At 38.8% G+C, this 72,089-nt stretch overlaps 3 protein-coding genes and 1 long non-coding RNA gene across 4 annotated transcripts; 2 read left to right on the top strand and 2 right to left on the bottom strand.

The window, feature by feature from the left end:
- Nucleotides 1-1,697: 1,697 nt before the first annotated feature.
- LOC132151953 (chromobox protein homolog 8-like) lies at nucleotides 1,698-3,848 on the top strand. The gene is made up of 5 exons (XM_059560521.1): nucleotides 1,698-1,888; nucleotides 1,991-2,034; nucleotides 2,293-2,358; nucleotides 2,441-2,507; nucleotides 2,711-3,848. The coding sequence occupies exons 1-5, from the start codon at nucleotides 1,820-1,822 to the stop codon at nucleotides 3,545-3,547; spliced, it is 1,083 nt and encodes a 360-aa protein (XP_059416504.1). The 5' UTR covers nucleotides 1,698-1,819; the 3' UTR covers nucleotides 3,548-3,848.
- An 11,596-nt stretch (nucleotides 3,849-15,444) lies between these two features.
- dgke (diacylglycerol kinase, epsilon) lies at nucleotides 15,445-26,841 on the top strand. Its single transcript, XM_059561105.1, is given in 12 exon segments — nucleotides 15,445-15,450; nucleotides 15,662-16,107; nucleotides 17,162-17,306; nucleotides 18,584-18,705; nucleotides 18,838-18,988; nucleotides 19,278-19,435; nucleotides 19,511-19,559; nucleotides 19,771-19,884; nucleotides 20,429-20,500; nucleotides 24,662-24,789; nucleotides 24,838-24,949; nucleotides 26,203-26,841. Coding segments are annotated over 12 exon segments (1,725 nt in total). The 3' UTR covers nucleotides 26,425-26,841.
- A 9,249-nt stretch (nucleotides 26,842-36,090) lies between these two features.
- On the bottom strand, nucleotides 36,091-53,611 carry LOC132151951 (E3 ubiquitin/ISG15 ligase TRIM25-like). The gene is made up of 11 exons (XM_059560519.1): nucleotides 52,971-53,611; nucleotides 41,370-41,465; nucleotides 40,980-41,213; nucleotides 40,565-40,733; nucleotides 40,125-40,151; nucleotides 39,462-39,524; nucleotides 39,273-39,344; nucleotides 39,133-39,192; nucleotides 38,919-39,017; nucleotides 37,020-37,079; nucleotides 36,091-36,938 (listed from the first exon to the last, which is right to left on the bottom strand). Exons 1-11 carry the CDS (start codon nucleotides 53,562-53,564, stop codon nucleotides 36,406-36,408), a joined length of 2,007 nt encoding a protein of 668 aa, XP_059416502.1. The 5' UTR covers nucleotides 53,565-53,611; the 3' UTR covers nucleotides 36,091-36,405.
- A 2,705-nt stretch (nucleotides 53,612-56,316) lies between these two features.
- LOC132151950 (uncharacterized) lies at nucleotides 56,317-62,992 on the bottom strand. Its single transcript, XR_009436458.1, has 2 exons — nucleotides 62,895-62,992; nucleotides 56,317-57,436 (listed from the first exon to the last, which is right to left on the bottom strand). It is a non-coding gene; the product is annotated as an uncharacterized LOC132151950 (long non-coding RNA).
- Between the last annotated feature and the right edge of the window lie 9,097 nt (nucleotides 62,993-72,089).

Genomic DNA, 72,089 nt, shown 5'->3' with positions numbered 1-72,089 from the left:
CAAATAAGTTGCTAACAGGTTAGCAACTATGGTTTTGGGAAACGCACCCCTGTTTGAGACCCAAGTGATTGTGCAGAACTGACCACAAGATTGGTAAACATTTTCGGAACGCTTTTATGTGGCCATGAATGGTTAAATGCAATAAATTAATGACTGTTTTTCCTTCATACGTGTAGCTGTTATTAATGTCTGCTTGCAATTTCAATACTTAGGTAAAATGAATTATATTTATAGCCTAAAATGTTAGATTTGAAATATATTTTTCGTTAAACCAACATAATTATGTGAGATTTATTTATTTATTTATTTTTTTACATTGAATTAGGATATATGGAACACCAAATTATAAATGTATAATTATATATTTATTTTAATAATATATAAAATTATATTATCTTCATCATTTATTCTAAAATTAAAATATATAAAATAACAGAAATAAATAAATGAATAAAAAATAAAGAGCTATGGATACATAGTCTGGCCTATGTAGGATAATCGTTTTTTAGGGAACCATTTAAGAGGTTAGTGCATTTGGCAACTCTTGTTAATAAAAAGTTAATATTTATTAAATGTTGCATTCGCATTATTGTGCTGTATTTTTTATTTTTGGTTTAGTTGTCTTTATCAAAAGTTAGCGTTGTTGTCATCTTTTGCGTATTGTAATAAATACGATATTAGCAGCCTATTATCTTTTAGAATTATTTCAGTAGCTAATTAAATTAGCGTAGTTATTTTATAAATAAAGTGTAAAATAATAAATCTATCTACAATGGCGCTGTTTAATCAGTTAGCTTTTTATTCTTATTTTGTCAGGAAAAAATGTCAATCAAATAATTGTTTTAATTAATTTAATTATTTTCGAAAGCGTAGTTGAAGAAAAAAAAACCTTAAGATTCTTTTAGCAGCGCTACATTTAAGCAGAAGTGTGGACTAGGCAACTGGATAAAATATAAGTAGTCTATATAATCTTTTTTTTAGAGAAGTAACAACAATCTTAGACCTCTAAGAGAAAATAATGTGGCAAAGTAGTTTACCTTATAGCCTACTTTAAATCATTATTTAGTATATTCACAGCCCGTTCTGTTTATTTAACGGCATTTAAATAAAATGTATAGCCTATAAGACACGAAAAGAAACAATTATTTTGTATAGGCTCTTATTCTCCCGTAGAACTCATACTAAAACCAATATTAATCTCTATGATTAGTTTGTCGTAGGCTATATAAGAATTTCTGTTTGACTTTGGCTGGATTAATAAAACAGTCTTGTGAATAGCAGAATATTGATCAGAATATGATGGCATAACGTTACATGTTCCTATAATAACAGACGTACAGTAGCCTATATCAAAATAGCTAATAACAGAAAAATCTTAACGAATTATGCATCTTTGAGAAAATACAGATTTTTTTTAGAGTAGGCTATGTAGGCTATAGCATAGGCTAACGTTACACCTCCTTGTCCTGCTAACGTTAAATTGATTACGTTTTCCTGTAGTCTTGACGTAGCGTTTACGATGGAGAACTTTAACCTTCTGATGTGTTCATTTAAGTATTGAACCGATCTTATAATTCTGTCAATAATGCTGGTATGTCACTAAGAGCAAGCCTTGGACACTTAGCAACAGTGGAGCCAATGATCGGCCTCCAAATCTTTCCACCTACACGCGGTGCCACGGCAACATGCTTACGAACGTGATGACGTCTGGCTGCACGAGAATATTATGGGCTGTATGGAATTTTGAAGCTAGAGCAGGCGGACCGGACTCGCGCTCTCAGTTAGCTACGCTGCAAGCTAACGGTAGACGAAGGTAAACATGGAGCTGTCGGCTGTCGGAGAGAGAGTGTTCGCGGCCGAATCAATCATCAAGAGACGAATACGACGGGTATGTGTTGTGTGAGAGATATCTTGAACCCCACCCCCGCATATGTGTTAATGTCGTTGGCTCGCGCGAACGAATTCTTTTTTTTGTGTATGGCACGCGCAGGGTCGAATGGAATATCTCGTGAAATGGAAGGGCTGGTCACCCAAGTGAGTAATACATGCCCATCCTTTCTGTTGTGCCTCGCGCTGGTGTTTTGGTGACAGTGATGGCTGTCAACCCATCTAGATATCGCGTGGGGCGTAACGTTGCATCCAGTGGCAGGTTAACATGCTGGTTGTTACGTGCAGACTGGTTTTGGCAGATGGCATTAGCTGGCCCTGCTAGCAGGCCGATAGAGTAACGTTAGTGGTTTAAATGAAGCAGTATATTGACAGTCATCACGTGAAACTTTTTTGTTGTCACAGGTACAGTACTTGGGAACCAGAGGAAAATATCCTAGACTCGCGGCTGTTCGTTGCCTTTGAAGATAGGTATAAAATAAATAAATAAAGATGAAGTAAAACTATTAAAAAATACAGACATTTTCACTCATGCGCTTGTATTTTCATGCAGGGAGCGTGAGAGAGAAATATTTGGACCCAAGAAAAGAGGACCTAAGCTCAAGACTTTTCTTCTAAAGGTTAGTGTAATTTTTTTATTAACATAAATAATAATAATAATCTTGATTAAATTATCTAGATATTGTGTATAATTTTTTTCACTTAATCTTCACAAAAGCTATTGTATTTGCACTATTTCATTTTTTTATTGTCTGTGTAAATGAATCAAACGAACATAATTTGGAGTTCTGCACTAATTTTTCAAAATCATTACATTTTACAGGCCCAAGCTAAAGAAAAGTCAAAGTCTTACGAATTTAGGAATGATTTATCACGAGGCATTACATATCCCAGTCCAGAGCCTGTAGTAACCCCTAGAGCAAGAGAAGGACTACGTGCTGTAGTTCCCACAATTTTCCCTCCCAGCACAGTCAACCGAGGGGAGAGTGTAAGGATTCCACCTCCAGAATCAAGGGAGCATCGTTCTCCACACTCACCCAGACCCAGCACTGATGAATTTATCCTCATCTCAAAAAAGAGAGGACGGAGGCCCAAATTACGCTTCACAGATGGCTATACAAGTTCCTTACATCCAGAGTATTCAAAAAGAGCAGCAGACGAAACCATGGCAAGCATTCCTTCCAAAATGGCAAAGTTAGGTTTGGGAGAAGAGGAAGAGAGATGCTCTGAAATAAGTGGGAGAATTAAGATATCTCACAAGCACATTGATGCTACCTATTCACACAAACAAAACAGAGTTGTTCCAAGCAGAAGTATCCAGCACATTTCTTCTGAGTGGAGTTTGCATTCCAGCAGAGTTAGTGCAGACTTACAGGGACACAGGAATAATCCAAAGACAAGCCACTTTCATCATAAACACCTGAAGTACCATTCAAAACAAAGAACATTTGAACATGCAGATTCCACCAGCAGACACCCTTCACTTATTGCCAAAATTCCAGTGTCACGCATATTTGGAGAGCCAGATGAGGGAGATGCTTGGAGACCCTCCTTCAGCAATGTGGAGAAAGTCATAGTTACTGATGTGACGTCAAACTTTCTGACTGTAACAATAAAAGAGAGTAACACAGATAAAGGCTTCTTTAAAGACAAAAGATGATTATTTACTGCGACCAGTATGCTCTTTTATTGTCAAAAATGTTCATTGTAGTGTGTGTGTATATATATATCATAATTTTTTTTTTCGTTTTCTGTCACTGAAAACTGTATTTATTGTGAAATTGCTGCTTAAAGAGATTTGCATGCACTAGACACGTTAAACAAAGCGGGAACTGCGTTCAAATACATACAGTTCTCAGATCGTTTGTTGTAAAGTAAGTATTAAATACAAATTGTTAACCTAAATATATAAAAGTATCATATGTCTCCCAGACGAATATTAAAAACGTTTATGTACATACCAGGAATTGACATTTTTGCACACTAGCCGGTTTATTATTATCATTATACATATTATATATTTGTGTCACATCACGTTTTTAGTTCTTGTAATTTACGCTGATTTTATGTTGTCATTTAATGTTGTCAGCTACCTTGTACACACAAAACAGCGACTTTAACAATTTATGCATATAAAAGTGTAAAATGAAAATATTTTCATCTTTAACTCAAAAGTAAAATGTAGAATTTTGAACACTTTTCTTGTGTATCTCTTTACTTCAGCTTAAATTCGTATTCATAAATATTTATTAATGTTAAATTGTATAAACGTAGACTACTAATTATTTTGTTGGGCGATTTTGTAGTTGGGGTTATCTATGAATTGTGCGAATAAATGTTCTTTAATATGACGTTAAATAGAAAAGCGCACCACCCATGTCCATACTCAAATCATACTGAATCATAATTTTACAAATAGGCTAATATAACACACACACACACACACACACACATTATTACTAAATAATGAAGATAATTTAAATATATGCTTATTTACCCAGTTAATGAAAGAAGAGATTTATTGTTAAAGAGAGAGAGAAACAAGTTCCCAAAAAGTTAATTTGGTTATACAATGGTGGTACGATTCCATTTTACAGCCTTTTATATGTTTATTTATTTGGACTTTATGGTTTCTTGTGTGACACGTGACAGAATGTAAACGTTCATGTTTACACAACACAGTCATTGTGCTTTCGATCAATCAGTGTTAGGCCTTCAGATATTCCCGTGTAAAGGTCAAATTCTTGCCTGTTTATGGACCATTTGCGCTTCATCATTCTATTAAACATTTATATATATATTTTAGATTCACTGTTACTTATAATGCAATGAAATACTCCTACAACCCGTAAGACTAAAACCCACAGTCACAATAAAAAATTTAGAGCACAACAGTTTTATTTAATTAATAAGTATCTTATTCAAATTGCGATTTCGTAATCCGTTTTATTAAAAACAAACAAACAACACACACACACACAAACAAATCTATCGATTATAAAATTTTTCATCTATCAAGACATCTAAAATGCGTCTACACTATTGATAGGCTTTTGTCTTTGTGGATTTTGTGTCCTCAGCCTTTTCGTTCTTATTGCAATCCATTTCATGCTCTTTATCAGCTTTGTCGTCGCAGGAATTTCCTTCCTTCGCCCTGAAAAAAAGAGAGAGAAAAAAGTCACTTTGAATTGATTTGCACTCACATATGGGGAGAATTTTAGTAAATATAAACCGTTTTCATTAAACAATTAAATTAAAAAAACACCGTATTTACATCTAATGTGCCTGAAGTCAGGGCAGAACTACAACAAAAAAGTCAGTACAGAAAGGAAAATAAAAATATACACATCCAAAAGAGAGTTAACAATTATTGCCTTCACCCAAATATTTAGACACATTGAATTACTTTCTTCACCTAATTCTCAATTTACATAATAAATGAAATCACTTAAAAAACACAAAGCTTAAACAAAAGCTAAGGGATATCAGAACCTGTGGATCACTGCAGGCCGGTACACAGGGTAGCCGTAGTTGCGGTCACAGCGAGGGAAGCAGTGAGGGTTCATCCAATGCTCCATACTGGTCTCTCGAGCCCTCTGCTCAAGCCTCTGCATATGCAGCATGTGTTCCTGAAATACACATGAACTGCATTCTAGAGTATTGACATGGAGCGTAGTTCACTTTTTGTCCTAGAATTACAGCAGGCTCTCATGCGTGATGTTTTCTACAGATTTGTTATTAAGCATGTAAATTAAAGAAGTCTGTTGTTGGCACCCAACCCTCATAGGTTCATCAGGGTGTCCAGGCTTCTGTCTCTTGGTGCAGACAACTGCTTTGCCAAACTCTTTGCATCTAAGGATTATGAAAAGTAAAACGATGACAATGTATCAATTTCATATTTTGATTTCATGGCAATGACAATATTATTTATTCATGTGAAAACATTTATCTGATTCATTTTTTATATAACTAAGGGGTTACCTAAAAATGTCACAACAGTTGATTCATTATATTTTTATGTAGACAAATGAGATTATCAAAGACTTTAATTTGTGCCATTTCATATTACCCATTTTTCTTTCTTTCTTATTTATTTATTACTAGCTGCATGCTAATTTTATTTTCTCCATTCTGCCCCAGGCGGCCATTCTGTTCTGACCCTTTATTCTTTCAGATTTCCTCTATTCATTTGGGGGTCTAATTTGTATGAATTTCGGCCTTTCTATTTGACTCTTTCTTCATCTCTCTCACTCTTTTTTCTCTCTTTCACACAGACACGCTCGCACACACATACGTTTCACTTACTTTCTCTCCTGCCTCCCCATTTCAACCCCTCCCTCTGTTTCCCAGCGCTGTTTGTCTATGGAAGAACACAAAGTGCCCATTCATGAGCGCGTCTCCCCGGGGAGCGCGCCCCTGCGCACGCGTGACCTGGAGCTCTGACCCGCAAGGGGTTGGAAAATGAGCCCGTTACGGTAAACACCGACGTGGCAGACAAACAGCCGAGCAGCGTATTTCATTGCAAATTAGATAAGATCCATGTATATGGGGGGTGGGGACTGTGGGTGAAATCATAACCTAATTTGTGTTCATGTAACATTTTCAGCAGCTAAAACAATAAGAATAGAAATATAGATGGGATGGGATAGGAATATATATATATATATATATATATATATATATATATATATATATATATATATATATATATATATATATATATATATATATATATATATATATATATATAAACATATATATATATATATATATATATATATAAACATACAAATAAAAGGGAAACGTCAAAATGCTAAAATAATAATATAAAACATAATAATAACAACGCCAATTCTGACTTTGCTGTTCCAAAAGGCTGATATTAACAAATCGTTTAGCAGGTGGGTGGGAATTTTCTCACAGAAATATACAGACCACTGAATAGGCTACATAAGAAGACTAATGGCTTCACATCTGGACGAATCTGTAGTTATAGACACATTCCACAAGATGGCGCCTTTAATTTTACTTAAAAGTCAAAGTCTAGACATGAAACCCTGCTACATAATGGTTCATATCTGCTCGCTGTTGGTTTGTGGTTGCCAGAAATTATTGAAAAATTAAACAAATTTAAATAAAGAACAAAATAAAATAATTGCGTCATAGTTTCAGGCATTATGGAGTGGCATTTTGTCACTAAAATAGTTAATATACAGTAGGCTACCCAAACTACAATAATCTGCTTTGCACCTGATAAGCACCCATACAGTAGATGGCTACATAATACTTTGTCATCAGAAAGGGCAAAATAATATACTAATAGACTGTAATAGAGGGAAGTTGTGGCCAAGTGGTTAGAGAGTTTGACTCCTAACCCTAGGGTTGTGGGTTTGAATCTGGGGCTGGCAATACCACAACTGAGGAGCCCTTGAGCAAGGCATTGAATCCCCGGGCGCCAGTGCTTTAAGTGGGCCGGTACGCACCGGTACTCAGTACCGCCACTTCCAAATATAGCTCTTGAGCGTACCGCCAGCTCTCCGTGCGCCCAGAACGTGCTTTTAGTGTACCGGTACGTTCATTTATAGAGGTTTTAATCGTTTGCCTGCGCTGCCGCTTTTCAGAGCGCCCTTCACAATACAAGCTTCCTAATTCGTCCCTCCGAGAGCAGAGACTACATTACCCATACGCCCTTGAGTTGTACAACTGAAAAGCGCAAGCGCATGCGCCGTTGTCAGTGTCAACAACTCGACGTGGTTGGAGAGGGTGTGTGAAACGAGCACACTCGGCTCGGTAAAAATAGAAATACAGTGAACAACACTTAATATGATCTCCTGGCTTCAGACTCTGAAAAGAACACGGTCAGAATCAGATGACTTGCTAGCTGACACCCCACCAAGCCAGAATGATATGGCTGCAGGTCAGACGCAAGCTAATGAAGTAAATGCAGTAGCTCTTTCTAAGGGTATTTTTCTAAATCCTTTTGCACATTTTATTTATGTTCAGTAGCTCTTTCTAAGGGTATTTTTCTAAATCCTTTTGCACATTTTATTTATGTTCAGTAGCTCTTTCTAAGGGTATTTTTTCAAAATCATTTTGCACATTTTATTTATGGTCAGTAGCACTTTCTAGCTCAAGCAAATCCACAAACTAATAAAATGATTTATTTTTTATAAGGTCGTCTGTTGACTGCTTTATATAAAATCCCTTCAATATACAACCCGAATTTCGGAAAAGTTGGGACGTTTTTTAAATTTTAATAAAATGAAAACATTTAAAATTTAATGCCTGCTACAGGTCTCAAAAAAGTTGGCACGGGGGCAACAAATGGCTAAAAAAGCAAGCAGTTTTGAAAAGATTCAGCTGGGAGAACATCTAGTGATTAATTAAGTTAATTGATATCAGGTCTGTAACATGATTAGCTATAAAAGCTTTGTCTTAGAGAAGCAGAGTCTCTCAGAAGTAAAGATGGGCAGAGGCTCTCCAATCTGTGAAAGACTGCGTAAAAAAATTGTGGAAAACTTTAAAAACAATGTTCCTCAACGTCAAATTGCAAAGACTTTGCAAATCTCATCATCTACAGTGCATAACATCTTTAAAAGATTCAGAGAAACCGGAGAAATCTCTGTGCGTAAGGGACAAGGCCGGAGACCTTTGTTGGATGCCCGTGGTCTTCGGGCTCTCAGACGACACTGCATCACTCATCGGCATGATTGTGTCAATGACATTACTAAATGGGCCCAGGAATACTTTCAGAAACCACTGTCGGTAAACACAATCCGCCGTGCCATCAGCAGATGCCAACTAAAGCTCTATCATGCAAAAAGGAAGCCATATGTGAACATGGTCCAGAAGCGCCGTCGTGTCCTGTGGGCCAAGGCTCATTTAAAATGGACTATTTCAAAGTGGAATAGTGTTTTATGGTCAGACGAGTCCAAATTTGACATTCTTGTTGGAAATCACGGACGCCGTGTCCTCTGGGCTAAAGAGGAGGGAGACCTTCCAGCATGTTATCAGCGTTCAGTTCAAAAGCCAGCATCTCTGATGGTATGGGGGTGCATAAGTGCATACGGTATGGGCAGCTTGCATGTTTTGGAAGGCTCTGTGAATGCTGAAAGGTATATAAAGGTTTTAGAGCAACATATGCTTCCCTCCAAACAACGTCTATTTCAGGGAAGGCCTTGTTTATTTCAGCAGGACAATGCAAAACCACATACTGCAGCTATAACAACAGCATGGCTTCGTCGTAGAAGAGTCCGGGTGCTAACCTGGATCCAAAGCGACTTACAAATGAGGACAGTGGAAGCAATCAAAAACAACAAAAAGAGCAATGATATAATGATATAAGTGCTATAACAAGTCTTAGTTAGGTTAACACAGTACACGTAGCATGGGATTTTAAATAATACAATAAAAAAAAGAAAAAGAAAAAAAGAAAACAGATAGAATAAAAAAGAATAGAGCAAGCTAGTGTTAGAGATCTTTTCACACACACACACACACACACACACACACACACACACACACACACACACACACACACACACACACACACACACACACACACAATTGAATTCAGTGCAATTGCATAATAAATGAAAAGAAAATAGAATACAAAAAGATTAGAAAGGTAGTTAGATTTTTTTAAAGAATAGAATTAGAATAGTGAGTGTTAAAGTTAGAGGGTCAAATAAAGATGGAAGAGATGTGTTTTAAGCCGATTCTTGAAGATGGCTAAGGACTCAGCTGCTCGGATTGAGTTGGGTAGGTCATTCCACCAGGAGGGAACATTTAATTTAAAAGTCCGTAAAAGTGACTTTGTGCTTCTTTGGGATGGCACAATCAAACGACGTTCACTTTCAGAACGGAAGCTTCTAGAGGGCACATAAGTCTGAAGTAACAAATTTAGGTAAATGGGTGCAGAGCCAGTGGTAGTTTTGTAGGCAAACATTAATGCCTTGAATTTTTTTGCGAGCAGCTATTGGAAGCCAGTGCAAATTAATAAACAGAGGTGTGACGTGTATTCTTTTTGGCTCATTAAAAATTAATCTTGCCGCCGCGTTCTGGATTAATTGTAAAGGTTTGATAGAACTGGTTGGAAGACCTGCCAAGAGAGCATTGCAATAGTCCAGCCTGGACAGAACAAGAGCTTGAACAAGGAGTTGTGTAGCATGTTCCGAAAGAAAGGGTCTGATCTTCTTGATGTTGAATAAAGCAAATCTGCAGGATCGTACAGTTTTAGCAATGTGGTCTGAGAAAGTCAGCTGATTATCAATCATAACTCCAAGGCTTCTAGCTGATTTTGAAGGAGTTATGGTTGATGTGCCTAACTTGATGGTGAAATTGTGATGAAACGATGGGTTTGCTGGAATCACAAGCAGTTCTGTCTTGGCAAGGTTGAGTTGAAGGTGATGGTCCATCATCCAGGAAGAAACGTCTGTTAAGCTGAGATGCGAATAGCAACCGTCGGATCATCAGGATGGAATGAGAGGTAGAGTTGAGTGTCATCAGCATAGCAGTTGTATGAAAAGCCATGTTTCTGAATGACAGAACCTAATGATGCCATGTAGACAAGAGAAGAGAAGTGGTCCAAGAACTGAGCCCCGAGGCACCCCAGTAGTTAGATGTTGTGACTTGGACACCTCACCTCTCCAAGATACTTTGAAGGACCTATTTGATAGGTACAGTAAGACTCAAACCATTGAAGTGTGGTTCCTGAGATGCCTTTTGCCAGTAGGGCTGATAGGAGGATCTGGTGGTTAACCGTGTCAAAAGCAGCGGACAGATCAAGCAGGATAAGTACTGAATAAGTACTGAAGTATATATATATCTATATCTGTTATATCTACAGTATATTATATCTAAGCTAATATTAGTCTGTTTCTCTCTTATTCCGAGGTCACTGTAGCGACCAGGGACACTTCATTTACAGCGATTGTTGACTTGATTGCAAATGATTGCACAGATACTATGTAAACTGAACTGAGCCGAATGATGACATCACTGTATTCAATGATGAACTGCCTTTAAATGTCATTTTTCATTATTGACACACTGTTTTCCTAATTAATGTTGTTCAGTTGTTTTTACACAATCAGTTTCGTTTAAAGCGCTATATAAGTAGGTGACTTGACTTAATAATGATAAAAAAAAACAAAAAAAAAACCTTGGCTATTTATTATTATTACTGTAAAGCTATATGAAATTATGGGATCTCTTTCAATGCTTTCAGAATCTTTACCTTCGATTAATTTTGTTTCGGTGTTTTTGAAATTAACATTTTATTTTATTTATCAAAATAAACACATTGCTAAAGTGAATGATTTGGATAAGAATTCACTTACATACTAACATATTTATTTAATTAAAGTATTTGTATAAATACTTTGTGGCTTTTACCCCTTGTTTGGAGTAAAAGGCTCACCTTGCCGACTTGCCAATATTTTTAAACAAAACAAACCTCTTTAAGATTTATTCTCACACAAAATATGTTGCCCCATCAATTGGCAATAAAAAACATACAGCCTAGGCTATAGCCTATACATTTCTGCAATCATACATCACGGGAGCAGTGAAAAGCACAAACATCAGGTCTTTTTTTCAGAATTATTATCCATTGCATTCTGTAACATTTATGCTTTGTAACTCTTTTCCTTATTTCATTATTATGCCTCATTTGTCATTTTTGTATGACCATATTAGCCTGGTTCTGTCAACACTGCACTGGATCCCTATTAAACATCTTATAGATTTTAAAATCTTGCTTATTACTTATAAAGTCCTGAATGGTTTAGCACCTCAGTATTTGAATGAGCTCTTGTTACATTATAGTCCTCCACGTCTGCTGCTTTCTAAAAACTCTGGCAATTTGATAATACCTAGTCCTAGATTCACTGTGTCACCTAGTCCTAAGAATACTAATGGCTTCACATCTGGATGAGTCTTTTCAATTCACCTAGTCCTAGAGAAATCAATTGCAAGTGGCAGATCCTTTTCCTATTTAGTGCCAAAACTCTGGAATAACCTACCTAACATTGTTCGGGAGGCAGTCACAGTCTTGCAGTTTAAATCTAGATTAAAGACTCATCTCTTTAACCTGGCGTACACATAACACACTAATTCGCTTCTAATATCCAAATCCATTAAAGGATTTTTAGACTGCATTAATTAGTTTATTTAGACTGCATTAATTAGTTTATTTAGACTGCATTATAACTGGAACTGGGAACACTTCCAATAACACACAATGTATTTGTTACATCGTTAGAAGAATGGAATCTACGCTAATATTAGTCTGTTTCTTTCTTTTTCAGAGGTCTTTGTAGCCACCAGATCCAGTCTGTATCCAGATCAGATGGTCACTGCAGTCCCCCGGATCCAGTACATATGGTGAATCAGCACCTAGAGAGGACCTCTACAGCCCTGAATGTCAGCGGAGACCAGGACAACTAGGTGCGCCCCAGGGAAAGATCCCCAGTGAACACCTTGTTTTACACTGCCACTGGGACAAGAACCAGTTGAGTCCTTTGCACAATCTGACTTTGCTGCAGCCTGGAACAGAACTGCTGGTTTCGTCTGGTCAGAGGAGAACTGGCCCCCCAACTGAGCCTGGGTTCTCCCAACGTTTTTTCTCCATTCTGTCACCAGTGGAGTTTTGGTTCCTTGCCGCTGTTGCCTCTGGTTTGCTTAGTTGAGGACACTTAATATCAAGCGATATCGTTGACTTGATTGCACAGATATTTAAACTGAGCTGGATGATGACATCACTGAATTCAATAATGAACTGCCTTTAACTGAAAATTGAGTGTTTACTATTGTCATTTTGCATTAATGACACACTATTTTCCTATTTAATACTGTAAAGTGCTTCGGTATAATCTGTTTTGCTAAAAGCACTATATAAATAAATGTTACTTGACTTGACGATATGATGCTTAAAACTGTCATCCTGAGTAGCAGGAAAAAATCATGCAAATAGACTTGTTCAAGATGCATCGGCACAGAACGATCGGTGCATGACATCAAAGTACCGCGAGAACAATTAAAAAGCACAAGGCTTGTTTGAGATGAGCAAAATCTGCGCAGAACCGATCACCGGTGATCACCGCGAGATGCATGCCGGTTAGAAAAGTGTCCGAGTTACGTCCGCCTTGCTCTGATGTCATGCTGACGTGTGCCAAAAAACTCTCGCGACGGCAAGGCGGCTGTGTCAGATTGAGCAGTCGAGCGCAGTTGCTCTCCACCGACTGCGCTGATCAAAAGCATGATGGGAAACGACTGACTGACGACACAGCTTCATGCTCATTGGCTGAGAATGTCAACTGATATATTTTCTATTTATTCTAAGAATTAGATTACCCTTTTTTTTTTACTTTTCAACATGAATAATAATGATAATAATAATAACAATAAATGTTTTTTTTTGTAGAAAATAAGATTGTTAAAAGTATTTCTGAAGGATTGCGTGACTGGAGTAATGATGCCAAAATTTTTTTTGAAAGTCAGCTTTGATTGTTCTAATAAACTGTTTAACTGCTCCCCCAAGTGGATATTAAATTATGTTGTGGGATAATTAAATATATTCTTAATAAACTACAAACATAAAATTATATACATTTATTTTGTCCTCACATTCTTTCTTGTAACTCCTCACTCACAGTGGCACAGCTGACTGAAAGGCTCATTATGCAGCTCATTATGTGGGCCTTTGTCTTCTCAGGTGTAAATCACAATGATATTCATGATAGTGGACGCCTACTCGCATATGACTTTTACCAACAAAAAGTGTCTTAGAAAATTTAAATCAATATATTGTTTTCTGTAAGTGAGTAAACAAGATGATTTTCACATAATTTAGAAAGAAAAATTCTAGACTACAAGCTCCAGTCCCGGGAACCAATGTTCTCTATGTGTTTTATGGCCTTTTTCAAGTGTTTTAACATTTTTAGTTTTTCACTAACCATGAATAATATTTTTTTTTCTCAAAAACACAATCATGTACATACATGCATTTCACATATTATTATAGCCCAGTTTGTGCTGATTACAGTGAGATTAGACTTTATCCATTTAGATATTTATAAGAAACAGAAAAAAGCACAAATGTCAGGGCATGACAAAACTTCTCCAGGCCCCAAAAATACCCTTAGACTCCAGAGGTCTTTTTTGATCCCTCCCCTTACTGCAGCCGCCTACTCTCGCCCACATTTCAGGCGAGGCAAGGCGCATCTCAAACAAGCCGTCTGAGTCGTCTGTTCTATTATGGTTCTCGTGGTATTTTGATGTCATACACCGATCGTTCTGCGCAGCGCCGATGCATCTCAAACTAGAGTTGTGACGTTCGCGAACGAACCGATTCTTTTGAACGGCTCATAAACATGAACGATGGGAGCCGAGTCGCGGCTGGAGGGGAGCCGTTCTTTCTGTCGTTCTTTTATCCTATGCGTGTTTCACACAGATGCACACAAATGAGCTCCTCCGCGAGACAGAACAGTTATAGGGGGAGGGGCGCACCCAGCGCAGGCCAACCCTTTATAGCGTGATGATATTAGTTATTAGTTGTGCACGCATCCTTCACGTCCTTCACATCCTGCGTGCCTCTGTCATTGGGTAGGAGCGTTGAAAAAAAAGCTGTTTTGCACAGACATTTATTGCAGCCCACTTTGTTATTGTTCATTGACTTGAAGGGGCTGATGTTTGCAAAGTTTACAGTAGTAATTGTATGTAGACATTTCCATTTTATTTATTCTAACTTTAAATATTTTTTGTTTTCTATCAAAATGTTCTTGTGTGAAAACAATGTTCTTGTGTGGAAGTGTTTGTAGTAAAAGCTGTTTTGCACATAAATTCATTGCAGCCGGCTTTCTTTTTGATGTTTATTCGTGAGTAGGTATTGTATGAATAACATAAGTCAACGTAGCTTTACACACACACACTTTGTACTAAAGGTAAATCCAAAATAGTGATGTCACTGTCTAAGCAGAGGGATTTGTGCAACCCTATGGAATATAGTCCACACAGGACAAATGAGGTAATAATCAATATTTCAGAATAATTCAAACTCAGATATTGGTGTGTGATATCTGAGTTTTAATTATTTGACTACAAATCTCACCTCATCATTCTTCCCAGTGATTATTTCTAGGATAAACTGAGATGGCACCAAGCTGGCTTCTTAAAACTGACTAAATATTTAAAAGAGCCAAAAGAGCCGTTCTTTTGAACGGCTCTTTGAAAGGAACGGATCGCGAAGATCCGGATCCCCTCAAAGAGCCATAAATCCCATCACTATCTCAAACAAGCCTAGCATACAGTGCTCGTTTTGTCTCACGTATGTGTTCCTATTGGTCACTGAACATGTTCCGTCATAAACTTACATCATCATTTCCGTGTCTTAATTTTACAGATTAATTTTGTAAGGATTTTATACGCTTTCTGCGTTATTCCAGTGGTTTCAATGCACTTTTAAAACATGATGACAGGATCTCCCACTTGAAAACAAAATGTAGAACATATTCGTGAATGCAGTTATCTGCTGTAGCCTACCAAGTATTTGACAGCATGGAGGTGTTTACGATGGGTGTGCTGTGACATCAGTGTGACTCAGGTTTGGTGCACTGCCTGGCGATGCGATGATATGATGCTCGGATTGGGTTACAAATGGAAAGTCGTTGTGGGACGTCAACACTTCAACACCTTGACTAGTGACAGTCGCAGGAAATCACTGAATTTTTTCATCTGCTCTGACTTGTGCATGACGACGTTTCTGTAAAATAAGATTTGTGGGTATGGAGGAGAGTACTGTGAGGAGCTGAGAGAGGATTGGACCTTTTTCCTCTGGACGACGGTTGCTGTTCTGGTCCCAGTGCTCATCACACTGTGGTGCAGCTTCCAGCGTCCTAAACGCAAAGTTCAGCTTAAAGATCTGTTCCGAAAGAGCAAACACGGCTGGCACTACACGGATCTGTTCAACAAGCCCACCTACTGCTGCGTGTGTTCTCAGCCCATCCTGCAGGGGGCGTTCTGTGACTGCTGCGGCATATGCGCGGAAGAACAGTGCATACAGAGGGCAGATCGCATCCTCTCGTGTAAGGAGATCATGACACAGAGACAGACAGATGGGAGGTTTTACCATCAATGGGTCAGGGGAAATGTGCCCCTCGCCAGCTACTGTGCCGAGTGCAAACAGCAATGCGGGACTCAACCTAAACTTTGAGACTATAGGTATTTAATAACCCTGAGTTTTTCTTTCTTTCTTGCTTTATTTCTTGCTTTATTTCTTTCTTAGATATATTGATAGATAGGTATATAGCTAGATAGATAGATATGAAAAACACAAATTGTCCACCTGGATCTAAACCAGTTGTCATTCTAAACCATATAAATATTTTAATCAATTTAGAAAAAAGGAACAGCACTTTTCAAAGGTTTCAAATTTTAATGAATGGCTTTGTGACAATAAATAAGAATTTGTTTAAGTATTGAGGAGAGAACAAGGCAAACAAAACAAAACAAAAAAAAGTTTTCTAATTTGAACTTAGAGTTGAGAAAGAAAATACAAATAAACAATCAAAAGGCTACCTGGACCATCTCTAACTATAAACAACAACAGAAACTATTTTGAAAAGAACCTTCCAAGACCTTTCATAGTTTTAACAAAATTTACAAAAGTCAAATTCAAGTCATAAGTCAATATTTACAAGAACATTTTAAAGACCAGACAAGTGTTTTTACATCTTTACTTACAGCAAAAAGGATGGCGAAACAGCAACAACACAGATCCATAGCAGCAGAGAGAACACAGTACAGAACTTGAAAGCGTCTGTTGAAATGCATTTTCGTTAAAGTTCCGGTGCTTGCATCACTCGCTGTTGAACAAACAGAGCAAACCGGAATCCTTGTCTTAGTCTCATGTGTTTAATCTTTTCAAAGCATGGTTTGATTAATCATCCCATCTCTTTAACCTGGCATACACATAACATACTAATATGCTTTTATTATCCAAATCCGTTAAAGGATTTTTAGGCTACATTAATTAGGTAAACCGGAACCGGAAACACTTCCGATAACACCCTATGTACTTGCTACATCATTAGAAGAATGGCATCTACGCTAATATTTGTCTGTTTCTCTCTTGTTCCGAGGTCACCGTGGCCACCAGATCCAGTCTGTGTCCAGATCAGAGGGTCACTGCAGTCACCCGGATCCAATACGTATCCAGACCAGATGCTGGATCAGCACCTAGAAAGGACCTCTACTTCCCTGAAAGACAGTGGAGACCAGGACAACTAGAGCCCCAGATACAGATCCTCTGTAAAGACCTTGTCTCAGAGGAGCACCAGGACAGCTCTGTTATCATACCTCCATATTACCTCTATCAAGTCAACAAGCTCCACCAAAGACACCCTGATGAATACAGTAAGGTGAGATCCATCCACAAACACAAATACTGTATATGTAAAAAAATAAAAAAATAAAAATAAAATAAAATACTACAGAGACACACACACACACACACACACACACACACATATATATATATATATATATATATATATATATATATATATATATATATATATATAATTGGTCCAAAAACAGCTTTTGTTGAAACCAACAGTTAAAGTGTTTAAACCAGAGAATAAAATGACTATTTATTTCTTCTAATTTATTTCTATTAAGTTATACATTTTTTTTTTAAAAATAATCTCTAATGCAAGTTGAAATGTAGTGTAATGCATATTTTTCCAGTGTGTACTTGTACAACAGCTAGCCATTTATTCAAAATATGCTATTTTGCCTGTAATATCATTAAATGTGTAATCAAAATATAAGGTGAAAATATGAGACCATTTTAGAGATTTCTGGCTAATTCTGAGGGTAGGAAACATTAAGTGTGTCCCATTTAACATACTTTTGCACTGTTCTTCACCATTGCAATTGTGTAAGTTCCTGGCTGATGCATATGTTCATTGTACTTGTTCTTACATATACGATATATGGTAGTTACCATGTGAGAAGAAGTGACAATTTAAAGGAGAATTCATTTTATGTTTTTTTTTTTTCCAGATGTATTTTAGGCATTTACAAATGTCATTTATATTACAGACACAAACACATTATAATCAAATGTATAGGTATACTAAATGATTAACCAAAAAGCTGTGTAATAAATGCCAGTCATATGTATTGAAATGACTGAATGAAAACAGAATCAAGTTCACACAGGATTTTTATTTTATAAAAATTTTTTTTATTTCGCTGCACTGCTTTTTTAAAATTGCTTTTATATGTAAAAGTGTTTTGGACTGACATCATTGACTGTTGAAATGAGTTTTGTAACTTTTAGCATCTCATGTAGAAAAAGTGCAAACTTGCATCTTGAGACACACCATTATTTCCATTCTTTAACGCAGCATTTGTGTTTTTAAATGAAAAAGCGATAAAGGTTTTAAAAATGCAAGGTATTTATAGATTAAACATTACTGATTAAAATATGCATAAACATATAAAAACACAGCTGTGAATAAATAACAAACAAAAAGAGTTTTGAAAATTTGGAGTATGGGGAAAATAGAACCAAATTGTTCCTCAAGTCCTTTTAATCACTGAATCAATACTTGCACAGTCCACTAAATGAATATAATGAAAATAACCTGATCAACTTTTTAATAGTTAACAGTTTTTTTGTGGCATGCAGCTTGCTGCAGGGTGTGGGAGCGGCTGGACTCCAGTTCTGGTCTTGTCAAACACAAGAAGTGGCAACAACATGGGAGAAGTTTTGCTGGGAGAATTTCGTACCCTCCTGAACCCCGTGCAGGTGTCATTTAACTCTGTGCTGCTTACATTCACATATTTAGCTCTCTCTCTGTTTCCATACTCTTGTGTCTCTTTTTATTTTGTTTAAATGATCAGATTCAGCTCACTATCTAATGGTTTAATAAAATAGTTTAGTTATTTTTTTTTTGATTTCTCTGAGCTGCCCCCCTCTAAAGCCCTGCAGCTGTGTGCTCTTCTGCCCCCGGGCACTGTGCATGTTCTGGTGTGTGGGGGAGATGGTACAGTAGGCTGGGTTCTGGATGCCATTGATACCATGAAGCTGAAGGTGAGAGCTTTAGCCGAAAAGTTGAGTGGACTTGAAAACATAATAGATTATATTTAAAGTCAGGATGTAAACAAAGCATATTTTTTTCATATATGTGGCCTGGCTAGTAGGATGTGTATACAGTAGAATGAAATAACACCACAAATGTGAATATAAGCATCACATAATGACATTTAATTATGCTGTGCTTATATTCACATTTGTGGCATTATTTAATAAAAAAATTAATTTGTTGTTTCTTGTGTTATTAAAATATTGTTTGTGTTTGTCGCTCTCTCATTCTGTATAGGGTCAGGATCAGTTTATTCCTCTTGTGACTATCCTTCCATTGGGAACAGGAAATGATTTAGCAAACTCTTTAGGATGGGGAGCAGGATATGCTGGAGAGATTCCAGTAGAACAGGTGCTCAGGAATGTTCTAGAGGCTGAGGTAGTCAAAATGGACAGGTAAGACCCTGGTTGTGCTGTAAAGTCTTGTATTATGAGGAATGGTGTTTTGTATTTCTGCTGTTAATGTATTAGGTGGAAAGTTCAAGTTGTCTCCAAAGGAAACTATTTTTGTAAGCCAAAGGTCAGTACATGGAACATACTTTATGATCGACCAGCAGGAGGATGTACCCCGGAATGCAAATTAAATCATTTGTATGCTAAGCACATTTTAACATAACCAATTTATTATCATAAAATCCCATGAAATACAGCATTACTTCAATCACTCATGACACGTTTAATTCATGAAGAAAAGAGATTAAGATTTTAGCTTAAGGTTGTTTTCTCTCCAGGTGTTGTCGATGAATAATTATTTCTCAGTGGGTCCTGATGTTCTCATGGCATTGAACTTCCATGCGCACAGAGAGAAAACGCCCTCCTTTTTCTCCAGCCGAATCATCAATAAGGTCTGAGGCATTGCCTGTCCATCATTTCATTTTTCATTTCAGAAGAAAATTTAATCAAAAGAGCAACTATGTTTGTTAATGTGATAAACTGCATATTTCGATGTAAAAACATTTACATCTGTAAACCGAACTAATTTCCTTTAACTTAAGCTATACACAGTTGACAAGACTATGTATAACTGAGAAAATGTCATGATTCTGCAGTTGATTTATACATCCACAAAGTGTCTTTAACTACCATGTACTACATCTATAATTAATTTCTTTCGCTACAACTATGCATTGTTGACCCTACCCCTTAACCCCCCCATAAACATAACCATACCAATAATCATGTCCATTAACTATATCTCCCCTTAGTAGCAGCAGAATTGTTTTGCAATGAAACATGAATGCAGTAAGTTGCATTATAGTATCTAAAAAAAACTTATCTACTACTAGTAGGCCCATTACATGATTTGTCCTGTATTCATGCACTGCTAGATTTGTTAAAAACATAAGTAAATTCATGGCTGATAATACCTACAATTGTCTTTTCTTACAGGCAGTGTATTTCCTCTATGGTACCAAAGATTGTTTAGTGCAGGAATGTAAAGACCTGGATAAGAGGATTGAGGTAAACATTTTAATTTGCTTGCTGAGACAAGTGTTCTCAAGCAAAAGTGTTCTCTGATTGTTTACCTTTGTTGTCGCCATCATATACACAACTTTTAAAGTCTGAACAAATTTTAACATTAACACTAGACATGATGCACTTACCGACTTTGTAAACAGTCACAGAGGAAAACAGGCCATCATACACTAAACTCTCTGATCTGCTCTTATCATCTGATCGTGGGTGTATCTCTCTATTAGTTTTATTGGATCTTAGTGCTGCGTTTGACACAATTGACCACAACATTCTTTTGCATAGACTTGAACACTTTGTTGGCATCAGTGGAAGTGCATTAGCATGGTTTAAATCGTACTTATATGACCGCCATCAGTTCGTAGCAGTGAATGAAAATGTATCATATCGATCACAAGTGCAGTATGGAGTACCTCAAGGCTCAGTACTAGGGCCGCTACTCTTCACGCTTTATATGTTACCCTTGGGAGATATCATCAGGAAACATGGTGTTAGCTTTCACTGTTATGCTGATGATACTCAGCTCTATATTTCTTCGCAGCCCGGTGAAACACACCAATTTGAAAAACTAATGGATTGCATAGTCGATATAAAAAACTGGATGACGAGTAATTTCTTACTGCTAAATTCTGAAAAAACAGAGGTGTTAATTATAGGACCTAAAAACAAAGCTTGTAATAACCTAGAACACTGTCTAAGACTTGATGGTTGCTCTGTCAATTCTTCGTCATCAGTTAGGAACCTAGGTGTGCTATTTGATCGCAATCTTTCCTTAGAAAGCCACGTTTCTATTATTTGTAAAACTGCAATTTTCCATCTCAAAAATATATCTAAATTACGGCCTATGCTCTCAATGTCAAATGCAGAAATGTTAATCCATGCATTTATGACCTCAATGTTAGATTATTGTAATGCTTTATTGGGTGGTTGTTCTGCACGCTTAGTAAACAAACTACAGCTAGTCCAAAATGCAGCAGCAAGAGTTCTTACTAGAACCAGGAAGTATGACCATATTAGCCCGGTTCTGTCAACACTGCACTGGCTCCCTATCAAGCATCGCATAGATTTTAAAATATTGCTTATTACTTATAAAGCCCTGAATGGTTTAGCACCTCAGTATTTGAATGAGCTCCTTTTACATTATAATCCTCTACGTCCCTACGTTCTCAAAACTCAGGCAATTTGATAATACCTAGAATATCAAAATCAACTGCAGGTGGCAGTTCCTTTTCCTATTTGGCGCCCAAACTCTGGAATAACCTACCTAACATTGTTCGGGAGGCAGACACACTCTTGCAGTTTAAATCTAGATTAAAGACCCATCTCTTTAACCTGGCATACACATAACATACTAATATGCTTTTATTATCCAAATCCGTTAAAGGATTTTTAGGCTGCATTAATTAGGTAAACCGGAACCGGAAACACTTCCGATAACACCCTATGTACTTGCTACATCATTAGAAGAATGGCATCTACGCTAATATTTGTCTGTTTCTCTCTTGTTCCGAGGTCACCGTGGCCACCAGATCCAGTCTGTGTCCAGATCAGAGGGTCACTGCAGTCACCCGGATCCAGTACGTATCCAGACCAGATGCTGGATCAGCACCTAGAAAGGACCTCTACTTCCCTGAAAGACAGTGGAGACCAGGACAACTAGAGCCCCAGATACAGATCCTCTGTAAAGACCTTGTCTCAGAGGAGCACCAGGACAAGACCACAGGAAACAGATGATTCTTCTGCACAATCTGACTTTGCTGCAGCCTGGAATTGAACTACTGGTTTCGTCTGGTCAGAGGAGAACTGGCCCCCCAACTGAGCCTGGTTTCTCCCAAGGTTTTTTTCTCCATTTTGTCACCGATGGAGTTTCGGTTCCTTGCCGCTGTCGCCTCTGGCTTGCTTAGTTGGGGACACTTCATCTACAGCGATATCATTGACTTGATTGCAAATAAATGCACAGACACTATTTAACTGAACAGAGATGACATAACTGAATCCAATGATGAACTGCCTTTAACTATCATTTTTGCATTATTGACACACTGTTTTCCTAATGAATGTTGTTCAGTTGCTTTGACGCAATGTATTTTGTTTAAAGCGCTATATATATAAAGGTGACTTTGACTTTGACTAAACAACTGAGGATGATACACTACCAGACTTTAAAGAATTTCCAATCACAACAAACCCATGCAGAAACATGCTCCTTGTTGCTAGGAGATGTGTGACAAATAAAACCAATGTTTTCTAAAATTGGCTGAAAATATTAAACATGTTTGATATCCTCCGACTGGATGAAATCATAGTCTGAGGCTGAAAAAGCGGAGTCTGTGAGCATCATACACTATGTGATTTACTGTAAAATCTGTCAAATCAAATCTGCAGACTTGCTTTGACTTTTAGCAACTGCCAACTTGTTCGGACTGTTAATCAGGGGAAAATTGTGGCAAGGATTGTGTAGTGTAATCAAGCAAGAATCTATTGCTGCATACCTTTAGGATGTAGTAGATGTAGGTGAATTGGCACACAACAAAAGGCTTCAAGAAACAGCTCAATATTGTTCCTTTTAGTTACTCATTCCTAGTGTTTATGTGAGAACAGTTTTTACTTAAAGTAATTTGCACTGTAATTTCTGCACTGCTAGAAGCACCAGATTTACCAGATTACTTTCTAAACAGGTTTTCCAATTACTGTTTTATCTACCGTCGTTCATACTAACTGTCAGTATGACCCAATCCAAATGCCATGAGACAGAGGCTGCTCAGTAGACCCAGAAATTACACTTGCTGCAATGTTTATAATCTTCTAATCCAAATTTTTATTTGTACATAAACCTGAAATAGAAGAAAGTATTTTAAAGGTCCCGTTTTTCATGCTTTTTTGAAGCTTTGATTATGTTTACAGTGTGCAATATAACGTGTTCATGTTTCGCGTGTAAAAAAACAGTATTTTTCACACAATTCACTTATCTGTATACCGCTGTTTTTACTATCATAAAAACGGGCTGATGTCTTCCTTGTTCTATAAAGTCCCTCCTTCAGAAATACGTAACGAGTTCTGATTGTGCCAGCGGTTCCTGTGTTGTGATTCGACACAAGTTTAGCGCACACTGCTCTCCTGGAAATGCGATTGGGCTAGTTTTGGACTAGTTTTGAGACGCAAGTAGGCAGGATTTGTTTTGAAAACCTGGCAATGCTGATCTGAACGCACGTGCTGTAGATGTACTTATAATCACAGGAGCGTTTTTACTGACGAGATGTGCATGAAAATCGCATTCGATTTTTTTGCACAGCCCTAACATCTAGTTAACTAAGCTAAACAGTGTTGTCCTTGTGTAATAAGTTACAAAAACTGTTAAACGCACCAACTTAATAAAATACACTTACCGGTTGTGGTCCATAAACAACGCCTTCTCCGGAGAAAGAGGGAACTGCTCCATCTTTCAGGAATAATCTTTGTGCGAATCCGGCATTAAACTGATTGAGATTGAGGAAGCTGTCCTCAGCAAATGTGCTGCACATTGTTTTACATGTGAATTATAATTTTTGGGAACCGAGTTAAACATAAATTGTAACCATTGATCTCTAAGTACAGCATCCCTGTGAAGCCCAAACAAAGGTGATTGGACTCTGAGATGAAAATAGCAGCGTTTCGACGACATGGCGACAAACACAAACGCAACTCTTCCTCTTCTCCGTCGAAGCGCAACAAGACCACGCCCCCTTTTTTGTGTATTCATGTGGGCGGAGGTTAGTCAAAAACGTTTGATGTAGGTGAATTCTGTTAAATAAAATATCTCGCTTGGCATTGAACTTTGAGCTTTAGAATTTTACAGATATTATTTATACTCTAACAACATTACACACTAACTAAAGTTTAAAACATGGGATCACGAAGAACGGGACCTTTAATGTTATGAAGCTGAACACAAAATGCAGTTTTGAGATTATTATTGTAGTCAACTGCGTCAATGTGCTGAAACCACTTTACCACAGCTATGATCAAAAGTGTATTTTTAAGTATTAACTGCACAAAATCCTGTTTCTAATAGATACTTGAGTTTATAGTTTCTCTTTATCTCCACACATATAGAAGGTGCTGCATGATTATAGTACTAATGCTCATTAATACTTAATTGTGCTTATTTAGCTGGAGCTGGATGGAGAGCAAGTGAATTTGCCCAGTCTGGAGGGGATATTAGTGTGCAATATCGGCTACTGGGGCGGTGGCTGTAGACTGTGGGAGGGAATGGGAGATGAACCCTATCCTCCAACACGGTGAGAATAATTTGAAAATTAATATTTATGTGCTTTTTCTTTCTTCAGTGTGGATGATGGTTAATTAAAGGTGGTGGGGGTGTATGGTTCGTTCCACTGTGCACAGATCGAGGTGAAACTGGCTAATCCTGTGAGGCTGGGACAGGCACATACAGTACGGGTAAGACATAAAAATGTTCTTTACTCATACAGCTTAAGTGTGAATCATAGTTCAGCTCCATGGTGCTCAAAACACTAAAACGTCTCCACTTTAGGGTGTGTCTATAGCAAGTTTATTTAATTTTTTTTTTCAGTACACAGTCTATATAATCATATATATGTTAATTTAATAAACTTGTGAACCCAGCCAGTCTATTCAAAATGAAAGCAATATTTATAATTTTTCATAATTGTCATAACTACAAGGCATACAGCATGTAAAAAATGTTACGCACTAAATCCAGCAGAAATTTCAACACAATCTGCATATTTAAAAATGTTCAAGACAGATCCTGCTTGTTTGCATAAAGCTGAGTCTTTCTCAAGTTTTGTTTTATCTTAGATGCTCAGTGTTTTTCACAACCCACCGTGTGAGTGCCCATAGGAATGAATTGAAAATGCATGACAAATTAAATGTTGCCCTCAATCTTTAATCAAATACTTTAACATCCCCGCCCCTTTGCAGTGACGTCTCTTCCCTTATGATGTGTCTACAGTGTCAGGTCTGGGCAGTAAGGTTGTCCAATAGCCAGACACATCTCAATGCTGTCCCTCCAGCAACTTGTCACTCTCATAAAATGACTGCAGTAATTAGCAAAGAAACAGGAATCCAATGAACCAATCAATTTCTGAAAGACAAATTCAAATCTTTCCCTACGTTTTTCTTGTTCAAGAAGCAATTTCACTTGAATCACAATAGGGAAAAGACAGTTAAATTGCTTAATTCTAACGTTAATGCCTGTGCAGACCTCTTTGCTGATTAATAAGAATCCACAAATCTGTGCCAAAGATATTAGATGAGAACAAATATTGAACTGAATTGAGCTGGATGATGACACAATTGTCTTCTGTAGAGCTGCTATATAGCTGAATTTTGCAGCATGTTCTGTTATTGAACTGGATTGAATCAACCTTGAACTGACTTGAGCTGAATAATGACACTGTTGCATTCTGTAATGCTACTTTTGATTTGATCTCAATTCATAATTTGATGAATTTTACAACATAAACATTGTTATTTAACTGAACTGAAACAACACTAAACTGAAATGAGCTAAATAATGAATTTTCTCATGTTTGAAGAAGTTTGCATCATTGATTCATTTTCCTGTTTAATACTGTCAATCTGCTTTGAAATAATATGTGTTGTATAAAGCACTATATAAATGATGATTCTTTTTTTTATTCTTTATCCTTTGCTTTTTTATCTGTTAGCTGGTGTTGAAGAGTTCTCGGATGCCAATGCAGGTGGATGGAGAGCCATGGGCACAGGGGCCATGCACCATCACCATTACCCATAAGACCCAGGCTCTCATGCTGTACCAGAGTGCAGAACAGACAGATGATGATGACTCCAGCACCTCAGAGTGTGAAGAACCCTCAGCTGATCACACTGACACGACTGGCAACACACAGGAAACAATGACAGAGTCTTAGTAAGGCTGTAACAACTCTGTGGTATTTCTATCCCAGAAAGTAGCACAGCATAAAAGGAAGACACCCTGATGTGTAAATGTTTGATGTTATAAACATAAATGTACGTAATGTGCATGTGCATGTGCTGCTCAAGTAATAACATCTGCGGTGGTTATTTCTGAGTTTAAAATCCCCTTCTCTCTCAAGCACATCTTGAAGATGTTTGTCTCTGACTTTGGTTTTGTAGATTTGCGTGCATAGTTTTCATGTATTTTTTTCCTGCAAGGGAGTTCTACCCAGAAGCTCTAAGAAGTGGCTCAGGTTTTAGCCATTTAGACCACAATGGAATCATATTCAGCTGTTAGCAGAGCTCATGCAATCATAAAACATAAAATTCAGTCCAGTGGACAATGTTACAAACAAAGCTGCTTAGACACAAATGTTTTACACTGATCTTGAGTGCCATAGGTCCATGAAAATACAACTCACTAAGAGATCTTTTGAGTTGTATAAATTAAGCTGTAAAATAGTTTTATTTAGGACATTATGTTTTGTTACTCCTTTTGTGAAACACATTTGCACTGCTTGAATCTAGAGTAGATTGAATAGAATGGATTTGCCATTGATATCTTACTATTTTGCAACTATTCAACTGGTGTTATTGGTTTTGGTTATGAAATTGCAGTAAAAATGTTTCGGAGCACTGGATTAAGATACCATTCTTTATTTTGCTATTTTAATTTTTATTGTTTTATTCATAGTTTATTTTCTCCACTTTTCCATAGAGATGTGTTATGTTTTTATGCATCCTGCTTGAGTAAAACTTACTATGCCTAGAATATAACCACCATCATTATTTTCTTTAGTCCCTCTCTTTGCAAGTTTTTCTGCTTTCAGTGTAATTGGAGTGTAAGAACGGTAATGTTCTTGAAAAACTAAGCCAGGATAGAATAGAAGAACGGCTTTAGGGGTGGTAATATATCATACATTTCATATAGTCATATATACATCTATGAACATGACAAGCACATGACATTCTCTCCCTGAACTAGTGTCATCTCTCCTTGCAGGGGGTTGTAGATATTATCCATTAAAGCCTTGTCCTAAATCTAAGCCTAAATCTGAGGTTTTGCTGATGTAATGCCTTTGAGCAGTTTATAATTTGATTTAGTTCATTTCATAGTTAATTTAATGTTCAGAGAGTGATTTTTTTACTGGAAAATCTTACAGATTGTTAAGATAAATGTAATCTAAATGACAGGCATTTTTCATGCATAATTATGAAGGAGATTTTGGTACTTTTTTTTTTAAGCTAAAAGGTTTACAAGAGTGTTACCAAAATATTCTAGATAAAGTATTGTTGTAGAATTATTCCTTCTTAAATCAAGAACATGGTCAGAGACTTTAAAGTCTTTAAAATGTTATTCTTGCTCAGATGATTCAGCAGTGAGCACCGCCATATGTGTGACAAAAATAAGGGAGCATGCATCTATACTTTTTTACACTTTGGCCCATTGTTTTCCCAAATACCGTCTCCTTAATACCATATTTAGCTAAGAAAGTGTGATAAACACTTTATATGTCTCATTCCTCAAGCAGCGTCTTCCCGAAATTCAAGATGGTATCATGTTTTTCCTAAGCAAGCAAGAACAAGCAGGTCATTGTTATATCTCCTCATATTCAGACCAAGCAGGCCTCATAGGCCTCACACATCAACACTAATAAAGCATTTCATAATGTCAAAGCAATATTTCAGTTAATATATGAAGTAAATATGGACATAATTGATTAATTGAGATTTTCCCTTATAGTAAATATCCTTTTTTCTCAGCAAAGACTGGATATTTCCCTGGTAAACTATCTTCGTCAGTTGCATACCAAAATGTTGACAGCTGTATTAGTCTTGCTCAGTTTAGTAATGTCTGAAAACTTGCTTCTGTACCCTGAGAAGGGATACATCAAAATTGTGTTTGTTTTTTGATTAGTGTCATGAAAAAAAATACTTTTTTCATTATATTTATGTGTATAAATACTGAAGCAGTGGTTGTGATTAAAACATTTTCTTTACAGCTGTAATTCCCCCACATCCCACCCCCTGAAGACGTCGGTCATATTCCTAAAACTAGACTTCACACATGCTCTATATTTTGCACTGACTTCTGTGTGCTAGAAACAACACATGGTTAACACCCATGGCTTGTCTTGTTTTTCAAATGCAAATGAAGCCTAGTTTTTATCTGACAGTAGCTGCTCCTTGCATTATGTTTAATGTGTAACTGGCTTGTTTGAAGGTAAAATACCAACATATACTACAAGTTGGAGATGATATAAATAATAGAACATAAAGAAATCTTTGGTCTAAGATTTTTTTTTTTAATGTTTTATTGTTCAGCATCGAAAACAATGTAACCTGCACAAATTAACAATCAACATTTCAAGAGCAGAATTAAGTCATCCCATAATGATTTCACAAATGTGATCAATACAGAAGATGAGAGAGAAAGAATAATAAATCTAGATATTTTTATTCTTATATGAGACATGGTCATGTCATGCCTTTATTGGTATTACTCTATTTTACGTTATGTATATTTACTCTCTAGTTACGCTGATGTATCTACTAAAATTGTAATTTTACATAAAGCAAACAATAAATACCTTACTAAACTTTCTGAGCTATATTTTTAGATACTGCAACATGCAACATTACTGCAACGTTAAACCTATTTTGTTTTAGATTTGTTTCTGATAACACACCATACATCTTTCATATATATATGCATGAAAATATATACAGTTTGATTTACATATATGCATGGCTACTGGTGTTGAATGTTTCATTTTTAACACATATTTAACCCTTATTGGTTTGACAGAATTACACATAAGATTAACACGAAGTAAGATTAAATAATGTCACATTTGCAAATCTCATAAGTACTATGAATTTTCTGCTTCCTGGAACAATACAACCACTCTCTGTAATAGCTGTGCTAGTGTCTCTTGTATCACTCTGCAGTTTTGTTCTTCACACTTTTATCATCTCAGCCTAAAACAAAAATTTTTTTCCTTTTATTTGGTAAGCAGCCATATAATAGGATAAGTCGTTATTGCAAATGCAATTCAAACCCCGTTACTTTGTTGTGTTTTTTTTTATTTTTTATTTTTATTTTTTATGAGAGTTGGACTGCATTAGCCTTTACATATCATCCATCCATCAGTCTAATTTATTTATAATTTTTTTGGTCAACATTAAAAGACATTACTGGACATTTATAGATTAAAAACACTTCTTTATGCATTCTGTACAATCACAACACACCTAAATTAGAATGAAATAAGATTCACTAGTTCACGCTTACATATAATTAGCTGAGGTATGGTATGCGTATTTGGCGTGCTGTCCGGGGAAGGGCTCCAAGCTCGGGAATGGCCCAAACCTAGAGTACCCCCCCTTCCCCGTCTATTTATAAGGTGAACTCAAAGTGAGGAGATGGGGTGGAGGAGGGATGCTGATAAACCGTCAATGGATAGAGGTAAGTCAGCAATATTTATACTATGGGATTGATTACTTGATTATGGTCCACCTGTGTTGATTAGGCTAAGTATCTGACGCACTTCTCCCGAATCTTGTTAATAAAAACATCATTTCACTAGTTCACGCTTACATATAATTAGCTGAGGTATGGTATGCGTATTTGGCGTGCTGTCCCGGGAAGGGCTCCGAGCTCGGGAATGGCCCGAACCTAGAGTACCCCCCAAAAAGCAAATGTACAAGAGGACAGCCGCCAGTTTGAAGAACGCCCCCCCAAAAATAGCATAGAGTACTGGCGGGAGCTGATTTGATTTCCTGAGAAGTCATCTCGTTGGCAGGCCGGAAGGGCCTACGTACTCCGGTGGGAGCGACTTAGGTGTTGGAAGATTAGGCCCTACAGGCTGCAGGTAGTGAACTACGTGGTTGTTGGCGCCCGGTCGGTATGGCTCGAGCCGATGCTCAACGGGAGCTTGTGGCGTTGGAACGGTGAGCCCTACCGGCCGATGAGGAAGAGCAGCGTGGTTGTGGTGCCCGACCGGGAGGACCCGAGTTGCCTCGACCGGAATAGGTCACGGTGTTGGAGTACGGGCCCTACTGGCTGATAGCCTCTGCTATTCAGTGGGCGAAGGGCCTAATGCTGACCGAGAGGGCCCATGAAGCCTCCGACAGGAGATTGAGACTCAGGATGACGGACGTCTGGGTCCTCTCGGTTTGGCAGATAAAAAGCTTTGGGCTGGCCGACAAGGAGGACTCTAGCGACATCTGGAGGGAGATCCCGACTCACGGCATCGGATGGATGAGACTCGCTTGCGGCCGGCAAGCATAGGCCCGACCGGGAGAACTCTCGCCAAACGTCTGAAGGGAGCGCACGCATCAGACGGGTAAGCCTCACCGGACGGGGAGAGTGGAAAGGAAAACCCGACTGGGAGGACTCTCGCGGCATCCGATGGGGCATTAAACTCAGAACATCGAACGGGTAAGCCTCGCCAGGGGGGGTTAAAAGATGTGAGGGTAGCTGAGATTTTTTTATTTTATTTTATTTTTTTGCAGGATTTGGCGAGAGGTCGAGACTCGTAACGTCGGACGGTTAAGCCTCGCCTACCGTCAAATGGAAAGGTAAGTTGCGTGGCCGAGAGACTCTTACCGACGTCCGAGGTGGGCACACGCATCGAACGGGTTAAGTCTCGCCGACCGTAGAGTGGAAAGGTAAATGTTGTCTGTCCAGGAGGCTCTCGCAGGCGTCCGAAGGGAGCACACGCATCGAATGGGTAAGCCTCGCTGACCATAGAAAAGGAAAAGGTAAGGTTGTCTAACCGGGAGGCTCTTGCCGGCGTCCGAAGGGAGCACACGCATCGAATGGGTAAGCCTCTCCAGATGTGGGACAGAAAAAGGTAACATTAAGATCTCGCAGGCAGTAGGATGGAAAAGGTAAGTTTGTGTGGTCGTGAGGCTCTCGTCGACGTCTTATGGGAGTTTGCTACTCACGGCATGAGACGGGTAAGCCTTGACGACCATAGGAAGGAGGGAGGGTTTATTTGTGTGTTTGGTACTTGCGGCATCGGATGGCTTGCTTATGGGTTTTGCGTAGGGGTGCTCCGATCGGCCGATCGTTAATACACATCTCGTCAGTAAAGCCGGTTTTCTAATCAGCGGTAAATTCCATCAGGTGCGTGATTTCACATAGACTATCTGTTACTACACAGAGCCGTTGTTAACTGAGAAGATGCGCAAATAAACGCTGAAGATGAACGTGGATTTGCGCATCTTCTCAGTTAACAATGGCTCCGTGTAGTATTAGCTGCTCTATGTGAAATCACGCACCTGATGGAATTTACCGCTGATTAGAGAACCGGCTTTACTGACGAGATGCGCATAACGATTGGCCGATCATGATCGGAGCAACCCTAGTTTTGCGACCTAAACCATGTGGAATGGTCGTGGTTGTCTGGCCAGGAGGCTCTTGCCAGCGTCTGATGGGAGCACTCGCATCGAACGGGTGAGCCTCGCTGGCCAAAGGATGGAAAAGGTCAGGTTGTCTAGCCGGGAGGCTCTGACCGACGTCCGATAGGAGCTTAGCTCCAGGAATCGAACGGGTAAACCTCTCTGGCTGAAGGACGGAAAAGGTTGTCTAGCCGGGAGGCTCTTACCTTCGTCCGACAGGAGCTTAGCTCCTGGAATCGAACGGTTAAGCCTCGATGGCCAAAAGACGGAAAAGGTAAGGTTGTCTAGCCAGGAGGCTCTCACCTACATCCAATGGGAGCCCCGACTCCATGCATTGGATGGGTAAACCTCTCTGTACGTAAGACAGAATGGCAAAACAGGTAGCCGGGGGCTTTCACCTACGTCCGAAGGGAGTGTGAGCTCCTGGCAATGAACGGGTAAGCCTTGTTGGCTGCAGAATGGAAAAGGTGAGGTTGTCTGGCCGGGAGGCTCTTGTCAGCATCCGATGGGAGCTCGAGCTCCTGGCATCGAAGAGAGAAGCCTCGCCGACCATAGGATAGAAAAGTTAAGGTTATCTGGCCGGGAGGCTATGGCCGGCATCCGGTGTTTTTTTTCTTTTTTTTTGGGGGGGACACTGGATGGGTAGTCTCTCCGGCCATCAGAGGGAAAATTGAGATTGTTTCATCTGCAAAGCACCCGTTGGTGTGGCGAAAGCTTAATTTGCGGTATTGGATGGGTACGTCTTGACATCAGAGGGAAAATTTGTTTTAGCTGCGATGTACTCGTTGGTGTTCGATAGGTACGTGTCGCAGACTGAAAGAATATATATATATATATATTTTTTTTTTATCAGGTAAGCTTTGCTGGTGGTCAGATGGAAAGTCCAAGATTGCTTAAGCGGGAAAGCTCTTGCAGCATCTGACAGGACTTTAATACTTGTGATGTCATACAGGTAAGCTTTGCTGATAGTTGAATGGAGAAGGCAAAGGTTGGCTCAACCGGGAGCACTCTTGCACCGCCTGATAGGGAGTTCAATACTAAGGACGATTTGGTTGTCTACGAGGGTAGACGCTGTGAGGCTTACTTGAATAATTGTTTAGCAAATCCGATGAGCTGCTTCCAATAACAGAAAAAAAGAGATAAGTCAGAAAAATCTTGGTGCAGTCATTGTATTCGAAATTAAGCGTGCAAAAAATAAATTGAATTTCTTGTACCAGTGTACCCCGAATAGGTGCCATGAATCAGCAATGTGGTCATTGTCAAATCGTCTTATTGTCGGCATGTGAGATCAATGGTACATATTGACGATGTTATCGTGCATGGGTGGAGTAAGAGAAAGATTCTTTATTCTTGTCAGAGTTTACTATTTGCCATTTTAACCATGCAGGTGCATGAAAAAGAGCCTATGGAATCACCAATAATCGAAAAATATACTTTCAGACGTACTGATAAACTGGCATTAAATGTAAAATACTATATTTAAAACAGCTAGTTCATGTAGTTGGCACTACTGTCATCTCACTTGTCCTGTGACAAATTTTCCGCATCTGCGCACGGAAGTTATCAGTCTAAATGTTCTGCAAAATCAGTCAACGTTGCAAAAACAATAGTAGATTTCATTTAAAGTCCAACGATTTAACACTAATATGGACGTAAACGAATGCTTTAAATATAAGGTATTCAAAAACAGGTAAGTTCATATATTTGGAGTGAGTTCGGTTGAACTGATGCCTTGGTCATGCGCGCTCCGGACCATGTGCCTCATGATGGGACCGACGAGCCGCCCCGGAAACAAGAATGAGATGCATTCTAACGTAACTGTGGCATTAAACTCCGTTAGTGAGAGCTCGTTTAAAATATGGCACGTATCGGATTACCTGTTACAGTACAATGGAATACCTTGTATCTGCAACGATGTATGTCTATTTGTGGATGGAGACTTCTTCGCCGCCTACGGGCTCGAATCATCCTTTGAGAGCGCGGGCGAGCGTGAAATGCAGTGCTGAGATGGGATAACGTTGCAGTTTGATAGTTGATTTATGGTAGGCCGCCTAATAATGATATTAAAAAACGTTGATTGGAGAATGAGCCAAATATTGTCTTGGCTATCGTCGATACATGAAACTATCACCGCAACCTAGGATGCATGGCATACCTTTCAAGCGGAGGTGATGTGAGGCAGTGAGGAGATACAGAAAAGTCTCCTGCGGGAGCAGACACTGCTGCGGCAGGGAGGAGATACGGAAAAGGCTCCTGCGGGAGCAGACACTGCTGCGGCAGTGAGGAGATACGGAAAAGGCTCCTGCGGGAGCAGACGCTGCTGCGGCAGTGAGGAGATACGGAAAAGGCTCCTGCGGGAGCAGACACTGCTGCGGCAGTGAGGAGATACGGAAAAGGCTCCTGCGGGAGCAGACACTGCTGCGGCAGTGAGGAGATACGGAAAAGGCTCCTGTGGGAGCAAACACTGCAGCAGCAGTGGGGAGATGCGGAGAACAGAGAAGTAAAGGGGAGCATGAGACGCGGAGCAGAGGAGAGATAGCTGCTTGGGCCGCCTGCAAAGCTTGCTTCGGCTGCTATAGATGTTGGCTGCGGGAAGAGTAAAAGGGTTAGTAACATTTGATGGGGCAAGCTAAAAAATTAATGGGTAGCCTACTGTGTTGCCAGCTTAGCAATTGGTTGCCTGATTGGACAATTCCTCAAGCCTTTTCCACATTATGTTCCTGTTGGAAAAGCATCTTTCCTCTCATTTGGCCTCCGGCCTTTTTAGACGGTCTCCAGACGGATACATTTGGAACGTTGTTTTCACATTGTAGTATGGACTGTGGAAACAGAGGCTTTTGGAAACGATGAAGCACGTTTAGTCTTGTAAGACGTTGTACCGAAAGACATGATTATAGCAGTAACGTTAGCCCCTTACCAGTCACCCCCCATTTTTTGGCATGGAGACATAAATTACATACCCAAAATAAAAATGTTTCTGCTCATAATTCTTTCTGACTAGATACAAGATCAACATTTGTCCACGAGCTGACGCTTCGACGTTTACCATTCAGGAATCGGAATCGTTTTCCTGACATGAAATTACTAAATAACTGAAACAATGTTTTATCGAAACATTGGTCAAATATCAAAGCTAGAGTCTTTAGACTTTCAATTTATGCACGGTTACTCCAGATCAAGGAAGAGAGTGATGTTTAATGTGCTGTGAAAGTGAAACGATGATAAACTGGGGCCGTTGGCGATGTTTGCGAGCAAATGGATTAATAGCAGTTGTGTGCTATTCGCTTCCAAGTGTTTTTTTAAAGATATTTACTTGCCTGTTTTTGTATTGTATTTTTAACCTATCATGAAACTTATGTCTGTATCATTTCAGTGAGGTTTAAACATGCGCGGTAAGGCGAATGTAATGTCTTGGACATTTCAGTGTGGATGAAGACTCCGGAACTACTTTTGTGTCTGTCTTCCAAATCTATGCGCACTCCACACTCCAGATCGGCAGGTGGCGGTAACGCACCTTTACGCTGGTTTGCCAAAACCGCCATAAAACACTAGTAGAAGAAGACGGAACTGCATCATGACGTCGTTTAATGAACTTTAGCCGCGAACCTTCTTTTAGCGTCTTCGCCTGAAAATGTATTGGTTTACATCACGCGGTCTGTGCCGCTAGAGGAAGCGGCCTCAAACTGAGCCTCGGCCGGAAAAGCCGCGGTGAAAGGCTGAGCTGCGGCGGGAAGTGAGAGGCTTGCTGCGGTGAGAACTGGGGTGCGGCCCAGGCAGGTTGAATGGCTGCTACTGCTGCTGCAATCCAGGGCTCGAGGAGAGCTCGGTCTTGGGCGGCACGATCGTTGTGTCGAGCGAGGCGAGCTCGGGGCTTGCCCGGTCTATTTGCCACGCCGTGTGGCTTGGCGAGGAGAGCAGCTGTCGGGATGACGCTTAATGGTGATCAACGGCCGTGTTTGGCTGGGTAGGAATGATCGCAAGTCCGGCAAGAGCAGCAGATCTGATAATCCCCGGTATAGCTCTCTTCGTTGGGTAGGAAAATTGGGTCTGTGATAAGGTGACAGACGAAGTGAGCCAGCATGCTGATAAAGCGTCAATGGATAGAGGTAAGTCAGCGATATTTATACTATGGGATTGATTACTTGATTATGGTCCACCTGTGTTGATTAGGCTAAGTATCTGATGCGCTCCTCCCGAATCTTGTTAATAAAAACATCATTTATTTGCACCAAACCTGACTAGTTTAAACCACATAAATAAATATACTGTCATATTTTACTCATGCTCCTGTCTTCCCATTTTTGTTCATCTTCGAAAACAAAATTAAGATATTTTTAATATACCATAATTATTTTTGCCCATCCATTGAAAATACTTTAATGATTTCATAAAACACGAAGCTTGAACATTCAGGTTGTGTGGACTTTTACTCCATGGACAAAAAAATGAGAGAATTTAAAAAATATCTTAATTTCTGTTCCAAAGGTAAACAAAACATCAAGTCATTAAAATAAACATATGTTCTTTCAGTTGCTGGGCTTGCACAAAGAGACAGAAGAACCGTTTGAGAAGATCCAGAATGCTGGATATACAGCCTCAGTGAAAGGAAAGACAAATGTGTGGAAAGGGTAGGCCCGGTCCTGCACATTATAGAATGTTGCACTTCCCTGATCACAGTCCAGCAAGACACCCACGCGGCTTGGGTTGGGATTCTGCAGCACCGTCTCGATGCTGTTGTGCCATGCAGAAAGCTTGATGTTAAACCACTCCACACACCAGGAGTCTGCATTACGCCCCAGACGGCTAGAGGGACCCTTGCGGTCGATTCTTCCATATGCAAGTCCCAATCCGCAGAAGTTGTTACTGCTCATTTTGATCTCCCAATAATGACGGCCCTGAGAGAAACCCTTTGTGCAGAGCACCTGGGAACAGACAGAAAAGCGAAGGGGAATATCTGGATAGTGAGCAGTTTCATCCGAGACTGTCGCTTTGGTGTTGTTTTCAGACAGTGAGATGCGCTTGTGAGCTGTTCTGAAGTCAAAACTGAGGATAGTGCCATCTAGACAGGAGAAACACAAGCATATAGATGTAAAAGGTGATGAACATGAAGTGGATAAAATCTTAACTATTTTAAACTCACATTTAAGAAGGTCACTTCTTTTAACAAAGTTTTGTACAGCTGGTGAACTAGCAGGTGAATCTGTAATGAGAGAAATAAAATAAATAAAAAGGTTTCAGAAACCACAAAAAATATTGCCTCCAAAAGGAATGAAAGGCTTGCTCATTTTATTAATACCTCAATATAACAAATCCAATCAACCAGTTGTGTGTTTCATAATAGCCAACTATGATTATTCAGTCATTATGCACAAAATTCAACAATTTGCTGTTTCATGAAACCAACGTTTCAACAAACATTTGCAAACAGTGTCGCAAACTTGTGTGATAAGTGATAAGAACTATAGCTCTCAACCTGTGGTTAGAAGCATAGTTTCTTCTTAGATCATACACAAATTTACAATAAAAATGCTATCATGTAGTACATTCTATTTTTTCAGTATATTTATATACAGCGTATATAGACTTGATGAGGGGATAAAGTCATATACGCTTTAGTTCATTTGATGGAGACTTAACAAAAGCAATGGCATGAAACACAACGTTAAAGACCTTTTATGTTGTAATGAGGAGTATCATCAATATATTTTCGGTTTCTTATGAAACTGTGGTGGGACAGATTAGACTGTGGTGGCCGCCACAGACTAGTTAATGAATGGGAAACACTGATATATATATATATGAGAAGGTGGTGTCTACAGAAAAAGATGAAAGAAATGCATGCATACAGTACAGACAAAAATTTTGGACACACCTCATTCAAAAAAGTTTTCTTTATTTTCATGACTATAAAAATTGTAGAGACACTGAAGGCATCAAGGGCTATTTGATCAAGAAGGAGAGTGATGGGGTGCTGTGCCAGATGACCTGGCCTCCACAGTCACCGGACCTGAACCCAATCGAGATGGTTTAGGGGCGAGCTGGACCACAGACAGAAGGCAAAAGGGCCAACAAGTGTTAAGCATCTCTCGGGGGAACTCCTTCAAGACTGTTGGAAGACCATTTCAGGTGACTACCTCTTGAAGCTCATCAAGAGAATGCCAAGAGTGTGCAAAGCAGTAATCAAACCAAAAGGTGGCTACTTTGAAGAACCTAGAATATGACATATTTTCAGTTGTTTCACACTTTTTTGTTATGTATATAATTCCATATATAATTCCACATGTGTTAATTTATAGTTTTGATGCCTTCTGTGTGAATCTACAATTTTCATAGTCATGAAAATAAAGAAAACTCTTTGAATGAGAAGGTGTGTCCAAACTTTTGGTCTGTACTGTATATATACACACACACACACACACACACACACACATTTCAACAATGTGTCAGTGTGTCAACAATCAGTGCCATTTTTGAAGAGTACACATGTACATTAATTAATATTACTTCATTGTGTGTGAAGCCTCGTTGGCAGAGCATCAGTTTCATAATCTGAAGGTCGTGAGTTTTAGCCTCACACAGGGCAGCGTGATGCTTTTTTTGGGGGAAGTTGTGGCCTAGTGGTTAGAGAGTTTATCTCCTAACCCTAAGGTTGTGAGTTCGAGTCTCGGGCCAGCAATACCATGACTGAGGTGCCCTTGAGCAAGGCACCGAACCCCCGGGGTGCCACAGCATAAATGGCTGCCCACTGTCTCAGGTGTGCGTTCACTGCTGTTTGTGCACACTTTGGATGGGTTTAATGCAGAGCATGAATTCTGAGTATGGGTCACCATACTTGGCTGTATGTCACTTAATTTAAACTGCACCCCTGCATGACATTACATAATTTAAAAACGCCTGGTCTGATTTGTTGCTTTTCTGTTTATAGAGTAGAATCTGCAGTCTATTCTAGAATTGCAGTAAAAGTTTTTGAAGCAAAGACCCCTTACAGTAAAGATTACATTTAGGAGGACATGAATAAACAAGAACTGTTTCCACATACTTATGTCAGGTATGTCTACAGTTTTAGCTGCAGTGCCAAGCAAGTTTTCCATGCTTTTGGAGAAAAGAGGATTTTCTCCTTTAGAGGGATTCCTAGATTCTGGAAAAGACATATACAATTAAAATAATAATAATAATAATAAAATTATTGATTTAAAATCACAAATTAATTAATGAAAAAATAATGAACATATTGAGGGGTGGTCAGAACTTACTGTTTGGCTTCTGGTCTTTACGCTCTTTGTGATCCTTTTGATCATTATTAGTACTCTTGCCTATCAAGAAATAGAGAAGAACAATGAGAGGAAGGTGTACATTTTAATCTATATCCAAAACATATAAGCAGTTGACTCACTTGAAATTTTCTGTTTAGCTCCTGAAAACTTGGGTTTGGGACCACGATCTGGACTGGGAAATCTCATATGTGCTGAAACATATTGGGAGAAGAATGATTTAAAATTCAATGAGAAAAAATTGTAAGGAATGGATGGATGAATGGGTACCGGTTACACTGAATCAAGAGGCAAAAAAAGTTACAACTTACACATGTCTCTTTGATTTGGTAGAACAGCAGGAGTCTCACTTAGGATTCCTGGGAACTGCTTTCCTAGACCCATTGGATTAGAGAAGTGGTTAAAATCTTCTGGCAGCAGTTTTGTTAAGAATAAAACCCCTAGGGCTGGGTGATTTTTCAGATTAAAAAAAAAAAAAAAAAAAAAAAAAAAAAATATATATATATATATATATATATATATATATATATATTAGAAATTAATGTTTTGCCATGATTTAATTTTTTATAAATAAAATTGTGGCAATATATATATATATATATATAATTATAAATGTTACTTAAATCATGTTGTATTTATAATTATGTTGCTTAAATATTGTTGTATTAACATTTTAAGGTGACTAGTTAAATAAAATAAAATAAAATAAAATAAAATAAAATAAAATAAAATAAAATAAAATAAAATAAAATAGAGAATTGGTCAAACGTTCAAAAAAAAAAAAAGAGAGAGAGAGATTTAATTTTTTGCCATATCACCCAGCCCTAGAATAACTTCAACAACATATTACTGGCAACAAAATACCTTGTATAAAAAATGCTTTATATGATTAGTATGTCCCAGATTTATTCCACACCATTATTATTCCACACCATTATTTAGTCCACACCAATTATTTCAAAACACAATCTCACCTGCACCAAGAACAGATTTCCCAAACTCTGTAAAAACAAATGTATATAAGAGCTCTTAGTATGCACTAAGCCCTTACGAAAGGAAAATATATTTACCAATATATTTCTTAAAATATATTGTGATATATTGTAATATATTATTTTCCCTTTTTATTTTCTAATATATTATATATTTGAATATATTTAATAATATATTGATGATACGTATATCACATAATATATTGCAAAATATACAAATGATTGCCGCTTTCAATATATTGCAATATATTGGAAAAAATAAATATATATAAGAATATATGCCTAATATATTACATGATATTTTACAATATACTGCAATATATTTTTGTTTCATAAGGGAGACTATGTGTGGTGTTTCTATATACAAACGTCAAGCATCAAAACATGCTGCACAATTTATACAGGTTCTACACCTAACACACCTGGTTTAAGTACAGAGATTCTGTTTTCTAATGGATGATCCATTAATTTGGTGATCCACTCCTTCAGTGCAACTGCAGAGGAATGATAAGCTATCACCTCTTTACCTTCCACATTAATGCGAGGGTTATAGGGCTCAAAATTTACCACTGAGGGCAAATCCACTGAGACCTGTGACAGAGATTGGTAAAGTCAATGATACACGAATACAAGAAAAAAAACATTTAGGTAAGCTGAAAAAAAAAGATCAAGTATAAAGCATATCTTGAATTGACTTTAACTTTTTGTGAGAGATCCTACCCCAGGACTGTGCTTCATACAGAATATTTAATCCTATATACATCTAAGGCATAAATAACAGTACTAAAAATGAAAATTTATTTCAACATTTGGTCACATGATCACACTCTGGCTCACCTTTAAGAAATCTAGTGACTGCGACTGGTCCAGCAGACTGTTGATCTCAGATTTGGTCCTATTCATCTTCTCGATGTTCTCATTAAATTTCTTCATCAAGGAGACCAGTTTGCTCTGACCTTTCTCTTGTTCCTTATCGATAGCAAGCATGGCTTCTTTCTCGTCTCGGTCAATCATTTCTCTGATCTGCCTGTATTCAGCCTCAAGAATACGTTTGCGGGTTACAGCCAAGTCCTGGGAAAGCAAAATCAAAGGAAACAAGAGCTCCATGTGCTGACATACAGTATGTGATAGTCAAAACAGTATGTGCACATCTTGTCATCTCTTACAGTACCTTTATCTGATTCTGTAACAAGTAAACGAGTAAACATCAAGTAAACATTTGCCAACCTTTAATTTGTTTTGATGCTCCTTCATCTGTGTTATAACCTGCTGATTCTTGTCAGTTTTGACTTCAAGGATGTTGAGCTTGTCAGTCAGGTCAGTCTAAAAAAGTTTTAAGAATAACAATTAAGTATTGTAGGGAATCCCTTCATTGTGTATGTTTCAGACCACACAATCCTACTACCGTAAATGTTTACATATCAAATAATACAAACCCTGAAAACAAGCAAGCACATATTATAATTATTGGACACTATGCTTCTGTTGTTTGCTTAATTTAAGTCAGCATGTCTAAAAGATTAAAAAAATAAATAAAACTTGTCAAAATCTATTATTGCGTAATTGAATAAAAAAAGTTAGACAATAGTTTGTCAAATTAAAACTGATGAGCATCAGTGAAAGATTCCTGATATTTAGTACAACAATGCTGCAGTGTTTCAATGTTTGTATTCTGCTTTCTGTGCTTGTCTGTGTTCACATTGTTACAGGCCACAGTTTAAGTAAACTGAATACTAAAATTTTAACGTAAGAACATGCACAGCCATTTGTAACTTAAATGTCCAAGGCTTCCGATGTCATCTGGTCTGTTTTATCATATTAATGGTTCAATTCATATTAATTTAATTTACTATCATTATCATCTTTAGTTGCTTAGAACAGGGGTTCTTTCACAATTTAGAGGGGAGTGGGATAAGTAAATCTTTAAAATCAAGTAAATTCAAATCTCTATCAATTCTCATCATACAAAATTTATGTTCCCTGTCAAGGGAACTTCGAACTGCGCCCTCTGAGGGGACAATATGGGGAACACCTCATCGTGACCCGTGTCTGAAGCATACTTTGAAAAACGCCAACGTGTTGGCCAGCGACAGCCTTTGACGTCACTACCAGCGCGACTATAAATACGCGCCCGTAGGACCCTTTCACTTATCTTCTTCGTCTTCATTGACTGTTTTGTTTGAAGCGTGCATCTGAGAAATGACCAAAACGGTAAGAGTGATATATTATTGTTGTCATGGCATCCACTAGCAAGGCGTTTAAACAGTGTGTGCATCCGTGTCAGAGTTATTTTGACACCTGACGACACACACTCTTTGCGTCTCTTGTTTGGGCGAAGAGCACGCACGCGATGTCCTCGAGGGGGCAATCTGCGTGCACTGCGAGCGTTTTTATGTGAAAAAGCTCCTCTCTCGTTTGTCTCTCTTTTCGAGGAAAGAGGGACAGCCATCTGGATCCCGTGGCTCAGGACCCACCGTTGCCGAGGCACGGAGGAGGATGAGCTCGTGGGGATCACAGGTGGATCTCGCTGAGGAGTGTAGAGAGAGACTTTTTTTCCTTTTCCCTCTCCGGCAGCAAACGAAGTGAACTTCGGGAGGAAGATGCGTTGTCATTAACCCATTCTGGCACTGAAGTTAGTGCTCTGCTGGGTTTTACCCAGGAAGAGCAGGAGATGTCTGAGAGTGGCGAAGAAGCTGAGGCTGAGCCTTCTCAATCCTCCTGCCCTGCGTATGGGGAGCTGTTAGAGGTTATGGATCGCGTCACGGCAAAATTAGTCTTGCCATGGAAGCGTGCCAGAAAAGTAACGTCGCGAGGTCGCCTCGATGAGCGTTATTTGTCTGACCATAGCCCTCCAGCCCAGGTGAGCCTTCCATTCTTGCCTGACTTACATGCAGAAGTCGAAAAGGAATGGAAGAGGCCGTTTTCCTCTCGCATCCATCGGTTTCGGCATACGAGTTATGCTGATATCGAAGGCATGCACGAAAACGGCTATGAGAGGATGCCCCCTGTAGAGAGATGCTGGCTAGCTATCTCTCTGTGGGGGAAACATCCTATCTTAAATCTCCCTCTTTGCCATCTAAGCCCCTCCAGGATACATCCCGCTTAAATGGCAAATCATACACGGCAGCAGGTCAGGCTGTGGCTTCGTTGCACACGATGGCAGTGCTTCAGGCTTACCAGGCTGGCCTGCTGAAGGACCTGGATACAGGCGAAGGTCCAGGTCCGAGCCCGAACAACAAAGGGGTCCTGGCCCATCTCGATCTGAGGATCGGAGACGGGCGCAGAAGGCTAGTGTTGTGGCTCGCGCTCCTCCCCCACCTAAGGGCAGGGGCAAGAGGAATCAAGGGTCACGGAGAGCCACCAGCCCCCCACCTGATCGAGGTTAGGGGGAAAGTTTCTCACATAACAGTCTCCTGTCCTGGACCTATGATTCTTCGGTTGGTTCTATGTTCATAGTAACTGCCTTACTGACGGTCCGGACCACAAGGGGGGGCCCCCCGCAAGCGGGACTCCAGTACAGGAGGGTGGGTGAGTATGTAACCCTTGCTTTACCTGCTTATGGGTGTTATGTTGCTGGTGGTTATACGTCTACTAACAAACTCTGTGAGTTTCCTTTACAGTGCTCTAGGTATTAGGTGGCCAAGATCACAGGCTTTCGGCAGGCGGCTGCACCGCGTGGGTTCCGCTCCCCCGGGGGCGCGACACCCACCGCGGAGTCGGACCCGCGTGTGGGGGCAAGCGCTCTGCGGTTGTCTATCCCACACCCCCTCCCGAGGAGCCTGGCTGATCGTCAGAACTGGCACAGCACTGTGGGGAATTTCATGGATGTCCAGCCAGGTCACCCTGAGGGGCCGCCTGGCCGCTTGGCGCATCCGGGGAGGTGGTAGTTACGGAATTCTTCTGTATGTACTGCCTCAGGTGATGCTCCCCTCGCTTGAGGGTTGGAGCTCGCCTCTCCCGTGCGATCCAGCGCCTCTGCGATGCCTGGGAACCTTTTTGTACACACGCTAAGCCTGTGTACTTTCTCAAAACCACATGGTGGTCAGTGTGCACGTGAACACTTTGCGCACTGTCTGAAATCCACGTAAGCGGTAAGTGTGCACGCAAGATTTTGTGCACTTTCTGAAATCCTGTACGGTAGGGGTTACGCGCTCCGCTTCATTCCCTTTCTTAAGATGATTAGCCCTGGGTTCCATGGGCTTCATTCAACCAGTGTGTATTTGTTATACACCTCAAGCATCGCTTCCCTCAACATGAGGGGCTGGGTGGACATATTGTGGTTATCAGGTAGTAGGCTTCATCAGGCCTCTCTGATGGTGAGCTCCCACATTCTGTGGTTGTCAGGTAGTAGGCCTCACCAGGCCTCCCTGGAGATTTAGCTCCCACATACTGTGTGTTTCCACTAAATAGCATATTGTGATTTTCAGATAGTAGGCTTCACCAGGTCTCTCTGAAGGCGAGCTCCCACATACTGTGGTTGCCAGGTAGTAGGCCTCACCAGGCCTCCCTGGAGATTTAGCTCCCACATACTGTGCGTTTCCACTAAATAGCATATTGTGGTTTTCAGATAGTAGGCTTCACCAGGTCTCTCTGAAGGCGAGCTCCCACATACTGTGGTTGCCAGGTAGTAGGCCTCACCAGGCCTCCCTGGAGATTTAGCTCCCACATACTGTGAGTTTCCACTAAAAAGCGAGCTCCCAGGGTTTGTGGTTGTCAGGTAGTAGGCCTCACCAGGCCTCCCTGGAGTCGAGTTCCATATTACTTTCAGTTTCCACTTGAGGTGGTTATCTGGTAACAGGTAGTAGGCCTCTCTGTAGGTGAACTCCCACATATTGTGGTTATCAGGTAGCAGGCTTCACAGGTCTCTCTGAATGTGAGCTCCCACATACTGTGTGGTTGTCAGGTAACCTTTCAGTACACACGCTAAGCCTGTGTACTTTCTCAAAACCACATGGTGGTCAGTGTGCACCTTAACGCTTTGTGCACTGTCTGAAATCCACGTGAGTGGTAAGTGTGCACGCAAGACTCTCCGCACTTTCTGAAATCCACGTAAAGTTGTAAGTGTGCACGCAAGATTCTGCGCACTTTCTGAAATCCTGTATGGTAAGGGTTACGCGCTCCGCTTCATTCCCTTTCTTGAGATGATTAGCCCCGGGTTTCCTTGGGCTTCATCCAACCGGTGTGTATTTGTTATACACCTCAAGCATCGCCCCTCAACATGGGGCGCTGTGTGGGCAATTCTCGCGGTAGTTTAGCAGCACTCCCCTTTTCTGAAAGGGTCGCCTATGAGCATGCTGCTCGGAGTCCTCCTTTCATGGGAGACTGATTCTCGGTTCTTTCAGAGCGCTCCAGTACTACATACTGTTTTGAGACGCACTGTGAGAGCAGACATCCTGCTGAGGCAGGGACTGAGGCTCAGGGAATGGCGCCTTCACACCAAGGTGTTGAAGCAGAGTTGGAGAGGTTGGCCAGACTTGGATGGAACGGTTTTCCGGCTCGAGAGAGCATCGCACTATCCCCTCTGGCTTCCTCTGACTCATCCAGCTCCATTGGGGGCTGGATGCCATGGTACAGGCGTGGCCGAGGCTTCATCTGTACATTCCGTCCTCCAATTGCTCTGCTCCCGGGCCATTCCATCTACGAGCTGCTCTATCAGAGTTCCACGATAGCCCCTCCTTAGAACAGTATTTGTAAATCCATGTTATGGTAAGTGTGCACGTGAAGTCTTTGCACACTTTCTGAAATCCACACTGTGGTAAGTTCGCACGCTAGTACTCTGCGTTCTTTCTAAAATCCTATATGGTAAGGGCTTTGCGCAGCTGCTTCGTGCCCTTTCTTGAGTCGGTTAAAGCCTCGTTCATCTTGGGCACCACTCCACCTCGGTATCCTCTGATACCTATCTAGAACAGGGCGCCGCTACTAGAGTACTGTTGGGACACCTCTTTCGGCAAGTTTTTGCGAAAGCTAGCAGTAGCCCCTGTGTGACAGGCAAGACTTGGTAGAAGAAAGTGCTAGGTTCTTAGCCGTATCCCTTTAAAGGAATCTTTTGTGATTCCAAGCCTTCAGCTCTACCCCGGGCCAGGGCCCTACAGGTAAGTTGGGTATGTAGCTTAGGCCTTCGGCCGTAAGGGATAATGTCATAGACAGCCGTCGAACCGTCCCAGGGGTGACTCCCGGTGAAGTGGTTGAGTTGGTACTTAGTGTTTGCCATGATTCTGGTCTGCACTCCCCTCAGCATGGCGGCGTGGGTATACTGTTCCCCATAGTGTCCCATCAGAGGAAGCAGTTCGAAGTTCCCTTGACAGGGAACGTCTCAGGTTACCAATGTAACCATGGTTCCTTGAGAGGGAACGAGACACTGCGTCCTCTAGCTCCCTGCCATGCTTCGGATGCAAGCTTCACGAAGAAGATAAGTGACGGGTCCTATGGGCGCATATTTATAGTCGCTCTGGTAGTGACGTCAGAGGCTGTCGCCGGCCAACACGTTGGCGTTTTTCAAAGTATGCTTCAGACACGGGTCACGACGAGGTGTTCCCCATAGTGTCCCCTCAGAGGACGCAGTGTCTCGTTCCCTCTCAGGGAACCATGGTTACATTCGTAACCTGACACGTTTGGTTTCTTTTTTAATTATTTTTGTTGTAGAAGACCACACCTCTTCTTCACAGATATTTCATGGTTATGATTTCTAAATTGCCTAAAATGTCCAGGTTTTACCTTTGGTTTCCTATTGTTTTCATACTTACTGTACTTCATAATGACTACAAAGTAGTTATCAACAGCATGCAGGAACTTTACATGATCGACCGATCGCAACATGTGAAAAGGTAGTGTCTACAGAGAAAGATGAAAGCAATGCAAATATATATATATATATATATATATTAGTGTTGTCACGGTTCCCAAATTTTAGTATTCGCTACCGATACCAGTGAAAATCCATGGTTCTCGGTACCAAAGCATAACACAAAAATATTCTAATAAAAAAAAAAAGAAAAAAAAAACTTTTTTATCACTAAAAATAAAACCAATACCATTCTTTATACTGATTTACAATTATGTTTAAAGTTTTTCTACAAGTAATATAATTATGAAAAACAGTAAACAAGTTTCACCCAAATGTAATTTGTCTTTTAATTAATGAAATGTAAACATTTAAATTTTAAACATGGAAAAGAATTTTGTGATTTATTTCTTTAAAAAATAAAGTTTTATTAATTGTTTCCACAGTAGTAGCAGTATCACATACATTCTACTAAATAATAGTAATATCTAGCACATTGCCTTTAGTTGTGGCATCTTCAGTGTGACTCTACAATTTTCCTAGTCATGAAAATAAAGAAAACTCTTTGAATGAGAAGGTGTGTCCAGACTTTTGGTCTGTACTGTATATATATATATATATATATATATATATACACACAGTGTGTGTGTTTTCATGTGTGTGTATGTATATATGCATAAGGAGGACTATAGAGAACGTGTAAATAGAAAGAAAAAAAAACATTTTAGTCAATTTATAAAACCAGGATGTGTGCAAGCTCTTATCATCCAATCGTGGTTGCATCTCTCTATTAGTACCACTGGACTTCAGTTTTGCTTTTCATTTTCGAAACTTTTTTTGGTTGGTCCAATCGATTTTTGAACTAAAAGTGACAGCCCTAATTTGCATTATACCGCCCAAATGTTCACGCTGTGTGTTTCGATGTGAAAGTGGAACTACTTTGTTTGGCCTTCTGAAAAAGGACAAAACTAGAAATCAGTGGTTAAGTTGTATTTACAACACTGTTCAGGAACAGTTCGACCCAAATATTCAGATGTGTATGACTGTTTCCCGGGAGAGCAGCCTACAATGCCAATGTCTGTTTCTATATTTCTATAAAGTGGGTCAATTATAGGGTTGCCAACCGTTCCGTATAATACAGAATCGTCCCATATTTGACACATAAAAGTCTTGTTCCGTATTGAACTGATACGGAATGCACTTTGTTCCGTATTTTTGAGAATCAATTCAGTGCAAATCCATGACAGACACACACATAGCTTCTAATATATGTCTGACTATGAACGAAGACATTTGTAGGCCATGATAAGAAAAAAAAACGACGGTGCGGTAGATAGGCCTACTAATTTTTCCCCGTTTGTCTATGATCAGCATAGTGTTTTTAACATCTCGGAACATCATCAGAAAATGCCCTTTTAATTGGTCGTTTCAGTCATTGTGAGTCACGGATCGTAGCAACGATGACAAAAAGTGACAACAGCGGGAAATGTAAAAATGATTACCTCCGAGCAGCTGGCAAAAAAGAAAAGAGCACAAAAATATAGAATTGAATGGGAAAATGGCTACCCGTGGCTGGAATGCGTGAGGGACAATTAATACAAGGCCAAATTTACCATATGCTGTCACGTTTTTTCTGTTTGTCACGGCGGAGTGTGTGATATTAAGCAGCACGCATCAGGCGATAATCACAAGTGGAGCATGAGACTGCGGGCATAGGAGGGACTGATGTCAAGGGACTGACGTCAGACAACTCCAGAGGCTGATATGGTAGGCTATGTAATCATGTGGATTTTTAAAACTCAAATATAGTTGATAAGAAAGTGATTATATTAAAAGAGATGTACAGGTTTAGCCTAACATTCCATATACATCTCCCCAGTGTTGTGTTCCTGTCTCCCGCTCCCTCATAATTTGTCAATCATTTCTGATGGGTTTCTTAATAATGTATCCGAAGTAAATAATAATTATTTAATTAATAATTGTTTTTTTAATGTATTATTGTTTTGCACTGGAAAGAATGTTAACTATAATGGAAGTAAAATTATATAAAGATATTTGCACTACACTTCCTTAAAATGTTGTCTAATTAAATTAAAAATATAATTTTTTGCACTGATTCTATTGAATAAGTTTGCACAAGGCTACAGAAAACTGTTGTGTTTATTTTTCTTCAAATGCAGTCTAAGCCGATGAGTTTTGAATGTTATATGTTGTATTTGTTTAAGTTAAAAATAAAATGTTTTATAAACTAAACAAATCCATGGTTCATTTGTGCAAAATGATCATAGCCTTTATATTTCACATCTGTGTGGTTCAGTCTTGTATATTGATTAGGCCTACTTTGCTATTCTATAAATATATAGGGCTAATAAGTTGTATTATAATATGCTATAATGTATGAAATATGTTTATCTAAATGTGTCAATTAGTTTCCACAATATTCACCAGAAGTAATCATTTCAGGGGTTATTTTTCAAAATTGTCTCCCGTGGAGGCATGTCACTGGATAGCTGCTGGCTAATCAGAGCACACATCACTTTTCAGAAAATTAGCTTTGAAAAAAATCAACGCATTTCAGAAAGGACCCAGCAAACATTGGTCCGACGGCGACGTTGTGTGCCCGGCCAAAAATAGTCGCAGTAGGACGGCATAAATCGGTAGAAATATGTAACACAGAACATTTCCTAAAAATGCATTCAGATATGTTTGTACATGTCCATAGTTCTATGGGGTTGCATGTATAATTGTTACTTTGACTTTTAGCTGCGTGTAGTTCAATATTTACCCGTGTTGTGAATTGGTTGTGAGAGGACGTCACTATTTGACGTCTTTTACACGTGCATTACACGTCCATCGTGACCCTCTATGAAATCCTTGTGGAATATGCAAAAGCTGTGCTTACACCTTGAATACTGCAATAATTAATTTAAGTGCACCAAGTAGTTTTTAAGAGGTTTTAAAGAGGTTGTGAATAGACGTCCACTGACGTCTTTTACATGTCTTGTCACGGTTGTGAAAAGACTCCAAGCAAGACTAGCAGGAAAAAAAAAAATTGTATACAAAGTAAATATATTTACTTTATCTTGTTTAAATAAATTATAATGATAAACTGCCCAGTGTGGTCAAGTGATTGCCATGCTACAATTTAGTCATCATTTCAACCTGTTTTATGTATTCGTTGTTATTATTTTTATGGAATCTATACATATACATGTAAAACAGATATATATCCGGTCACCATTTCGGTCTGAGTTGTGTGTAATTGCCAAAACGGTGCTGCCAAGATGTAGACACAAAACATTGTAATATATTTTGTGATATTACAAAATCCTGCGATAGGATAGATTATCTCGCGAGATCTCGCGGTCTTCTGGTTCCGGAACATTCAGCAGACAACCACGAGGAGAGGACTCGAAGAGGACTCGAGGAGGGAGATGTGTCGCTATATATTATATAAAATCTACTGTTGGGTAAGTACATTTTGTATTATTTGATTAACGTGCTTGAGTTTTACTTGTTTGACACGAAGGAACCGAGAGAAATGATGCCCACGTTGTCAACTGAAATTCAGTGAGTATGGCTAAAATTAGCTAACGTTAGTAGGCTAAAAGTTACTTATTGATGTAATTTTTATTGGTACGCTTTAATTATTCAGGGGACATTACAGCCCTCCTGTTTTATCAGAAATGTCCTGTTCACTTTCTCATAGTTACACACCCAGTTAAGGGTGTTTCTCAACGGCAACACATTAAACATCTTTTATACAATAAAAATAAAATCTAATGCATGTTGATTGTTCCAAGGTTTGTTTGTTTTTTTTTGTTTTTTTTTTAGCTGTAGACCATGAAGATATTTTGAAAATAAGTGCATGTCATTTATCTCAAATTTTTTATTTTATTTATTTTAAAAATAAATATATTCTCTTCCCTCAGATGCTGTGAAGAGGTAGAGTCTCTGAGACTGATGCAGCGATGGCAGAACACATGAAGTTTGCTCCAGGAAGAGCTGAGGTTGGAGGTTACAAGAAATGAGCCAAACAACTGTAATGTGTTTAAGGGATAGTTCACCCAAAAATGAAAATAGTCATAAATTTCTCACTTTTGTCTGAACTTTTGTCAAGATGTGTTAAACCTCAAGACATAATTGATTGCCTTTCACGATGTTACACAGTGGGTGTGTGATTATTTTATATGCAGGCTTATATATATACATACACTTAAACTATGCAGCAACGCATTTAAACATTTAAACATTTAAACGACGACGTCCAGAAATCGACGCATTTAGACGTCCAGGAGACATGCAGAAAAGACGTGCAGTTCACGTCCAGAAGACGTCGGTTCAACTTTCATTTTGGAACTATTTTTCAACCATGATGGGACGTGTCGGACGGCATCTTTACAACGGTCAAAAGACATCCAAATGTTTGCTGGGGAGGGGCATAGAGGAGCAACAATAATGTACATTATGTATTAAGTAATATGTTTGTTTTTTTTTACCTTAAAACACATTGCATTACACCAAATAAACAAAATAATGTTATTTTTAGCAACGTCATATGACCCCTTTAAATCATACTTATTCTAACCGTTATCACTTTGTAGTAGTAAATTAAGAGATGTCATAATGGTCACGATGACGAGTATAGCAAGGCTCAGTACTAGGACCGTTGCTTCTCACCATTTTGCTCCCTTGGGAAATATCATTAAGATACAGCGTTAGTTTTCACTGTTATGCTGACGACAGACAACTTTATATTTCCTTGAGGCCTGGCAAAACCTACTGATTTACAAAAGCAATGGAATGCATAATTGATATTTAAACTGGAGAACTATTTACTTCATAATGCTAAATTCAGGGGGAAAATCCTCTATGTAGAAGCACAGAGGATAACCAAAGAGAATCAACCGAGTTTCACAACATGCTGGCGTTTAGGCTGTTAAACGCAAACTTATGAACCTGCCAATGACAGTTATCTGGAAGCAATGGTTTATTTCCATGATGTTCACTTTGTGCGGTTTTTAAAGTGTCAACTTTGGAGGTCCTGTACACTTTACATGGACTCATAGAAATGACTAATTTTTCTAAAAATCTTTGTTTGTGCTTATCTAAGGAAAATAAGCCATATATATCTGGGATAGCACTGGGACAGTTTGTGTAATATTATGAGACAATTTTCCATTTGGGGTGGAATGCTCCTTTATGCAACGTATATATATCTAAAAAGGGTTGTTTACTGGGTTTTTTCTTGGCTTGATCGTGTTTATGGGGTGCAGAGACCTAGTAACATTTCCGGGTTCATCCCCGGAACAGAAACTGTGTGAACAAAAGCCAGAACTAATACCGTAAAGCCTGTGTCGTAGTGATGACGCACATTATGTGTAACTTTTTTACAAGAGAGGGCTAGCCTGTCTGGTCACACAAAAGAGCTACAGCAGCTCAAACTGCTGTAAAACCTGATGTTGCTCATGGTAGAAAGGTGTCACAATGTGCATAGAACACAGTGCATCTGAGTTAGTTGCGTAGCCAGGCAGAGTGGCAGTGACGACCCATCTTGAGTCCAGGCATTTATGTGGATTTTACTGACACAAAGCACCATGGTTTAAGGAATATGACAGAGATCATGGTGTTGCCTCGGCCTCCAAATTTCCCAGATCTTAATCCTATTGAGCAACTATGGGATGTGCTGGATCCAATTCATGGAGGCCCCACCTCATCCAGGACTTTAAAGATCTACTGCTAATATCTTGGTGCCAGATACCACAGGACACATTCAGAGAGGTCTTGTAAAATCAATGCCTGCACCAGAACTTTTTGCCAGGACAGAGGGGACCTACATGAGGCAGGAGGTTTAAATGTTGTGGTGTACAAGTTGCAGTGTACAAGTCTGTTCTGTGGCTTGCTCAGTTGGGGCTTAAAAGACAATAATTCTTAAATATTATTATTTTGCCTGCAGCCTTCACCGAGACTATCACACGATAATAACACTATTTTCTTTTGTTGAGCTGCCTTTTAAGTTGTTCCATAATTGATGAACTAGGCCCTACCTTTTGTTTGAAGCGCCGCTCGTCTGTCGTGATAAACTCACAGCCTTTATGCATGTCCTGCAGACAGGTACTGCAAATGCAACTCTGGTGCTGACTGCAGTAGAACTCCATCAGTTTACCATGATGTGAACAGAGCCGCTCCATCAGATCTGGCAGTGGATCAGACAGTTGATGGGCCCGAAAAATGGCATTCTCTCGGTGAGGCCTGACATGATCCTCACAATAAGAGGCCATACATGTCAGACATGTTTTGACGGCTTTTGCTTCCATGCAGTTGTCACATTTGATCGCATTTGGATCTTTCTTTTTCACCTCAAAATGTTCCTTGACGGGTTCAGAAACACCCGCTTTAATTCTATAGGCATCAAGAACCGCACTGAGGACGGTGTTCTTCTTTAGTTCAGGTTTACTGGGGAACACCATTCGACACTGAGGGCAGGACAGAGATGATACCCTTTCATTCCATGTCGCTTCCAGACAGTTGGCGCAGAAACTGTGTCCACAGATTAAACTCACCGGGTTCTCGAATAGACATAAACAGATGCTGCAAGTCAACTCGTCCTCTAGACCCAACAGAGACATATTCTCCGCCATTTTGACACGACTAAGGTAACATCCACCACTGACAGCGAACACAGTCAACTACAGTACGCCCGAAGTGAAAACGAAACGAAACTACGTAGGCGGAGAAACGAAACGCACGTCACAGTGTCATGAATTAACGAATTAATGAATTAACAAAATAATATTAAAAAAATTAACTGGGATTAATCCACATCTTGAATGTGCTGATATCTTTAAAAGAGCAAATGTAGAAAATGCTGCGTTAAAATAGTAGGCTACCTTCTTTCATGCTCCATTCAAATGTTCTAATACAATTTATATAATTTTTAAATAATAATAATAATAATTGTTTCGTTGTGTCCCTGCGCATAGCCTATTATTTATTTATTTATTTTGCATAACAGTACAATTATCATACAGTTTCTTCAAATGTAGTACACAAGAGGACGCTGTATGTTTATAAAATCGTTCTTTAAGCATTTGTTTAGTTTTTACTGTAAGATTTAAGACTGAAAATCTGAATAGAAATTGGAAGATTTTGAAGAACGTTTTGAATAATAATTTTAGCATTATCATTATTTTATTTATCTATAGCTATGATTTAAAAAAAAAATGCTTTTTACAATACAATATAATTAGCCACATACACGCCAAACTACACACAGATTTGAAAAATTTCAAACACTAGGCTACTCTTGTTTGTCTTTTGCTTGTTCAGAGTGCAGTGGAGTGAACAGGAGATTGTCATAGCAGTTGCACATACATGCATATGCACATGTACACAGTATATACATGTATGTACAACAGATTTATTTTACAGTCATGCAACTGAACTGAATCAATACTCCCCTGGCTTGAACTGTATAATGACACTGTTGACTTGTTAGAGCTGCTTTACAGCAGAGTTTGAATTTGATACTTTTGTGAAGCTGCTGTGAAGGCACTTTAGAAATAAAGTTGACTCTCTGACTTGGCTTGTATGTATATTCACTGTACACACACACACACACACACACACACACACACACACACACACACACACACACACACACACACACACACACACACACACACTTAAAAAAATTGGTTCTAAACAGTACCAGAAAAGGGTTCTTTGGCTTGTAACAATAGCAGAACCATTTTTAGTGCTAAATAGAACCCTTTTATAGGGTTCCATAAAGAACCATGCTTTGAAAATGCTATATAGGACTTTAATTGTGTTATAAATAACCTTTTTAATTATAGTTTATTTTCATTAATATATTAACATATTTATATATCTATTATATTAATAATACATTATTAATATTATCCATGTATATTATTTATCAATATTGTTTTTACTCCTCGATCTGCCTGATATTTCAATATACTGTGGTGTCTGTTACGGTTTTACATAAAACAACAACATGTCAATTAGGTACTTTTATTTTTTTAATGACATGTGAATTTGTACCAAAAAAAAATGACTGCTTTAACAACTACTATTAGCAGAATAACGGCTATTAGCAGAATAACGGCTATTAGCAGAATAAATTAATAAATGAAAGTTGACATTGAAAATAAATAAATACTTAAAGTAGTAAAACAAAATAGAAACTGAAAATAGTGAAATGAAGACCAAGTTCCAGTGAAATATTGTATTTTCATAATCCTCCGTGATGCCTGTAAGTCCATCATTATGTGTATTTTATGTGTTCAAAAAGAAGAGAAAAGAACATGTTTGTTTGAAAACCAGATACAATTTTAAAGTTACATTCGTATTTAAATTAAAGAATGAAATAGTTTACCTTTTGAGAGTGTGCTGACAGTCTGTAGTTGGATCACTGAACTCAAGAAACTAAGTAATGTAATGCTTTGACAGTTACAGATTTGAAAAACAAAAGGGCAGGAATAAAGAACCCTAAACTCTGACAGAAAAAAACATTTCAGCATTAAAAGGGTTCTTCAGGATGCTATGGTTCTATATAGATCTGGTTCTACATGTAAAGAACCTTTAAAGAATCTTTTTTAGTGTGTGTGTTTGTGTATGTATGTATATATATACAGTACAGACCAAAAGTTTGGACACACCTTCTCATTCAAAGAGTTTTCTTTATTCACACTGAAGGCATCAAAACTATGAATTAACACATGTGGAATTATATATGGAATTATATACATAACAAGTGTGAAACAACTGAAAATATGTCATATTCTAGGTTCTTCAAAGTAGCCACCTTTTGGTTTGATTACTCCTTTGCACACTCTTGGCATTCTCTTGATGAGCTTCAAGAGGTAGTCACCTGAAATGGTCTTCCAACAGTCTTGAAGGAGTTCCCAGAGAGATGCTTAGCACTTGTTGGCCCTTTTGCCTTCAGTCTGCGGTCCAGCTCACCCCTAAACCATCTCGATTGGGTTCAGGTCCGGTGACTGTGGAGGCCAGGTCATCTGGCGCAGCATCCCATCACTCTCCTTCTTATTCAAATAGCCCTTGATGCCTTCAGTGTGACTCTACAATTTTCATAGTCATGAAAATAAAGAAAACTCTTTGAATGAGAAGGTGTGTCCAAACTTTTGGTCTGTACTGTATGTATATCTATTTGCAATATATATTGTTTTATGGTGTCTCCTTTATCTATACACCTTTTACCTATTTATTTATTATTCTCAGGTAGGTAAGGAAAGTCGACTCTGGACAAAACTATAAGCATTTCAAAAATACTTACAATTTGCTCAGAAGACTTCCCTGTGGTCAGTTCTTGCTTACGGCTCTTAAATTACTACTCTTGCAGACCATAACTTGTCAATAATAAAATACAAGTTTTATTAAAGTTAACAAAAGTTATATTAAAGTACAATAGTAAAGTTACAAAATCAAGGTATAATCAGCTGGTATCAGGCGTCGAGGGATACTGTGCTTGTTCAGTATCCGTCCGTCGAGTCTCTCTCTCAGTCTTTTATACACAGACGTCGAACGCTGGTTCTTCTGATGTCATCACCTGGAGTGCGGCCAACTCCTCTGCCGAGGCTTTCAGTTGTTTACTTCACATTGCTTTAGCCCTTTTCCTCTTCTTTTTCCTCTTAACCGTCTGTGAAATACACCTTAACTACTATATTGTCCATTTATCATAAAAACTATTTCTAATACATAAATGTTTCTACTCTCACTCAGTCACTACATACATTTCATGCAAGTAAGCAGTTTTCTTAATGTCAGTGAAGTTACCCAATACATTTTCCATATAGCATTCATCACAGGGTTACATCTTTGTACTTAAGCAAAAGCATTATTACTACTTAGGTTACAGTACATCTGTTTATAGCAAATTAAGCATTAATCAAGACAGTACAATTGCAAAATCATCATCTCCATTAACACCCACTGCTTTGCAATTTTGCTGGCTGATTTCATCCTAACATCTTCAAGCTAAAGTACTGTTCAACATGTTTTTTAAACTTATAATATTTTTGCAAGAATCATATACACAGTGCCATCATGCATCAGTAAGCTGGTATGAAACACATCTATATAGTTTTCAACCCAAACTCAAGCATTCTTTCTTTCCCCTTGCACTCTTTTTTTTTCTCATTTCCAGATACAGTAGTATCAGGTGACCAAATCTTTGTGCTCCGCTTGACAATGCTAAGATACTGTCCAAATCTTGCTCTCAAAAATTGTCAGTTCGTAAATTTGTGTACACAAGCCCCAATAAGACGCCCCCAGGGGTCCTCACTCAGAAACGTGCGGCTCTTCCCCTCTCTTTGACATCCTCTTCAGAAGCCAAGAGAGGGGATCTGGCATTCCAGGCATACCTTTTGGTGTGCGAGCCGTTTGTTTGATTCTTAGCACCTTGGGGCGTGAATGCGGGCTGCGTCGGAGTTAAATCCTCCTTCTCCAGGAACTCCACAAATTTCTCTGCCTATAATAAAAAGCAGTTTATCAAGTTTGACCACTTTTACAACTTCAGATGTAAATTTATTATGCAAGCATTGCACAAGAATCTAATCCCCCGATCTCCAATCTGTACCAGTCCTTACGTTCAAAAAGATTGTAAGTTTTCTATTTTTTTTTCCAAATGTCTACATGCACTCCAGTCATCAATTCATAAGATTCAACATTATATTCTGCCTCATCATAGTCATTAATCCACATAATGAATGTATTCTTGAAGAAACATTCCTGGCATAAATCCCCCATTACAAAGTTACATACAATTATCTTGCCCAATAACAATCCAGTAATTAAATTTTCTTGTCAATAATTCTCCACCTGGGGCTCTCCTTAGTTCCTATATGAGCATTAAAAGAAAAATGTTTTTTTATCAAAGTGTGGTCCTTTGTATTTGTTCTTAATTTACTCAAAGTTACCTATCATATTAGGTTTCCTAAATAAATCATGCATACATTTTCAGAACCAATAACCCACTCAAATGAAGTTCAAAAATAATAAAAATAGAAAATAAAAACTTAAAAACATATGTATGTAACCCCCCTTTTTTATTTTAATTTATATTATTATTTTTTATAATATCATATCATATTCACTGTAATAAAAAGACAATTGTTTACCAGAATTTTCCTAACAAAACAGTAATGCTGGTAGAATCATTCTTAAAGTTATCCATGGTATATCACTCAACTGTTCACCCTTCGTGGCACTCTGTTGAAATGCCATGTATTTCAGAAGTAAAGTCTCATACCTTATGCACCAAATGAGTGCTACGTTCGGTCAAGGTCTTTCGAAGAATCCCTCTTTCAATGAGCACTTGTTTGTCCTCTTTATCTGTACTCCTACTAAGCCCAACCACCTGCATGATAATATTAACGACCGTAGAATAACAGATTTTTAATAAACTTCTTATCAGTCCTCCAAGGCCCGTTAGTTCTCACAAAATCAAAATCCCAATGAAAGCTCCTACTATTAAAATAACATACAGTAACAATTATCCATTGTCTGTATCCTGCATGTAAGTTAGTATATTGTAGTCTACCTACTGTCCAATACAAGAGGGTACGGAGTCATACATTTCCTTTTATCTTCTTCAGCATAATTCTCTCCATTATCCATTTATATGGGCTTATACGACGTGACTCCTTACGCCAACATCCTATTAATTCCTTAATTAATTTCCAATCTTCTAAAATAACTATCCAAAGGCATATTTAAATAAGCCCATCCTGGGTAAAGTAATAAACAGTCCATACGCTTCTGTCAATGGTCAAAACCTTTTTGACATCTAGAATGCCACTAATATTAACTTACATTTTAAAATTAGGTGTTGATAAAGTCATAACATTATGGTATTCTGGGATTTCCTTAGGAATAGCACAAATTATTCTGCTATCATTTTCCTGAAATCTCATCCTAACTACAGGAAAAGTATAGTAAGCGCTTAGCCAGGTATTTTTATATTTAATATTTATATTTTTATCTTTTATACTCATTCCATCATGAGAGTCTCTGTTTTTCATCTAAATCTTTTTGAGCTTTAATGCTTTTCACAGTAATGCTCTCCAAAATATTAGTTCCTGTATCACCAACTAAATCAAAGAATAAATAATACAAATGAATTGTATTATCATTTGATCCCTTTCAGTTCCATTTTCAGTAAGCACATTTTCCCACAAGTTCTCAATCCTTTTGAATATACACTAATTCATTCAGTAGTTTCACTTAATCAATATTAATGTATAATAATATATTTATATTAACCTATGTCAATATATAAGCCAATTTATCCATGCAAATGGATCCCATAATTTTTTTGTTGTTTCATACATTGTATATTTATTGTCATTATAATATGTTGCACAGTTTCTGTGGAATGCACGTTTAGGATCATACAACCCATATTTTACACGTTGGGTACCCCTATCAGAACGAGCGGAGTTGGAATAATTTGGGTTTCTTTATTTGGCATAACACTGTCCTCAGTCTTGCTCGTGTAACACCCTAATTTCTCTCCAGGTCCAATAAAGAGTATATCCTGCAGGCAGTTCCAACTCCAAATTTTCTGTATCTGTGTAATGTTAAATGGGTTTGACCTTATTCTACATTTCACTAATGTATCTTTCCCAACTGTATAATTTTTTAATTATTTCCTCTCATTGGCTACATTCTTCCAATGTTTTTTGCTCACATGGCCCTGAAAAGAATTTAGTCACTATGGTACAGTTGGAAACTTCTTAAACAGTAATCAATTTTGTAGTGAAATCAAGTTTTTGACCAAATTCCTGTTAAAATCACAACCCCTGTTACTAATAATACCATCAGACAAGGTCGTGGTATACAGGGTTTTCGCCAGCGTTGTATTTTCCTGGCCCATTTCTCTCTCTCATCCCCGTCTTGTAATTTCATCGTTCCCGAGAGAAAAATAAAAATAATAATAACACAATAATTCAAAACACCCCCCTTCTGAACCTTTTGTCAATTTACTCACTACTTAATCGTGTGCCAATTCAATGTCAATCGCACATGCTAGAATTTGTGGTTCAGAAGTGGTGGTCATGTTTACAACCACTTTAAACATTATTTTAATTCATACAAGGCTGCTGTAACCCCTCCATAATTGGCTTCTTGCCCAGAGATAATACAGCAGCTTGCTGGCTGTTCTGTCTCCAGAATGCAATCGGGACACACAGAACTCTGCTTCTTTTCACTATTAGTTTATTTGGACACCTTTCTTCATCTAATTTTCCAAATTGGCAACGCACATTGCTATTTGAGTCATCGGATTCTCCACGTCTCAGAAAATCAATTCTAGGTGCCATTATTCACTCACCTATATTACTTTCTAATAACGTTTTAGCAATAGATAAACTAACAATTGTGCTTCATTGTTTTTTTTATTGCTGAAGAGTGTTGAACCTTCTTCTCCTGTGTTCTACTGTACAGACGTGAATTTACTTTTCCTTCAGCCTGAGGTTTATTCATTACACTTTTTGGTGTGAAAGGGCTTTTACATTTGCTATAAATAGAACTTCTTATATTAAAAACAATCAAGCCCTGCTCATATTTAAAAAGTAACACGAAAGTAACGCAAAAGTAATGTAACACATTACTTTCCATAAAAAGTAACTAAGTAACGTATTTAGTTACTTTTTTAGGGAGTAACGCAATATTGTAAGGCATTACTTTTAAAAGTAACTTTCCCCAACACTGTCCACAAACAATCACAAACGGTTTACTTTTCTCCACGCCGCTGTCATTGTTACTTCAACTTTAGGGAAACTAATTCTACATTCTTGGCAGAGAACACACGAAGCTGCTTTTATTCCTCCAGGAGTTTTGTAATATTGATCTCTCTGTATTTTTGCATAGTTAGAGGTTTACTAATCTTTTTTTTTCTTTTTTCTTTTCTTTTTTCTTTTTTAATTCCCCGAATTTGGGCTTGCTTATCACCGGCGCTTCCCACCACCGCTATTTTCCAAAACTACCGCAAATAACACATATACACATATGCTATATCATATGTCAGTTTAACAGGTTTATGCAATCTACCTGTCTGTCTGGCTTTTTCATGCTCAATATCCTTCGCTATATAATTAACGTCGCATCTTGTCATTAGCTTAGTTTCAATTCTAATCACACCTCTCTGGTTATTAATCTCAACCAATTTAACGAGCTCATCCTTATCTCATTGATAATCTTCCTGTTTGAATAAAATTTTCTTGTCCTTGGTCTTTAACCAAGACCAAATTCCTCTTACTCTAGAGGGCATTATCTGCTAATTCCACATTATCAACTATTTTAATTATTTTATCATTCTTAGTATATAAATTTTAAACGGTTTATTTTTATGTTTATTGTCTAACCTGATCCAGACGTGGTCTCCTACTCTGCAAAAGTCTTCTGGCTGGTCTTTTGACGTTTGATCTCTGTAAGATTAACATAAAACATTAAATCTTCCATATATATCATGATTACAATTGGCCCGTTTCCAGCTTTTTAGAATCCCTATAGATCTCTCAGCTATTGCGTTTGACTCTGTGCAATATCTTATAGATTTAATTAAACTTATATGTTTTTCAGTTACAAAGTCTTCAAACTGTTTTCCTATAAAATATGTGCCGTTGCCAACCCTAATTTTTTTTTGGCCGACCCCAAGCTACCAGTAATTCATTGACATCTTTAATAATTGCATTTGCTTTTGTCTCTTTTAAAGGCTTTCCCAAAATTCGGCTCGTAAAGCCATCTACTACCACCAATAGATATTTATTACCGTCTTTAGACCTCGGGATCAAAGGTCCAGTGATGTCCAAAGACTATGCCTGGTTAACTCTGTCTGGTATTATAGCCCCAGAATCACTTCGTATTGTTTTATTATAGCCTTTACGCATTAGTGTTAATTTCGTCACCTATTTTTAATTTAGTCTTAGTCTTAGTCTTGTGCCAAATATCCTTGTTAGTTTTAGTCATATTTAGTCATTGACATATCTTTTTTTGTCAGTTAAGTTTTAGTCGACTAAAAGTCTCGTCATTTTAGTCTAGTTTTAGTCAAAAGAAAACTCAAGGTATCTCAGTCGACTAAGAGTCTTTTAATTTTAGTCTAGTTTTAGTCAAAAAATTTTAGTGTTTTTTTAAAATAACACATTATTACTGATAAACATTTCAGTAAAAAAAGTGTTTCACTATAACACACAAATATCGAGCCTCTTCCTTTGACAAAGCATGTCGTCGGCGCTCGTCACTCTTGTTCGCTTCAGGTGTTGTGTGTGTTCAGCAGTTTCGTTTTGCAGCCACAGGCTGGCAGCAACAGGAGTATGAGACCTGTAACTTGAGCAACAGCGGGAAGCCGCAAACTCGTTCTGAATTTTTAAAGGCGTAACAGTTGATGAAAAAGCAGAGACGATTGTAGACGAAAATGAAGAGAGATTTTATCTTAGTTTTTATTTTATGCAAAACATTTTCGTCTCGTCTTTTTTGTCAACAATAATGCATGTTAATTTAGTCTTAGCATTTTTGGACAGTGGTGCAGTCTTGTCATCGTCTCGTCTTAGTCATGAAAAAAAAGGTTGTTGACGAACATATTTCGTCTCGTCTCGTCTGACGAAATTAACACTATTACGCATGCACTGTTCACAATTTAACCTTATGTTTCTATATTTCTGTGTCCAGTTAGAAATATGTATTTTATTATGTCAAAACTTTGCAAACTAAATTTACACTTGGGTGCATAATTTGGTCATGTATTGTCTGTATTATATTTCCTTCTGTTTCTTTAATCACTACTATTCGTCTCATGCACACTAATTTATCAACTTCATTATTTCCTTTGTCTGCCTAGGAATATCCTAGCTGATGTATCACTGTAACGTCAAAATCACTCATTATTTTTCGTATCTCTTGCCATAATGTTGAGTGTTCAATTTGCTTACCTTTTGACTTGGTGTAACCGTTCTCATTCCAGATTTGCAAATTGTCATTAATTCCTGTTGCAACTTCAATCCGTCACTATTATGGCCTGTAAATATCCTGTAAATAAGTTTTTCAGTGTTTTCAAAGCCTGGAACACTGCCATGAGCTCTGCGTACTATGCTGTGCCTTGCACTACTCCCTCTTTTGAAGCTATGACCTTGTTGCTCTGTTTCAGAATGAAAGCCTAGTGAGCTTCCTCGTCTGCGGCCGTTTTTGAGTCATCTGTGAAAACAACTGTATTTTTATGAAGCTCTAATTTCTAATTTCGCACGGGCATCCTTTACATTGTTTTTGGAGAGATGAGCTAATACTGCTGTTTTCGTGTTAACAAATATTTTCTGGCCCCGTGCCAGGCCTTTCAGCTCGGAATATCGTTTGCTAAGTGCCAGCTGCTTCTTCACACCAGTAAATTTAAGTTTTTGGATCTCCCAGCTTCCAGTCATAATTCTAACAGGTATGTTACTTTTTTACTATTAATTGGTAACCTATTTCGTCTGTTTCTAAGTCAGCTTCTAAATTTTTCTCATCATTTCTTCCTTCCAGCTGTCCTGAGTTTAATATAGCTGTTTTAATTCCTATCAACGCTTCTTTAGCTTTTTTATATCTATATGTCCCGTCCGGTTTCAACGCTAACTGGATCGGTTAGTTAGTAATAGCTCCTTTAACTTGTTTTATAACTCCCTGTTCTTCAAGCTCTTTTATGGTTAAAGTTAGTTCTGCCATTCCGTTTTTATTCATTGGGTATTGCCTTTGTGGTTTAAGAATTCCACCCTCGATAACGTGTGCAAACCTATCATCTACTTTGCCGCAGCCATTTTTGCTCCGTACATATGAAGTTTTACTTAGCTCTGACATTAACTGGTCCTTAGCCCATTGTGAACCTTTAATTTCATTTCAGATTCTTCTTAATTCTTGCTCATAATTAACCAGCTTTAATCTTAAAACCCTTTTCAGATCTTTTGCTGCTAATACATTTTCAGAACTTTCAATCATAGTAATTCCATATCGTTTGCCTGTTTTTTCCGTTTTAACTTGCCCGTCATTTGTTTGTAATTGTATCATATTTATCTCTAAAGGCTCAATTGAAACAGAAATTCCTGCATGTGTCAACCAACTACTTTGTTCCCTGAATATTACTATAAAAATTGTCATTTTCTTCTTTGACTCTTGGGTCACACAGTCTCTGTTTCAACTGGCTAATCTTCATTCTGTATCATAGCTGACTCGCTCCTTCTTCTTAGTTTTGCATGTTTCCTCGTCGTTCAATTTAGAGCATTTTTCCATCTTTTGATTTACCTTAATACTCCTAATATTTTTTCCGTTTTGATTTTTGTTCTTAAGGTCTTCAATTTTTTTTTTCAATTTTTCTGGTCTTTGGAATTTATTGTTGTTATAATTATTTTTAAACTATAGCCCTTGAGCTTGTTTATTTTGCGGTGTAAATTTCCTCATGGTTTTAACGTGTTTTTTACCAAGATCATATTCAGCTAGTTTTTCTTCTATTTTTCTCTAGTCGCATTATTCAGCAGGGTAACTAAATTATGCCTATACCTCAGCAACGGAACTTTGTCAGCATTAGGGATCTCCTGTTCTATAGAAAGCCAAATTCCTAATAAAGTTATCTGCTCTTTTCTGGGCATTAATGAGGGTTTTTGTCCATTCTTTAATTTTATCGTCTATACCTGTCAAATTCCTCAACTTATCCAAACCCTCCGAGGATATGGGGTGACCTGTACAGGTCTGCACTAACCTCGTAGCGGCATCTCGGCTCAGCTGTGCATTCTCAGCCGCTTTCATTCTCTGTTTTACCTATGTACTCTGGTCTTCGTGCGACTTCTTATTTCCTACCTGTTTTCTAACTGCTTCTGTTAAATTTTAATTCTAGCACTTTCGCATATACACTATTCTGTTTTCTTCAGTTTCTTGTGGAGTTGCAACTTCTAATTGTCTGTGAGAAGTTGTAAATCCAGGAGTTGCTGTCCGATCCTGACTGTTTGTCTTTGCTTTGCGACCTGACCGTCACAACCCTACTTAATTCTGTCCTCCAGTCCTATTACTTCCGTATCTTTTAATATTTATACTCGCTTTTTTCAGACTTTTAATTTCTGATTTTAGAGAATGAACCACCTTTTCCAGTTCTTTAACTATTTGTCTATTATGTATGTATCCTACATGAAACAATGTCTGTTTTCCCGTTAGACCATCCTTCGGTCCGAGCGACTCTCTGGGCAGATGGGGAGCGGCTTGCTGATCTCATCTGTCCGTAAGTCAAACTTCTATCATTAACAATCTTCTGGTCCCAATGTAAATGGTAAATGGTAAATGGACTGCATTTATATAGCGCTTTCAACAGACCACATGGCCATCCAAAGCGCTTTACAATTTGCCTCACATTCACCCATTCACACACACATTCACACACCGACTGCGGTGTCTGCCATTCAAGGCGCCATCCAGCTCGTCGGGAGCAGCTGGGGTTAGGTGTCTTGCTCAAGGACACCTCGACACTTGGTCAGGTGGAGCCGGGGATCGAACCACCAACCTTCCGGTTTGTAGACAACCTACATGAACCACTGAGCCACTGCCGCCCCTGTATGTCATGTTAATGTTCTACCTCGTTTCTCACTGGTAGGATTTTTGAATAAAATCCCTTTTACCTGAACTTCTGGCCAATCATTCTCTATTTGGTTTATCACTCTTTGTTATTCCATCTGGCCTCTTCTTTTATTCCGCAGTCTAGATTCTTTGTAAATATTTTCTGTTTCTCTACTTTCACTATCTTCAAAATATAGTGATGAATCTGACCTGTCTGAATCATATACAACTCCGACACCTCGGATTCGTCTTCAGACTCTGTCTCACCCTGTTGTATTTTTCTGTCCCCTGCAGGAACATTCCCGACGGCTGAGAGGATCCTGGCTGGTTGTTGTCCTCCCTTTTCTCAATAATTTTTTCCAGTTCAACCTGATTTATGTTAGTCATTAATAAATTTATGGTCAAGTGACCCTCCTGTGACATATTTGTAATTCCCGATAATATGCCTTCTAATACCGAATTAACTGGGTGTTTAAATTGTCCTGTTCCCATTAAAGTCATATGTATTTGATTCTCTCGTCTGTTTAGTGTTTCTTTTATTACTGCTGTTGTTATAGTTCTGGCCTCTAACCAGGAGCGTTCTGCACTACAGAATTCATCTCTGCAATCAGTCATTACTGTATGCGCTACATAATTCCACTGTGGACAGCCAGAGGTTATTCTCACTGTCGCTGCTTGTTGCGGTCCGAGCTGGGCTCTCATACTTTCAATCTCCTGTAATGCTTGTTTACTTAATTTATTGAAAATTGCCCCAGCTGTTCAAGAACCAGTTATCATTAGTTTGTTTCCATTTAGTATTACAACGCCTCCTTCAATTCTTTCTATTAAACTGTCTCTAATAAGCAGTCTTATTCTGCCTATTTGTAGCTCGTATTATTCTGGTATGTTTCGATGAGCAATGGTAATAACACTATCTCGTTCCGCATCTTCAATTATCGGTATCGTCAATAGGATTTCTTCCACTTGTTCGAAATCGTTAATATCAATTTGGTATCTTTTAACTCTTTCCATAGCTGGCAAGTGTCCTTTTTCTCTTTTTAACGCTTTGCCGCATATGTCATAAATCTCTATTTTGCCTTTGTCTTTTTTGCTAATAGTTTTGATTATATTTTCTGCCTCTGGAGTTTTGCACTGCAATGGTATTGTACAGCTTTCATTTTTTGCTAGTTCTTGCATTCATTGCAATACTGCTAGACCCACTTCACTTTCCGTGAAGTTTCCTAACTGCAGCCCCTCCTTGGTGGAAAGCCAAAGTAGTAATTATCCTGGGTCCGTCACCTGGACGGATGTCTCCGCCTGTAAGGCTAGTTTCTGCCATCCTAATACACGAGAATCGCCTCATGTATATGCTTGAATAAAAATATTGCTGGATTTTTCTTTAGCTTTTGCTACCATAGCCTCTTTAATATAACTCTACTTAGCGGTTTCTTTCGCCTTGTTATAGGCCTGTTACTGTTATCTTCACTTCTTTATTTCTTATGTGCACATTTAACCCTTTCTGGGCTGTATTTAACAGTAACCTTTTGCCCTTTCTGGGCAATTTAACAGTAACCTTTTGCCCTTTCTGGGCTATTTAACAGTAACCTTTTGCCTTTTCTGGGCTATATTCATAACATTAAGCTTCTACCCTTTCTGGGCTGTATTCATAACAGTAAGCTTCTACCCTTTCTGGGCTGTATTCATAACAGTAAGCTTCTACCCTTTCTGGGCTGTATTCATAACAGTAAGCTTCTACCCTTTCTGGGCTGTATTCATAACATTAAGCTTCTACCCTTTCTGGGCTGTATTCATAACAGTAAGCTTCTACCCTTTCTGGGCTGTATTCATAACAGTAAGCTTCTACCCTTTCCGGGCTGTATTCATAACAGTAAGCTTCTACCCTTTCTGGGCTGTATTCATAACAGTAAGCTTCTACCCTTTCTGGGCTGTATTCATAACAGTAAGCTTCTACCCTTTCCGGGCTGTATTCATAACAGTAAGCTTCTACCCTTTCCGGGCTGTATTCATTACAGTAAGCTTCTACCCTTTCTGGGCTGTATTCAAAACAGTAAGCTTCTACCCTTCCTGGGCTGTATTTGCAAATACTGGTCCACCCTTTCTGGGTGTTTCGTCTATTTCCGCCCTTTCTGGGCTTTCTCACCGCTTAGTCGTCTTTTATGTAGTAATTTATATAGTACCTCAGCTATTTAACCGTAAGCCTAACTACGCTTACTCTATTAGGCAAGCGCTCAATTTTCTAATTCTGGCCAGTAATTAGACAATTATAGCACGTTGGGCGCCATGTTTTATGGTGTCTCCTTTATCTATACACCTTTTACCTATTTATTTATTATTCTCAGGTAGGTAAGGAGAGTCGACTCTGGACAAAACTATAAGCATTTAAAAAATACTTACAATTTGCTCAGAAGACTTCCCTGTGGTCAGTTCTTGCTTACGGCTCTTAAATTACTACTCTTGCAGACCATAACTTGTCAATAATAAAATACAAGTTTTATTAAAGTTAACAAAAGTTATATCAAAGTACAATAGTAAAGTTACAAAATCAAGGTATAATCAGCTGGTATCAGGCGTCGAGGGATACTGTGCTTGTTCAGTATCCGTCCGTCGAGTCTCTCTCTCAGTCTTTTATACACAGACGTCGAACGCTGGTTCTTCTGATGTCATCACCTGGAGTGCGGCCAACTCCTCTGCCGAGGCTTTCAGTTGTTTACTTCGCATTGCTTTAGCCCTTTTCCTCTTCTTTTTCCTCTTAACCGTCTGTGAAATACACCTTAACTACTATATTGTCCATTTATCATAAAAACTATTTCTAAAACATAAATGTTTCTACTCTAACTCAGTCACTACATACATTTCATGCAAGTAAGCAGTTTTCTTAATGTCAGTGAAGTTACCCAATACATTTTCCATATAGCATTCATCACAGGTTTACATCTTTGTACTTAAGCAAAAGCATTATTACTACTTAGGTTACAGTACATCTGTTTATAGCAAATTAAGCTTTAATCAAGACAGTACAATTGCAAAATCATCATCTCCATTAACAATATATATATATATATATATATATATATATATATATATATATATATATATATATATATATATATATATATATATATATATATATATATATATATATATGTATATTTTACAATAGCAAACTGAGTTTAAAGCATGTAATGTGCTTGTAGCTTTGCAGACTTAGTTTAAAGATAAGGGTATATGAGTGAATGGTTTCACTGAGTGGGCCTCAAATACCACTTTTCGTGTCTACAGTAAGCAATTTTAAAAACCTGTAATAAGAGGCTTATTAACCTCCAGCTATAAGGGTTTGGGGATGTGACCTAGAGATAATGACAAGCTAACAATGAGAAGTGGTTCTTCTGCTACAGGTAACAACTCTTTCAGTAAAGCAGGTACAGGATCTAATAATCATGTTGCTTTAAGGAGCTGAAAATATACTGCGCCATAGACCAACTCAAACCTGGTCTAAAGTCTAAAGTCAATGGCTCAATATTTTTTTGTTATTTAAAGTGCGTGTAGGTAGAAAATGCGCCTCTGGGCGGGTCCTCAGTGTGCGTTGACTTTGCTTATTACACACAGGGATGCGCATCACACAAACATGCCAAATATTAAAAACAAAAGGATTACAGTGTAAAATAATATTATTGTGTAGGCTACATAAATATAAAAATGTAATGATGGATAGTCATTGCGTGTATTAGAATAAGGCTACCTATTTGCAATTCAGCCTATTACTACTTATAATGATGAATGAAATTGGCTAATTAAACAGTCGTGCCAATACACACACATACATTAACTGACTCATCGCGCGGAGCTTTGGTGGAGTACCTGCTTGTCCCATAGACGATCTGCTGGTGCACTTTAACTTTGCACACGAGCAGATCGGTTTCTTTGCTTGAGAAGCGTTCAGCTTTTCCGCCATGGAACGAGCGCATCTCGCTCTTAAAGGTACAGTTTGTAGGACCTGCCACGAGAGGGCAAACTATCAAAACAATAACAATCGTGTGGTTTGATGAAGCTAAGAAGGAGCTTGGGATGATGGGATTTGTTGTCTTCTACCCAACCGCTGACGGCCATCAAACAGACAGAAATATAAATCAAGGATTTAACAGATGAGGTAAAGTTTTTATTAATGTTGTGCTTGATGTCATAATTTTCAAACGCGAGTTCAACGATTTGCGCGAGTAGATTACATACAAAGTCAATGCAAAGACGCGATCAGACTATGGATCAGACTAGAGTCTAGAGACGCGATGCCCTGCGTTTGGCCTGTATGCCCCATAATACTAATCTTGTTGATCGTTATAATAGCATAGGTTCTCTATTAAGATACGAATCAAAACAACTCATCTGTCGGGTAAAAGTTTACGGGAGCTGTCCTTGTTGACAGAACCAGTGGCAGACGGTAAACAGTAATTATGTTACATAAATAAGTAACACAATCCACCATAAAACGTGCAAGAAGAAGTAAATAAGGAACTACTTGAAGCAAGCAAGTGGTTTGCTGGATGCTAGACACTACTTCTGCATTTGTCCATGACACTGTTGTCATGTGGTTTCTACGTCAGTAAAGGCGGTAAAGTCAATGCAAAGTCAAATGTAAAGGCGAAAATGTAAAAGGTTACCGCGTAAAGGCGGTAACAAAGGGGAACTAACGTCATTGAAAGGCGACTGCACTGCACTGCACTCATAATTTACAAGTAGTTGAAAACATTAGAGATATTGTTAGTAATCAGCTGGACAAAATATATAACACTAGCTTAGTGGTTTTTGGATATTTTACTGCAAATATCTTACAAATTGTACCTTAAAGGAATGGGAGATGACACTCTGGTTGGTTTATTGAACGTTACGCCCATTACTTATTAAGAGAATAGGGACAACCCATTCCAAAAATGTTGTTAAAATAGCAAAAGTGGATTTGGACACGCCCTGAGTGCACCTGCGCCGTGCGATTTACACTTTGCGTATAGATCGTTAAAATAGGGCCCATACAGTTTCCTCTGATCAGGAGTAGAAATATCATAATTTAGGTCTGAAACCTTCCGCACGACTACATATGGACCACTACACTTAGCTAAAAAAGGCAAAGCTGGAATAGAAAGTAAAGCCAAGACCTGATCTCCAGGACTGAATTCCTTACTATCAAACCGGACTTTCATTTTACTCTGAGCTTTAGACAAACTTTCATGGGCTAGTATACAGGCCAGCAGAAGTTGAAAACGGAAAACCCATTAACATAGTCCTGCAAATTCATGGGTGATGCAGGTTTCGCTGGTTCATCAAAAAGGGTTGCTAAAGGTCCCCTCACATGTCCAAAACCCAAACAATTAGGCCCAAACTATCTTGGGTTACCTCTCTAGCGGCCAGCATGAGCCAAGGGAGACCTTCTTCCCAGTCCTTATGAAGTTCGATACAATAAGCGCAAGATGCAGTAAACTGTTTTAGGGTCTGGTGGAATCATTCCGAGGCTCCCTGACTTTGTGGATGATACGCACCACTTCTCTGAGGTTCAACGCGCAACTGTTGCTAAACTTCAGCAAACATGCAGGATGAAATATTAGCCCCTTGTGATGAGTGGGGCGGAGCCAAGAGCCGTGGGAACAGGAGCGAGGCCGGTGGAGTGATTGAAAATGAGCGACACCTGCTCGACCCACCGGTCTCGAGTCCCACGGAGGAGATGGAAGGATATAAAACAGGAGCGACGACAGTGACGGATGAGAGAGAACAAGGCCTGGGTTTTAGTTGTGTTTGGTTTTTATTTGTGCACGTCAGTCGACTGTGAGGGGCTGACGCGCTGTTTTGTCTTTATTTTGTTTCTATTTGATTGTCCGCCGTTTCCCGCCTCCTTCTTCCCGTGATCATGGAGTTTTAATTCGTTACAGTGGTGCCAAAACCCGGGAGAAGGAGGGACGCGCTGCTGTGGTGAATCCGCGGTGCCATCAAGCAGGCGAGGGAGTGTGCCGCCATGGACGCTCGAGGCAATGGGCTGGAATGAGTTGCCAGGGATGGACGAGCTCGCTGCCGGCCGCCCGTGATGTGGAGGGGCGGCTGCCGTCAGTGAGGGAGCGGAGGAGTCGGCGCCGTTCGACTCGGGGCCGGAGCCTGCTGCCATCCGCCAAGAATGGGGAGGAGCAGGGAACGGGGGACTCCTGCCGGCTGCCCAAAACCGGAGGAGCCGTCGCCGTCCACCGGGTGGCAGAGGAGTGTCATGCCGTCCGCCGAGGGCCATCCAGTGCCACCGCCAGGCACTGCAGAGGAGATCACCCAGCTAATGGAGGGCCAAGCAGCAGTGTGTCTGGGAACCGGATTTTTTTTTTATCTCCCCTCTCTCATCTCTGTCGCTCCTCATCCTTCCATCTCCTTTTCTCTTGCCTCGTCTGTCCTACTCCCAGGTTCCTACAGGTCCCCGTGGGGGAGTAGAGCTCAGGGATTTAATGGCCCTACACAATCAATAACAATGTGTTCAAAAGGGTTACTTACTGCAGGAATGGGATATAAAGGAGCAGGTGGAATACCTTGTTACTTTA

Source organism: Carassius carassius, chromosome 10 (genome assembly GCF_963082965.1).
Source record: "Carassius carassius chromosome 10, fCarCar2.1, whole genome shotgun sequence".
In the NCBI taxonomy this organism is placed as follows: domain Eukaryota; kingdom Metazoa; phylum Chordata; class Actinopteri; order Cypriniformes; family Cyprinidae; genus Carassius; species Carassius carassius.
The sequence above is the reverse complement of the archived record's forward strand: the minus strand, read 5'-3'. Positions and strand labels throughout refer to the sequence as shown.

Excerpts from the sequence above, each read along its gene's own strand:
- LOC132151951 (XM_059560519.1), bottom strand. The coding sequence starts at position 53,564 with ATGGCGGAGAATATGTCTCTGTTGGGTCTAGAGGACGAGTTGACTTGC. Across the intron at positions 41,214-41,369 it reads AGCATCAAAACAAATTAAAG|GACTTGGCTGTAACCCGCAA; the intron begins GTTGGCAAATGT and ends TTGCTTTCCCAG. Across the intron at positions 39,525-40,124 it reads GAAATCTGTTCTTGGTGCAG|GAAAGCAGTTCCCAGGAATC; the intron begins GTGAGATTGTGT and ends CAATGGGTCTAG.
- LOC132151953 (XM_059560521.1), top strand. The coding sequence starts at position 1,820 with ATGGAGCTGTCGGCTGTCGGAGAGAGAGTGTTCGCGGCCGAATCAATC. Across the intron at positions 1,889-1,990 it reads TCAAGAGACGAATACGACGG|GGTCGAATGGAATATCTCGT; the intron begins GTATGTGTTGTG and ends TGGCACGCGCAG. Across the intron at positions 2,508-2,710 it reads TCAAGACTTTTCTTCTAAAG|GCCCAAGCTAAAGAAAAGTC; the intron begins GTTAGTGTAATT and ends TACATTTTACAG.